The 72,089-nt window shown below is 39.1% G+C and overlaps 2 protein-coding genes across 4 annotated transcripts; one reads left to right on the top strand and one right to left on the bottom strand.

Annotated features, from left to right (window-relative positions):
• Window positions 1-14,479: 14,479 nt before the first annotated feature.
• On the top strand, window positions 14,480-16,748 carry LOC131228569 (F-box protein At1g47056-like). The gene has a single exon (XM_058224321.1). The coding sequence runs from the start codon at window positions 14,681-14,683 to the stop codon at window positions 16,325-16,327; it is 1,647 nt and encodes a 548-aa protein (XP_058080304.1). The 5' UTR covers window positions 14,480-14,680; the 3' UTR covers window positions 16,328-16,748.
• Window positions 16,749-31,709: 14,961 nt separating this feature from the next.
• LOC131228643 (mannose-P-dolichol utilization defect 1 protein homolog 2) lies at window positions 31,710-70,939 on the bottom strand. 3 transcript variants are annotated; one of them, XR_009163041.1, is made up of 9 exons: window positions 70,641-70,937; window positions 53,759-53,912; window positions 53,475-53,547; window positions 53,252-53,318; window positions 52,977-53,036; window positions 39,736-39,796; window positions 39,590-39,631; window positions 33,137-33,312; window positions 31,710-32,056 (listed from the first exon to the last, which is right to left on the bottom strand). XR_009163041.1 is itself a non-coding variant. In XM_058224448.1 (8 exons), the coding sequence occupies exons 1-8, from the start codon at window positions 70,791-70,793 to the stop codon at window positions 33,209-33,211; spliced, it is 714 nt and encodes a 237-aa protein (XP_058080431.1). In that variant the 5' UTR covers window positions 70,794-70,937; the 3' UTR covers window positions 32,949-33,208. The 3 variants fall into 3 exon arrangements, 2 of the variants coding, with proteins under 2 accessions (XP_058080431.1, XP_058080432.1); XM_058224448.1 differs by lacking the exon at window positions 31,710-32,056 and having other exon boundaries at window positions 32,949-33,312; XM_058224449.1 differs by lacking the exons at window positions 31,710-32,056; window positions 52,977-53,036 and having other exon boundaries at window positions 32,949-33,312; window positions 70,641-70,939.
• Window positions 70,940-72,089: the final 1,150 nt, after the last annotated feature.

Below are 72,089 nucleotides of genomic sequence, written 5' to 3'. Positions count from 1 at the left end.
AAGAAAACCAAGTGGAGAAGGAACGAAGTCGAAAGAACAAGTGTAGAATACACATTGACTGTGTCATCTATCACCATTCGATGACATCGAAGCTACCATTCGATGACATCAAACACAGGTCAATGAAATTGAATTTATGAAGGAAAATCGAGTTGGTCGCTGGACAAATTGAAGACGTTTTTCAATGACTCAAGAACTTGTTCGATGACTTGAAGCTCTACTCAATGACATTGAAGGCCTCCTCGATGACATCGAATTTTCTGTAAAATTTCAACAAAACTCTCTGGACATATTGGGCACCATTTTCAATTACTTGAAGTACTCCTCGATGACATCGAAGACCTGCTCAATGACATCGAAGGTCTCTTCGATGACATTGAATTTATTGAAGAAATTAGATTAACTCTCTGGAGTGTTTTGGACACATTATCGATTCCTCGAACAATGCTCGATGACATCGAAGGCTTCTTTGATGATATCGAAGGTAGGTTCGATGACATGGAAAGTTACAAAGTCCGGATGAAGCTACAAAAGTATAGAAAAAACACGTATAAAAGACATATTCGATGACATCAAAGCCTGTTCGATGTCATCGAATGAATCACGTGAAGTTACATAGAGTTACGCATAGTGCATAAATTTAAGGCAGTTTTCAAAATTTTACAAATAAGTACGAAAGGAGGTGTTGAACAACTATAAATAAGAGTCCCCAGGGCATCCTTGGGCATTTATCTAATCAATCTAGAGTTTGGAGGAGCGAAGTACAAGGGAGGAGAGCCATCACCAAGCGTTTTTTTTCTTTCTTCCTTAGTTTTTCATGCGTTCTTCTAGGGTTTTAGATCCAATCATGTCTACGGTCGGATAAACCTCTTAGTTAGGGCTAAGAGGTGAAGCTTGTAGTATGATAGGACATTTTCTATTGCTTTGATTCATGTTTATGTTGAATTCTCTTTTATTCTAGTTTGATATTTAAGGAATACTTTCAGTTTTTAATGGTTTATTGTGACTCAAATTATAGTAGATCTGCAATAGCTTTGAGTATGTTCTTTTCATGTATTGAGATTGTGAAGTTAGTAAATCCTGTTGTTCACCATCGTCCCTTGGGCATGGATGAGTGATGGAATCCCTTCTAATCTTCACAAGTCTTCTATGTTGGTTATGAATTGGTATATCCTGTTGTGAGCCATTATCTCCTAGGCATGGTTGTGTGATGGAATCACTTCCAGTTCTTACAACTCTCATCTACTGAAAATTAGGTCAAAAGAAGTTCAGATTTGATTTTATTGAGATATATTCCAACTGGATGGGATAGGACTCCGATTCCAATTGTGTCCTTAAATAAAGCATAGATTTCCCTGATTGCTACAAGTGCTTCCTTGAAAACCCTAGTTTTCACCTTTAAATTTATAAATTTTATTTAAATAATTCACAATTACTCTCTCCACACTTTCAAATTTTGGTTTACATCTTCTTCTAGTTCTACTTCTAGTTGCTTTCAGAATACAAACAAGATTAGTCCTTGTAGATTCGACCTCGGTCTCACTGAGATTATTACTACATCGTGACCCTACACTTGGGTTGTGACAATAGACATTAATAACAGTGAAAGGCCGGTCCAAAGAGATCGAAGCATACATGGAAAAAGATGTAATCGTAAATTATACAAGAGGACTTTTTGACCAGTTGTGAATGATTTTTGAAAGATGTTTCGGTTATGGAACACCTTCATCCTGTCCTTATAAATTCTTGAGTTCTCATATGCATCGTTTCGAATTTCTTCGAGTTCATTTAATTGAAGTTTGCGCAGCGAACTAGCGTTGACCAAGTTAAAATTTAAATTTTTGATAGTTTTGATAGCCCAGTAGGCTCTATGTTCCAACTCCACAGGCAAATGACAAGCTTTCCTATAAACGAATCTAAAGGAAGACATTCCAATGGGAGTCTTAAAAGTTGTACGGTAAGCCCATAAAGCATCAGTCAAGTAGATTGACCAATCCTTACGGTCAAGGTTAACCATTTTTTCCAGAGTTTATTTGATTTTCCTATTGGAAATCTTAGTTTGCCCGCTTGTCTACAGGTGGTATGGAGTGCTCACTTTATGAGAGATTCTATATTTCTTCATTAAGTTCTCAAATGGCCTATTACAAAAGTGTAAACCTTCATCACTAATGTTGGCTCGAGGCGTTCCGAACCAGTAAAGGATATTTTCTTTTAAGAATTGAATGACCATTTGATGATCATTATTCCAACACGGAATCGCTTCGACTCACTTAATGACATAGTCTACTACCAACAATATGTAAATATTTCTAAAGGATTAGGGGAATGGTCTCATGAAATTGATGCGCCAGCAATCGAATGCTTCAATGATAAGAATTGGGTTTAGTGGCATCATATTTCGACGGGACAATGCTCCTAATTTCTGACAACACTCACAAGCTTTGCAAAACTCATGAGTATCTCTGAACATAGTAGGCTAATAAAAGCCACACTGCAGAATTTTGACCGTGGTCTTTTTAGTAGAAAAGTAACCACCATAGGCCTGAGAGTGACAAAAAGATATGACACTTGGATGTTCATTGTCTGGCACACATCTCTATAAAATTTGGACTGGGTAATATTTAAATAAATAAGGATCATCCCAAAAGAACTTACGTACCTCGGCGAATTTTTTTTTTCTTATCTTGCGCAGTCCAATATGTCAATGTGAAACCTGTGGCAAGATAATTCACAATATTAGCAAACCAAGGTAATTGGGAGAGTTTAAACAATTGTTCGTCGGGGAACATATCATTTATAACTTTAAGGGAATCAATGAGGTCAAGTCGAGAAAGGTGGTTAACCACTACATTTTCTACTTCCTTTTTGTCTAGTATTTCTATGTCGAATTCCTAAAATAGAAGGATCTATCTTATCAAGCGGGGCTTAGCTTCCTTCAAATAAAGAAAGTACTTTTGCACCACATGATTAATGTAGATAACAATCTTAGATCCGATCAAGTATGACCTAAATTTGTCCAAAACAAACACTACGGCTAAGAGTTCCTTATCCGTAGTGGAATAATTTACTCGGGTAGAATTTAGAGTTCTACTCGCGTAGTGAATAACGTAGGGTCTCTTTTCTTTTCTCTGGCCTAACACTACCCCAATAGCATAGTTAAACACATCACACGTAATCCCAAAAGGTATGTTCCAGTCGGGTGGCTACATGATAGGTACGGTTGTTAACATTGTTTTAAGCTTAGTGAGCTTCTTGGCATTGTTCAGTCCATTTGTATGGTGCATCTTTTTGAAGTAGATTACATAAAGCACAAGAGAGATAACTAAAGTCCTTTATGAATTGTCTGTAGAATGCGACATGTTCTAAGAAGGATCACACGTCACGTATGCTTTTGGGATGTGGTAGGTTAGAGATAAGATCAATTTTGGCCTTATCCACCTCAATTCCCTTAGATGAAATTATATGTTCAAGAACAATTCCCTTGGGAACCATAAAATGACACTTCTCCCAATTCAAAAGCAAATTCTTCTCGTCGCATCGCTTCAACACATTCTTTAGATTTTATAAACACTTGTTGAATGATGGACCAAAAACAGAGAAGTTGTTCATGAAGACCTCTAAATATTGCCCCATTATGTTAAAAAAAATACTCAACATGCATCGCTAAAAAGTGGCAAGGGTATTACACAGTCCGAATGACATCCTTCGATAAGCAAAGGTGTCATAAGGACATGTAAATGTTGTCTTTTCCTGATCTTCAAGGGTCATCTCTATCTGATTGTAGCCCAAGTATCCGTTAAGGAAGTAGTAGTAGGAATGACCAGCTAGCCTTTTCAAAATTTGATCAATGAAGAGCAAAGAAAAATGGTCCTTCCTTGAGACAGTATTCAATTTTCTGTAGTTAATGCAAATTCTCCAACCAGTAGTGACTCTAGTTGGCATGAGTTCATTGTCAGCATTGGCTACGATGGTGATATCAAACTTCTTAGGAACCACCTGAGTTGGACTCATTCATTGACTATCGGATATATGATATATAATACCCACATCCAACAAATTAAGTACATTTCCTTTAACCACTTCCTTTATGTTTGGATTTAATCGACGTTGTGGTTGTCGGAAGGTTTTTGCATTATCCTCTAAATGAATGCGGTGAGTACAAATCAAAGGATCAATTCCCTTGAGGTCCGTAATCGACCATCCAAAGGCTCCTTTATGCTCAATGAGAGTAGAAATAAGCATATTCTCTTGTTCTTACTCAAGGTGGGAAGAAATCACCACTGGGTACTTCTCATCTTGACCTAAGTAGAAATATTTAAGATCAGCAGGCAAAGGTTTTAGGTCAAGCTTCGGTGTTTTGAAGTTAGATGGTAGAGGCACTTTATCGGTTTAGGGCAATTTCTCAAATTGTAACCTCCGTTGATTAACTTCAAGTACCGGCGCAGCATCAAGCATGACATCCATCTCCCTAATCATGTTATCATTCAAATTGGGGGAGTGTGCCAAGCACATCTTAAGAGGGTCAGAGGATAGAGTCATCAGTGCTCTATTCTCCACGAAAGAGTCTATCACATTAATATCATAGATATCATCAACATCCTCTGACCATTTTCTTATGTTGAAAAAGATATTGAGCTCTAACGTCATATTCCCGAAAGACAAATTCATAATTCCATTCCTACAGTTAATGATGACATTGGATGTAGCAAGGAATGAGTGACCAAGGATGATAGGAATCTGAGTGCTCATATCTGTGATGGGCAGAGTATCCAGGACATAAAATCTACTGGATAGTAGAATTTATCAACTTGGTCCAACACATCCTCAATCATCCCTCTTGGTACATGGATCGAACAATCAGTAGGTTATAATGTGGTCTAGGTGGGTTTTAATTCACCTAGACTCGATTGTTCGTATATCGAGAAAGGAATCAAATTAATGCTCGCTCCCAAGTCAAGAAGTGCATGCTTAATCTGGTGATTCCTAATTATACAGGTGATAGTTGGGCTACCAGGATCTTTATATTTTTGTGGCACATCTTGCTTGAGGATGGCACTCACTTTTTCTGTTAGAAAAATTTTCTTTTGAATCCGTTGTCATCTCTTGGTTGTACATAAATCTTTTAGAAATTTGGCATATGAAGGGATTTATTTCACAACGTCTAGCAAAGGGATGTTGACTTTTACTTGTTTCAACACCTCTAAAATATCATGTGATTTAGCTAGAGGTTTTGGTGCAATCAACCGTTGCAGGAATGGAGCAATCGACTTACTCACTTTTTTCGGTTCTTTCTCATGTGTGGCATTGCTAAGTCTATCATTATCAGTTTCTTTGGGGTCCTTAGGCTCTTCAACCCTCAGCAAAATGGTTTTGTTAATAATCTTCCCACTCCTTGGAGTGGTGATAGACTTATACTACCCTATCTGGTTTGAAGAGCTTAGATCACTTATTTCATATTGCAGTTTTGGATTAGGGAGAGGTTGAGCAGGAAGGATCCCTTTCTTCTTGATCGAGTTTTTTGTCTTAAGCCTTTGTATGGCCTTTGTAATGCCTTAAAAGGCTTGTAGCGTACTTTAATTAAAAAGCTCTTGATCTTGAATATGTTTTAAGACCGGATCCTCTTGAGGTTTCCTTCGATCTTAAAAATTGGTTAAGGATCCCTTGAGGAGTAGCAGTTTGTTCATTCCTCCAGCTAAAATTTGGATGTCTTTTCTAGCTAGAATTGTATGTATTCGAGGTGGGTCCACTAAAAGGTCTTTAGTAGTTGTTTATGACATTTGATTGCTCATTCAATATCTCTTAAAAGGTAGGAATTGTTGAAAAATTTTCAATTGTATGTATGTTGCAAGCACAAATACCATAAACAACTTTTGTAACCTTATCGGATTTGATAAGTACTGCCTTCTTAAGTTCCATGGCCTCGATTTTTCTTGTGAGATTGGCCACTTTAGCATTTATATCATCTTCCTTTTTCAAAATATATATTGCGCCCCTCTCCTTTGATTGAGTAGGCTCAGAAGTGGTGCTAGGTCTTGGGGAGATGTCCCATGATTGTGCGTTTTCAGCAAGTTTGTCAAAATAATCGCACACATCATTGACATTCTTGTTCATGAATTCCCCATTACACATCATCTCGACCAATTGGCGTATATGAGATGTCAGTCCATCGTAGAAAAAGTTTGTTATGCACCATGTTTTAAATCTATATTGTAAGCATAAACTAACAAGATCCTTGAACCGTTCCCAACATTAGAAGAATGTCTCATCTTCCTTCTGGGTGAAGTTCATGATCGACTTCCTTATGGTGTTCGTCTTATGGTATGGGAAAATTTTCTTTATAAACTCCCTTATCATGTCGTTCTATCTACCAATGGATCATAGTTGTAGTGAGTGTAACTAAGTCCTAGCTTTTTCTTTAAAGGAGAAGGGAAAGAGTTTCAGCCTGATTGTGTCCTCAGACACGTTAAGAAAGTGTAAAGTGGCTGTTATCTCATCAAACGCTTTCATGTGTAAATATAAACTTTCATATTCAAGTCCATGGAACTTTGGAATGAGTTGGATCATTCTCGGTTTATTTTTCATATTTCTTACATTGTCTGGAAAAATCATGTAGGAAGGTGTGCTCACCCCCGCCGGTTGTAAATGATCTCATAGAGCACGAGGCGGGGGTACATGGTGCACCTCATTCTCATCCTGGGCTTTCTCAACTGTGTGTTGAGGTTGATGTGCAGCCATAACCTCTGTTAACTTTAAGGATCTTAAGTGATGTGTAATCCGGTGATGGATAGGCAACCCTTCGACTAATCCTCCTTCACCTAAAAGATGTAGCGTGTTATCACAGACCCACTTGAGCATGAAACACTCTCAATCTAAGAAAGAGAAAACTAAATAAATCAAATAAGAAATTTAAAAGAAAAAGAGAATTGGAACGAGGTTACCAGATAAAAGTCGCTATGTTAGGATCCTACAAAACAGAAAAACAATGTTAGTCTTTAAAAATAATTTTAGAGAAAATCCTAACCTAAAAGCATAACAGAAAAAAAAAACCCTAATCTTAACCTAATTCGGATACCAATTAATCTCAAAAAAATGCAACCATAGTCCCCGTCAACAGCGCCAAAAACTTGCTCACAACCCCAAGTGTAGGGTCTGGATGTAGTAATAACTCGGTGAGACCGAGGTCGAATCCACAGAGACTAAACTTGTACATATTTTGAAAATAACTAGAACTAGAACTAGAATAAGATCTAAACCTAAGTCTAGAATAAAATAGAGTAATTGTGAAAGATTTTTCAAATATCAAAAGGGAACTAGAGCGCCAAGGATCTACTTGTAACTATCAAGATGCTACCCTGCTTGATTTAATAAACACAACTGGAATCGAAGTCATATCTTATCAAACTGGAAGATAAAATAATTAAAGCACAATCTGAATGTCGCATTGAATTAGTTCTCACATGAATAAGCATTTTAATGATTGGAAGGGATTCCATCATCCTACCATGCCCAGGAGATAATGGTGAATAACAGGATTTACCGATCTTATAATCTTACAATGAAAAAGAAGATATTCAAAGCTATCACAGCATCTATTGTAATTTGATTCATAATAAACCATAGAAAGCTGAAACTATTACTTAAATTCAAACTAGAAATCAATGAAATTCAATATAAATAAGAATCAAAGAAAAATAAACATCCCAACACGCTACAAGCTTCACATCTTAGCTTTAGCTAAGAGGTTTAGTTAACCATCGACATGATTAAAACCAAATCTCTTAAACAAATCATGAAAATAAACTAAGGAAAAGGAAGAAAAACTCGTGGGAGGCTCCTCCACCCTTTAGCTCTACTCCTTGAACCCTAGAAGATACTTTGGGATGTCCTAGGGACTCCTATTTATAGTTGTGAAACACCATTTTTTGCACCACCTTGGAATTTCTACAAACCGACCTTAAAACCGCCTCAAATTTATGCAGTCGCAATACACATCGGTCGAACTAAAGTCACCTTCGGTCGGACCGAAGTCGAGTTCAAATCATGAAAGGATTTTGTTTCAACAGTTGCTCGATTTCAGTCACACCGAGCTTGGGTTCGGTCGGACCGAATTAATCCTCGGTTGAATTGAATTAACTCCGAAATTCATCGTTCTTCGCTAGAGCTTTTTGTGCACTTTCGGTCGCACCAAATCCTTCCTTCGGTTAGACCGAACTTGGATTCGATCGGACCGAATTATACTTTGGTCGAACCAAATTAACTCTAAATTTCATTATTGGTTACTGGACTATTTTACGCGATTTCGGTTGGACCGAAGTTAGCTTCGGTCAGACCGAACCTGTTTATTTTTTTGCTGCAGATTAAATAATCTTCTCCAGCCTTTTCTTCATCTTTTGTACTTAGTTTTCTTAAATCTTTAATATGTGAAGAATTCATTCTTGGTCTCCTAAGATTCATCTTTTGCCTTGGTGATTTTTGAGCATCAAATTCTTGCTTTTAATATTCTTTTCAATCCAAGTTCCTAGGTTCACCTTGCAATAGAAACATTTATAAAATATACCCATTAAGCATTATCATGTTTATAAAATCAAGATATAAATAGGAAAAAATATGCAATATTTGATACTCAACACTCTTCCTCTTTGGAGTAGCATCCCTCAAGCATATGGAACTCACATTTTTTTAACTTTAAGTTTGCGGTTAAGGTGCATTTACTTACCCAAAATTACCCTTTTACCACCCCATCCAACCCATGAGATGATGGCATGTGGCAATCTATAATCATAGCCCTTCAACTACTTTTTTTCCCTAGGATCAACCATGAATTATAAGAAAACCAGGGTTGAAAAGTATAAATAGCCCCCTCCCCTTCCCACTTCACACATATCAAGAATCAGGGAGCATCCCTTTTCATTTTAGAGAACACACCCAGGAAGCCATCCTTTTACCAAGGAAAGAGAGAGAGAGAGAGAGAGAGAGAGAGAGAGAGAGAGAGAGAGAGAGCCCAACCCTGCTCTAGCCTAGCCTAACTAGATTCTAAGCCTCCTGAGCCACTTAAGTTCGAATATGAGCCACTTAATCTAGCCTTGTAACACTACCGTTCATCCGACCATTCAATCATCTATCAATTTTATCAAATCATCATATTAGCATCGTGCAACATTCTTTCCCTTCTCAATCCTCTTGCTCCTCATATACATCCGCATTACAGTGCATTTTCATTGTTTTCACACATCTGACTGGTGGGCGTATGCTATGTGGCTCACCAATATAATTGGATCTTGCCCATCATAAACTTTAACCAGTTAGCCGTTGTTTTAGCATACGCATTACATTTCATCGTTTTCCATTATATCTGATTGGCGGGTGTATGCTCTGAGACCTGCCGATATAATCACAACAGGTCCACCAGAAACCTTAATTAGTTAGCTGTCGTTTTATCATAAACACAACATCGAGCATACCATACACCCTACATGTGATCGTTTCGAACGTATGCTCTGCGACTTATCGATATAATCAGAACCTACCAATTAGAAATTCAGATCGATCAAACACTCCTACTATTACATCGCATTACATTTTCTGCACACAAGAACTACCTTTATTCTTTATAAATTAGTCAGATCTTTTGAAGTAAAGACCATACATCCATACGAATAAAGTGGGTGCTTAATACTTTCCCTCTCTGTAACCATGGTCCCTTACTTAGAATATCTGGAAAATAAACTCACAAGTTATCTTTTGGTAAAAAATATTCGGGTTCTCAATCTTAAGCGTTTCTATGAGCGCTAACCAACTCTAGAATCTAATAATTGGTTAGTGGCGACTCTGGTCAAATATCACATCTTTTACCCCATTTAATGAAAGCCATTGAGAGAGATAACCAGTGGAAAGAAGATAGTAAATCTCTCGTACCCTCGGGAAATCCACCCTTCAACGTCCATAAGAAGGTGTTATGCTACCTACAAAGGACAAATGACTTCAGACTCACATACAGAAGGTCTAATTATTTAGAGTTAGTTGGATACTAAGACAGATTATGTTGTCTAAGTTGATACAAACAAGTCCACCTCAAGCTACATCATCATGATGGTTGGCAAAGTCATGTCTTGAAAAAGTGTAAAATAGTCGACCACAACCCCATCTATGATGGAAGTTGAGTTCATTTCTTGTCATAAAGCATCAAATCAGGCATTATGGTTATAACATTTCTTCTCAGGTTTGCAGGTATTGGAGTATATCCTGAAACCATTGAGAATTTTTTGTGATAACTCAGTTGTAGTTTTCTTCTCTAGCAACAATAAGTATTCAACAAGGTCGAAGCATATCGACATTAAATATTTTTTTTACGAAGAAAAGAGTTCAGAATTGTTTAGTGTCTGTGGAGTTCATTGGCACTAAGTAGATGATGGCAGATCCGTTCATTAAAGGGCTCCCTATCACGCCCTTTTCGAGTGCATGTAATAACCATGTGGTCATTAACCCCATAGATGTATTTAGTTAGTAGGAGTTGAGTATGATTTATTTTCATAGACATCAAAGAGATCTCATTTGTAATGTTTCGATCATTTTGATATTAAAAAATTTCTGCTTCTCTCCATGCAAGCACAATTGATTTTTGAGTAAACGGAATTAAAGTCATATTTCATTGGAAATATATGAAAACTCCAGGACCTCTTAAGGATGGGCACATATGAACGCACTAAGTGTGCAATCCTTATACCACACTTTCTAGTTCCTAGTCTATATTGTTAAAACTTGTAGTATTTGTGATTGTGTTCAGTGTCACTTCATATAATTAAATGTTGTGAAGGCTACCACGATTCGATGCTAGCAGTCTTGATAGCCTAGATTGGAGAAGCGTTGCTCGTATTATCCAATAATCGCATTGGTTAACCATTCGGATGTTTTCTTCGAAATTAAAATGTGTTTTCAAAATGTTTTTAAATTGATCGTTGACATTGATCAATGTGGCATATGTGGAAGAATATAGTAATTCCATAAGGCGGGCCTTATTGATCAACGACCTAGATTTTCCTAAAGGTTGAATAATGTGATTGGGCATACTAGTGGACCCCACAAAGTTGTGATTCATCTAAAATCATGCAATGAGTGGTGCGTTACAATTGTGTCACATATACAATGTTCTTAATTGGAGTAGGAATGCTAAATTCATGTGGAGCCTAAAAAGGAGTTTTGATGGATTTTAAACTCCTCAACCCCCTAAACTATATAAATATATTTTAGTTCCCAAGTCTACAATGACTGAAGCTAATCCTCATCCCGGTGCTTCTCTTGAGTTGTATGGTGTGGAAGACTTCGGCAATCAAATTACAACAATGTCATCCCACGCATGTACAAATTTTATTTTAGTTATTTAGATCCCATCTCCAATGCACACTGAATGGTCTTTTCAATTCCATATAAATGATAGTTTATACATGAGTTTTAAAAGGGGTAGGGAAGTCTTATAATACCAAGAGACACCTTCATTAGTGACACACTGACAACAACGTTTGTAAGGCCATCAGTGAGGAGGTTATCAATATCCCTATTGCCATCCAAATGAGATAAGACTTTAAATTAGTTGTAGCTAACAATTGAATTGTTTGGGTTACATGGCTCTTTAGGAGGTGGGGATCTTACTCATTTTCTGTGATACCTTTCGAGCTTGGTTCTATAGCCCCAGAGGTAGGCAGGTTAATCCGAGCCTTTTCAACCCATACCTTGTTGGCTCGAGTTCGGGAGAGATTGGGAGAATGTAACATCAGTGTCTAAAGTCCACAGAAGTAGGTAAGTTAGCCTTATTAGCCTTTCCAACCCATACGTTGTTGGCTCAGGTTAGGGAGAGACTGGGCCCTCCCTTTGTACCTAAATTAGGTTTGAAACTATCTACCTCACAAGTCTACGGCGGTAGGCCCATTTCAACCAATCACAAAGATGCTTGTTTCTTTGCCGATTTGTCCAGATGGTGGGTCCTACAGTGAATGGCCCACCGTAGAGAAAACGTGCCGCAGGCTGTCTTAGTTGTCCAAATCTGTAGCCTTCAATCTGACGGTGAAAACATCAGAAGTCAACGGTCCATATTCAAAATGAGAAAAGTCCGTTAGACAAATAGCTGGAATCCCCGGTCGGTGTGGTATTGATATCTTGGTGGCATCCACCGAATGGGTGATCCAGATTCATTCGCTGCGTCGACGTGCCTGAACGGTTCCCTTTAAAAGTCCCGCTAAACAGAACTATATGCGTCCCCGCCTCACCCAGCATGGTGCGGACATGACTGTGGGGCCCATTTTGATGAATGTAATATATATCCACGCCGTCCATCCGTTTTACAGATAATTTTAAGTCATGATCCTAAAATAAATCAGATCCAAATCTCAGGTGGACCACATCATAGGAAACATTTTTTTAATTGAACGCCTACCATTAAAAAGTTTTAAAGGCCAACGTAATATTTATATGCCATCCAACCGTTGATAAGATCACACAGATAGGTATAAATGGGAAACCAACAAATATCAGCTTGATCCAAAACTTTTGTGACCTATAAAATGTTTTTAATTTTTAATGGTAAATATCCACTGTTACTTATGGTGTGGTCCACATGAGATTTGGATCTGATTTATTTTTGGGCTTTTTCCCTAAAATGATATGAAAAAACGGATGGACGGTGTGGATATATAATAAATTCATCAATGTAGGCTCCACAGTCAGGGCTGCATCATAATGGGTGAGGCCGGGCCGCACCTGATCCGCTCCCAAAGGACGAGCTGGGCGTGATGTGCGTGACAAGAACCAAGACTACCTAAATCCTCTACGACACCTGTCACCCAAGTTCCGTGGGGCCCACTACCTGTATATGAACATTCTGTCCATCGGGTTGTATAATCTAGGCCCGGGGAAAAAAACGAGTCAAATCTACGGATCAGATTGGCCACACCAACGGGAACAACAGGATAAAATGTAGGATTTTGTGTGGGGTCGTCAGGGTGTGAATCTTTTCTCCAGCCCATCGACAAGGGCTAACTTACTAATTTGAAACTCAGGTGGGCCACACCATCTGAACATAGAGATTCTAGAATCAATTTCACAGTGTTCTTTTTGGTGTGGTCCACTGGATCTTTTTACCAGGTTGAGTTTTTGTATGTACGGTTAAAATAAAATTTCTCTCCTGGTGGATGGAGTCGATTTACATATCCAACGTGGTGGGCCACACGGAGCATGAGTGTGCAGTAGATGATAACGGTTCCATGGAAGAGGCTCTGCGCTGCACACGTAACAACGTACCACACCTGTGTAATATCTCCATTCATCGCTGAGAGATAACGGCAGCATGGCATGGTCGACAAAGACGAAAGACGGCCAAAAGTCTATATTCGACCCACCAATCCGAATGGGGCTGGGTAACGCAGGCCGGCAAGGACTCGGCTCGGCTGCCACCCGTAGATTGGGTCTACGACCCTGATACGTGTTGCAGTTCAAGCGTGTTGCTGAAAATCTCTTCGCAAGTCCAAAGAGGCAAAGACCACAAACGCGCCTAGACTCGCACTTTACGACTGTTGGACAGTTTCTGGCCTTCGGACATTTTTATATTTGTCGGATTTTACAAGCCAATTTAATACTCTGTCAGAGCAGGATGGTTGAAACGCGTGCAATCAGGAGTGGTCCATATTGCATATATCAACTCAAATCAAACCGTCCAATTTGTGGAAAATATTATTTGTAAGTCTTAATTCAAAAATAAGGCCAGTTAATTGGTCCTATCGTCCGATTATTCGACAGATGATTGTTGTATTAAGAGGGTGAGCTACTTTTCATCTCAAGCATCGGATGAATGTCCATCAATCGGTTAGTTTCACTGAGGAAACGAAGATAACTTCGTGTCCGTTGACGGTTTAACTTGATCGTTTTCAGGCCACCTGTACCGTTTCCTAGTGCATGAGTATCAGTCATCATACGCTGCCAGAGTATCAACCTTTTTTTCGTTCATTTTACATCCACCCTCGCACACACGCGCCGCGTGGAAGTCATTCTGAACGGTCTGAGTGGTGGATACGCGCACACGCCGTTGACAGACTCCCTTTTTTCGTAACTTCAAAATGGCAAAGCGATTCGCGCAAGTAGCGTCTGAACAAGCGAATCACCTACACATTCACCAGTCCGAGTACACGTGCCAGATCGGACTTGATGTGAACATGTCTTGCCGTATGTCAGTCCATTCATTAGGTGGGCCGCACTGATGCTTCGATGCCAAGCTGTTAGTGACTTTAATCAAAGATTGTCCCAACCTGATGAAGAGAATGGATTGATTCACGTGGCAAGCAATGTCCATATCGGGCCCACCTAATTACTGGAATTGATATGTAACACGTGTGTAAATTTGGCACATGTCATGCGATTCATCATTCAGATTATAGTTGCGCGAATCGACACACATTTTAAATCGTCGTATATATGCGGAAGCCCAATCCAACCAGATAGCCGAAAGCAATATTATCATCCATCAAAGTGAAAAAAATAAAGAAAGCTAAATTGAATTTCCATTTCAAGTCCGCCTCTCTCGAATTCTCAGACCGAAAAACCGGCCGCAGATGCAGCAGCAGCAGCAGCAGCAGCAGATCCACGAGTGCGCAGGATAAGGCCCGCCCAGTGCGCACGGTAACCGCCTTCCTGCTGCATGGGCCAGACCGCTTCAATCGCCGGGATCCCATCGGCCCAGATCCGCCGCAACAACTCCAATCCTATACATCGTATGAAGAATACGAAACCGACGGCCCAGATCCCCTCATCCGGTGCAGAAGATGACCGTTATTCCATCTCCAGCGATGAAGAAGCTGCGGCCGCCGTCGATTACTGGGATTTCACATCCGATCTCCCCGACGAGTGCCTGGCACACGTGTTCCACTCGCTAGGATCTGCCGACCGCAAGCGCTGCTCGCTTGTGTGCCACCGATGGCTAGTGGTGGAGGGCCAGTCCAGGCACCGGCTCTCGCTCGACGCCCGGTCCGAGCTCGCCTTCTCCGTGGAGCCTCTCTTCGCCCGGTTCGACTCCGTTTCGAAGCTCGCCCTGAAATGCGACCGTCGCTCTGTCAGCATCGGTGACGATGACCTCGCCCTCATCTCCCTCCGCTGCCGTGGCCTGGCCCGCCTCAAGCTTCGATCTTGCCGTGAGATCACCCACGCCGGCATGGCCTCTCTCTCTATCAATTGCCCCGATCTGAAGAAGCTGTCCGTCGGATCATGTGCCTTTGGTGCCAAAGGCATCAACGCCGTCCTTGATCACGCATCCGCTCTCGAGGAGCTCTCGATCAAGCGCCTCCGTGGCCTCACTGATGGGGCCGCTGCTGAGATGGTGGTCCCTGGCGCGGCCGCGTCGTCTCTTAAGTCTATCTGCTTGAAGGAGCTCTACAACGGTCAGTGCTTCGGGCCGCTTATCATGGGCGCGAAGAATTTGAAGACCTTGAAGCTTTTCCGATGCTCAGGCGACTGGGATCGGCTCCTGGAAGCCGTTACGGAACAGGGAGCCTCTGTATTGATGGAGATCCATCTTGAACGGCTCCAGGTCAGTGACCGCGGCCTCTCTGCGATCTCAAACTGCTCAGATCTCGAGATCCTGCACCTTGTGAAGACCCCAGAGTGTACGGATGCCGGCCTTGTTTCTGTCGCTGACCGCTGCAAGCTCTTACGGAAGCTTCATATAGATGGATGGAAGACGAACAGGATTGGGGATGAAGGGCTGATTGCAATTGCAAAGAGATGCTTGAACCTCCAAGAACTGGTCCTGATTGGTGTGAACCCGACGTCCTTGAGCTTGGGACTGCTTGCTAGCAACTGCAGGAATTTGGAGCGGCTGGCACTCTGCGGTAGCGAGACGATTGGGGATGCGGAGATCTCGTGCATTGCCGCCAAATGCATTGCGTTGCGGAAGCTTTGTATCAAGGGGTGCCCCGTGTCAGACCATGGGATGGAAGCGCTCGCAGGTGGGTGCCCTAATCTGGTGAAGGTGAAGGTCAAGAAGTGCCGGGGAGTGACGTGTGAGGGTGCAGATTTGTTGAGGGCGAATAGGGGATCACTTGCTGTTAACTTGGATACTGGGGCGATCGAGCAACAGGATGGGAGTGCTAGTGATGGTGGCGTGCCAGAAATTGGTGGTGAGCAATTGCCCGTGCTGATCCCGCAGCCCATAGCCGTCGGTCTTCCTTCGAGCAGTAGCGGTCGATCTGCATTGTCCAAAGCAAAGATGGGTCTTTTGGCAGGAAGGAATTTCATGGCTTGCACTATCAGGAAGTGGTCTCACAGTAACAGCAACCCCCACACCTCTTAATATCATGGCTTAAAATCTAAGTTTCGGGGAACGCATCGGATGTCTCCTGATTTGTTTGCTGCATGTAGGATGTGATGAATTTCATCAGAAAATGGAAACAATGCATCGGCAGTGATGCCATGAAAATTTCCCTGAAAATTGGCAATGCATGTGCATATCCACTTCTTATCATTAGGGCAGGAAATCCGATGCGTATTGGATGTATTCCTTACACGGAAGAGATCTTAAGCCATGCACAATGTGAGCTGAAATGGGCTAAAGAAGACTTGCTTTGTTTAGATTATTTTGCTTCATATCGTCTGTGAGATGCTTGATTTTCTTCCTGGCTCTAAGCTTGCGTGTTGTTGTTTTATTGCCTGTAGAATTGAATCATTTGATGATCCCACTGTTGGAAATGTCAACGACAAGAAATTTTCTGTTACTTGCTGTCAAATTCCGTTAGGAATTGTCTTGTTGTTGCACTTATTTTTTCGTTTGTAGAGAATGGAGCTCTTGAATCATCTCAATTATTTGGATGTGAGGGAGTGAGGGAGGGAACTGGGGTTAGGGAAACCCAAAGTTCTGATACCATGTAGGAGGGAGTAGAGATTTGGGGAAATGATGAGAGAGAGAGAGGCCCAAGTTTTGATACCATGTAGGAAGGATGTTGTGTTAGGGAATAAAATGACTTCCCAGCCTATTTTATTAAAAGAGAGATATAAAAGGGTATCGTGTCCCAAGGGAGCATTGATGAACACACACACACACACACACACACACAACACACATCTAACAGTATTAGTTGCTCATTTTGAAACAGTATATGCAAAAGGGTATCGCCTCCCACTTCCTACCCACTATACTTGCATTTTAAAACAAAAGCTTCTACGCTCTCATGGAAGCAGATAATTAATTCAAGTGGACACCAATATTTGAAATTGTTTGACTAGTTATCATGTTCCATGGTGACATAGATGTAGATAATTAATCCATGTGGTACCTCATAAAAATATTTTCTAATCGATCACCTTTTGAGGTTTGAATTGTTTTTTTCAAAAAAAAAAAAAAAAAGTTTGAATTGTGGATATAAGGTTTTCGTAATGTTGTCGTGGCTTTATAACAGCCATGAGTCACCACTATAGATCCTCCTATGTCAACTTGTGATTAGATTTTATTTCTTTTAAGGGATACTTTCATTTAAGAACTTTTTCCCGTTTTGGTTCTGAGTGTTACTAATCCCATAAAAATGTGAATCATGCACAAGATCTGGACCATTCATTCAATGGGCTACCATTGTGGATAGGAGGTAATCCGAAGTCACATTAATCAGGAGATGCTCCATTTAACTAAAGGCCTTTTTATTCATCATATATAGGCAGTTGGTAATTTCTTCTTTTGACCATCCATTTGCAGGGGTTTTGATAGAATATTAGAATGCAGGGCCTACATGACAGCTATCCTTCCGATGCCTTATTCCCACATGGGATGGCATGTGTCAGAGATCGGGCCATTCGTTAGGTGGTGCTCATTGTGAACTTGCCATATACCAAAAATGAGGGTAGATTAATCTAGTGAGCCACTGATGATTGATGTACATTGAATTTAGACAGTTGGAATTCTTTTCTACATGCTCATCTTTCTCAAACTAGTTTGACCTGTATGATTAGCAGAGCAACAATTATTTTTGGTCCAGGCATGTCCAGAGTGTAAGCTACCTAATGAATGGCCCATATCTCTAACACGTATGGCATCTGATGTTGGGAACTAGGCATTGGATGGGATCTGTCATGTGGAGCCCCGCATTCTAACCCCATTTGCAGTCTAGAAAAGTCCTTCAGTTAAATGGTTGGGGTCATTCAATTGGTGTATATTTCTTTTGCACTATGGCCTATCACAATGGGGCGCACTTGATCAATGATACCGATCACTTGCACATGTGCCATGTTTATGTGTTTAAGAGTTGTTGATAACTGAAAGAGGTCTTTTTCCCTTTATGTGGTTACAAGAGTCGTTGATGACCAAAATAGAGGTTCTCTCCACAATTAGATTGCCCCATCCTTTAATGAATTCATTATAACACGTCGTAATGGCATTTTAGCTATCATGGGTCATACATTTATGAAACTTTATATGGAAAAAAAAAAAAAGAAAAAAGAGTCGCAAGACTATTTCGTACAGGGGCATTTTCACATTAGGCTCGAGTGGGGTTGCTTGTGGGATACAGGGGCACACTCGGAGTGGGCGGCCCGTATGAGGCGGGCCCCACCCGTGTGAAGCAGAACCCATGTGAAGTGGGGCCCACAAGGGGGGTTCAGTTGAGGTCCTTGCCTATGGGATGTGGGGCCTGGACTATGAGATAAAGTGATTGATTCATCATGCTCTGTCAGTTCGAGCTTTTAGAGCAAGTAGTTAATTGTCCTGCATCAGAGTGGAACTCGACTTGGTCAACTCGAACTAAGTCACTCACCTTATGAGAGGCGAGATTTTATTAGAAAAAGTGTTGGGAGTGAGATTTGAACCCTCGATCTTAACCATGCAAAGCAACGCCATTAACTGAGTTAACTTGACTTGGTCGACTCGAAAAGTCACTTGCCTTGTGAGACGTGAGATTCTGTTAAAAGAAGTGTTGGGAGTGAGATTGGAACCCTAATCTTAACAAGGCAAAACAATGTCCTTAACCATCAAGGCATTTGCTACATTTTTGCTTTCATTCACATTTTATATTACCTGTAGAGATATACATATTTTAAATATTTATCAACATTTGTAGTATTTTCAATTTATAATGATTAAATATCGAGTTGTGGGTCGAGACTTCGAGTCAATTCAAACCAGCTGAACATCAAGTTGAGCTTTTGGGTTTTTGAGCTATGGTTCTAAGCTTTTGCTTTTGCACTTTTCTTTTATCTATTTTTGATTTGTTCTTATGATTGAAGAATTTTGATGGTTGCTTGATGGAGAATCTGGAGTCGGCAGGCGTTTGGGGTGTCTTTAGGGAGTGGAGATGGCCGCTCTCCATCCTCATGACACTTGTGAGTTAACTAGTCTTCTAGGTAGCAAGTGTGTTGTTGGATGCCAGTAAATGTAGACCATTAAATTTCAGCCTGACAGTATTTATGTCAAGATTGAAAGCTCGCTTGGTTGCCAAGTGATATACTCAAACTCTTGACATTGTCTATACAAAGACCTTTTCTCCAATTGCTAAGCTTAACTCCATTTGCATAATTATTATTGTTGTGGTTAATCATGGATGGCCTTTGTTTTAGCTTAATGTTAAAACTACGTTGGTATATGGAAATCTCAAGGAGGTTTATATGGAGCAGCCACCTGAGTTTGTTGCACGGGGGAGTTAGATAAGATGTATGAGTTGAGAAAGACAACTCATGGGTTTAAGCAGTCTTTATTTGTGTGGTTTGATAAATTCAATAAAGTTGTATTGGCCTACAGATTACAATGGAGTCAAGCAAATTATTCGGTCTTCATACGAAGAGGTGTTGCTAGGTTGATTCTATTAGTTCTATATGTGGATGATATTGTGTTAATAACTAGTGATAGTAGAAGGATCGAGGATCTTAAGCAGTATCTACAACATCACGTTTTGAAGAAAAACTTGGGTCATCTTCAATATTTCCATAGAATAGAACTTACAAGATAAAAGAAAGTTATTAATCTATCTCAAAGGTAATATGTCTACGATTTGCAAAGAAACAATGAAGGAAACTCTTCATAATTTTATCATAAAAATAATAATAATAAAAAATAAATAAATAAATAAAAAGAGAGAGAGAGAGAGAGAGAGAGAGAGAGAGAGAGAGAGAGAGAATGAAAGGGTGGAGAACGAGGGAAGAAGGAGAGAAAAGGCAATGGCCCTTCCAAGCTAAGGAGAAGAAACTTCATGACGGAAAGGTAGGGAAGTCTTTTGGGGATGCGGTCATTGGGAGGGTTTCTAGAAAGATTCTAAGGAGTGGAGAAGAAGACATTTGGGCAGAGTAGCCCATGAGGAAGCAGTGGCGGCTATGGAAAGGGTCGAATGAAGTGGGGCTTGTGATCTTCATGCATCCAATGGTGGTCGAGAGACGAGAGAGCAATGTTTTAAATAGCGCGTAGCGTATAGCGTGACATTTGGCCCTCTATAGTGTGTAGCATAAGCTATATAATCCTTAATATTTTTAATCAAAATAATAGAACATATGATAAAATTTACAAAATGCATAATTTCTATGAGTTATTGACTACGAATCCAAATCATCGACCACTTATTTCCATATAAAATCCTTCTCTCTTTGCCTTTAGACATCTCAAAGTATGACTTCTTTTTTATTTATTGAAACCTCACATATTCATGATATAGACCACAATTTGGATGGTCCGGATTAGTTTAATGTAGTGCCATGTGTTATAGGTATAAGTCATTACCATTTTAAAATAGGTATTTAACTAACATAGAAAAACACTTGAAAAAAATGAGATTTCAAGTAGCTTATGCTATCCATGCTACACACTACACTACGCTGCATGTAGCGTACGCTACATACCTTGTAGCTTACGCTACCAAGGAATTACGCTACATGCATATGTAAGCTACAAGGAATTACGCTACATGCATATGTTATGTAGGGTTTTCGCTACGCTACGTAGCATACGCTACACGCTTTGCTACGACGCTACTGAAAACACTGTGAGAGAGCTTAGGAGACCTTGAAAGGAAGTCTAGTAGTTGAGGTAAGGGATGAAGCTTCCATGACGGAGGTGTGGCGGTGGGTGTGCGATAGCGATGGTGTGGATGATTGCAATTTCTCTTGCAAACCTCTGTCAACTGTCGCCAACGATGGAGAAGAAGACATTTGGGCAAAGTAGTCCACGAGGGAGCAGAGGTGGCTATGGGTTTCTCGAAGGATTTCGGCAGTGGAGAAGAAGACATTTGGGCAAAGCAGTCCACGAGGGAGCATAAGTGGCTAAGGAAAGGGTCATATGAAGTGGGGCCTGTGATCTTCGTGCATCCAACGGTGGTCGAGAAAGCTTAGGAGACCTTGAAATGAAGTCTCGAAGTTGAGGTTAGGGACCTTGAAAGGAAGTGGGGCCTGTGATCTTTGTGCATCCAACGGTGGTTGAGAAAGCTTAGGAGACCTTGAAAGGAAATCTAGAAAAAGAGGACCCTGTGATGTTTGGGAGAAGACCGGAGTCGAAGGAGGGGGTGGAGATAGCCATAGCATTGGCAACAAGAAGTTCAAAAGCAACAATGGCAGTCGAGGATGCACGCTCTGATGGTCTTGTAGAGCACCAATCAGTGAGGGAGACACGTTTAGCCTGTCACGCATGCGAGGGTCGTGTGACTGATGGCCCCGACTCTTCGATATTAACGTGTGTTGTCCTCTCCTCTTTGAAGTTAAACACATTTGAGGACAAATTTCTAGAACAGATTGAGGGCGATGATTCGAGAAGCCAAATGACTATAGCTTTTGAAGACTCTCTTGTAAAAGTTCTCGAAGTGATGTTGCTCCTAATGGAACTAGTGGGGATCTTGAATTAACTTCTAATCATCTGGAAGCTTCAACAATTCTCGGGGGAACATGTCTCGGGTACCAAGTGGCTAGAACAAGCATCAAGTCGACATGAATGGTAGGGGTGTCTTTTAGAGACAAATATGAGGACTATTATGCTATATTCTTGTTTGTTAAAAAAGAGGGAGTCTATTATTGCATCCCAACCCCCTGAGGAAGGCCCAACGCTCTCCTAGAGGGAATTGGTTAGTCTCATCTTTGATGTCAGTTTTCTATTTGGGGATCTTCAATTGGGAAGCAGGAAGGGAAGAAGGGGAAATTAGTGCCAAAGTGAAGATCTTTTCTTGGAATGTTAGGGGTTTGGATGTTTGTAGAAGAGGGGAAAAATCAAAGACATCTGCCAGAGGTTGAAGCCTTGGGTAATATCTTTCAAGAGAACAAATTGCAAGGAGTTGACAGAAAGGTTATGGATTTTGTATGAGTGTGGGTACGTCTTCTAAGACCGAGTGTTCACTGAGTCCATAGGGGAATTCTGTTGGCCTGGGATTCCAATCATTAGTCTGGGATGGATGCGTGGGGAGGATCTTTTTCTCTGTTAGTGGCCTTATTAGACACGGCTATTGGTTTCAAGGTGGGGCTTTATGTCTGTTTTATGGCCTAAATCAAGCAGTGAGAAGAAATAATTTTTGGGAGGAGCTCAACCAATGTTGTCAAATCACCTAAGTGATTGTATGCAGTCGACCTTGTGTGATTGCTTGTACGATCGCGCAATCGTATAAGCAATCACACAACATTTTTCTGTTTTGAAAAATTAAAAAAACATCAGGAAAATCTGAAATTTTCCCCCATAAAGACTTAACTACGATTAATTTTCAAACTAATTTGTTTGATATTATTGTACTATCTAAGCTACAAATAAGAGAATATATTAAAGAAGAGAGAGAGAGAGAGAGAGAGAGAGAGAGAGAGAGAGAGAGAGATGGAGTGAATAGTATAGTGATTCTTCTGCATGTCATGCTTCTTGATCTTGGGTCCTTAATTTTGCCTTCAACTTCAAGTGAAAATAGTAAAGCTAAGAGAACTTATGAATGAGTTTAAGAGAGAATGAGGGCTTTAGAATGATATATGAGAGCAAGAGAGTGTGAACGAGAGGTTTAGTGAATATATATTGCAAATGGAGGGGAAGTGCCTTTTTATAGGCAAAACTTCCAGGGAAAAAAAAAAGTAAAAATTAATGCTCCAATGGTCAAATTGTTGACTGTTGGAGTGTATGCGATCGCATATGCCATTTTGCGATCGCATACCATCTAGATGGCATATGCGACCATTGCATATGCCATTTGGATGGCATTATGAGATTATGCGATCGCATATGACAACATTGTGCTCAACTTAGTGCGAAAAAGATTCATTTGTCCGTGGTGTATTGCTGGTGACTTCAACGTCATTAGATTCTTCTTTGAGAAGTCTGGTTGAGGCAAAGTTATGAGCAGCATGGAGGGGTTTTCCGCTTGGATTGGCAAATACGGCTTGGTAGATCTCCTTCTAATCAATGGGAAAGTTACATGGTCGATCATGCAATCTAATCCAGTCATGTTTAGGTTGGATAGATTTCTACTTTCTTCAAATTGGGTAGAGAAATACCCTTTTGCCTCTTCACGATGGCTTCTTAACCCCTCATCCGACCATTGTCTGATTTTTCTTGAAGTAGAGGTAGGGAAACCATGTCGTTTTGAGCTGTTTGGGTTAGAGATTGACAGGTTTGCTAATCGTCTCAAAGAATGGTGAAATTCCTTCATCATTATGGGCTACATTGGTTTTCGTCTAAGTTGGAAATTGAAGCTTATAGAGGGCAAAATTATCAGTTTAAGAGAGAGAGAGAGAGAGAGAGAGAGAGAGAGTTTATCGAAAAGCAAGAAGGAGATGGATGAAATGTTGAGGGGAATTTACACTCTTGATATAAAGGCAGAAGAGGGGTTACCAGAGGTGGAAAAGGAAAGAAGGCAGTGGCTGGCTAATCAATGCTCAAGTGGCCCAAAGGAGCAAGAAATTAAATGGAAGCAGTGTTCAAGGGCCACTTGAGCGAGACACAACGAGTTAAGCATTGTTGTTGTGGAAGGTAGAAGAATAGATGAAAAAATCAAGTTTGCACTTCAGTACTCGTATTCTATAAGTCTCTACATATGAACGAGTGATGGAGTAGGCCTTTGGTGGATGATTTGGAAATTCCTAGTCTTTCTGACGTTGATGCAATCTCTATCGAAAGACCCTTCTTGGAGGAAGAAGTCAAGGCTGCCGTTACTACTTTGGGAATGGATAAGGCCATTGGTCCAAATGGTTTCCCAATAGCTTTTTTTCAAGAGTTTTGGGAGGTAATTAAATGGTATATAATGAGTTTCGTGTCAAAGTTACATGCTAGAGTTTGTTTGTTGACGGAATTGGGCTTGTCCTTTATCGCCTAATCTAGAAGATTACAGGAGTGGACAACATGAAAGATTTCAGACTGACCAGTTTGATTGGAGGCCCGCACAAGATCCTAGTAAAGACTCTAACTACAAGGTTTCGGACGGTTTTGGCGTCGGACATTTAAAAAAACCAAGGAGCTTTTGTAGAGGGAAGACGGATTATCGACAGCGTTCTCATAGCATATGAGTGTCGACTCTTGGTACAAGGGGTGGTGTTGTTGTGTGCAAGTTGGACTTCGGAGAAGGCTTACTACCATGTCAATTGGAGATTCTTGAATTATATGTTACAATGTATGGGATGTGGAACTAGATGGAGGGGATGGATGAGGGAATAGGTTATTTCTGCTCGATTCTTTGTTTTGGTTAATGGGTCCATGAAAGGGTTCTTTAAGCCATCAAGAGGGATAAGGCTAGGAGATTTGTTATCCTCCTATTTGTTCGTAGTGGTGGCAAAGGCATTGGGCAGGACGTTAGCTAAAGGGTAAGAAGCTGGTCTTTTTCGAGGGTTTGCAGTAGATAGGGTGAATCCACCAGTCTCTCATCTCCAATTTGCTGATGATACTCTCCTATTATGCGAAGCTGACAAGATTATGGTGGAAAGATTGAGAATGGTCATCCTTTGTTTTGAAGCGATTTCAGGTCTTAGACTGAATGTCACCAAGAGTGAGATGTGGGTGTGTGTTTCTAAGGAGGAGTTGGATCGGTTGGCTGGGGTGTTCAGATGCAAATCAGGTGCTTTTCCTACAACCTATCATGGTCTTCCTTTCGGTATTGGAAAGCCGGCAAAGCACTTATAGTCTATAGAAGTGGAGAGGTTCAAAGGAAACTAGCCTAATAGAAATGCCGCTGCTTATCTCTGGGTGGTTGGATCATGCTTATCAAGTCTGCTCTCTTGAGTTTGCCCTTGTATTTTATGTGTCCTTTTTTAGTTGCCGAAAATCTGTCTTCAGCAAGCTCAAGAAGTTGAGAAAAGATTTCCCATGGCAGGGATCAGATTTCCCTTAGGTAATGGTGAGAAAATTCCTTTTCGGGGAGATGTGTGAGCCACCAATTATCCTCTCTAGGTTGCATACCAAGAATAGCGCAGCTCTCCTTGGCTAAGGAAATGAAAGTTTCTGAGTACTTTTCAGTCGTGGGAAATACCTTGTCATTGTGACATGAATGATGAAGTAGTTAAAGAGTTCATAAGTCTTCTTGATAAGCTTCTCCTATATGCTCCAGATGGTAATGAGCCGGACAAGATGCTTTGGCTCAAGGACAAGTCAGGCCGTCTCTCGGGTTGGTCTTTCTATGGATGGCTGCTATCCCAGTCTACAGTTGAGTGGCGTGGTCAGACATCCCACATGTGGCACTATGGGGCCTCTTTGAAAGTAGCGCCATTTAGTTGGTTGGTCAAAAGGAAGAGAGTTCTCATCGTCAACAACCTTCAAAGAAGATCTATGGTTCTTCAAAACGTGCACGTGATGTGGCATGGCGTTCGGATTGGGAAGCGAAAGACTGGCGATATGGAGGATGACAGTCTTGGCTATATGGTGGCTGATTTGGGGGAAAAGAAATAGCAGATGTTTTTGCTAATGCTTCTTGCAAGGAAGTAGATGTTTTCTCAAGGGAAAAATCTCTGATCTTGGTATGGGCTTCAATTGTAATTATTTTTAGGATTGTAATTTAGATTTTCTGCTCTGTTTGTAGTTTGTATTCCCAGCTCGGCATCTTTTCTTTGTGGTAAACTGGCTAATACACTAATGGATCTAAATCATAAACTCGTTAGTGATCAAGGAGATGTCGTTGAAGACCCAGGAATACACACACACACACACACACAGAGCTTATGTACATCATCATCACTATCACAAGGCTAGATTTTGTGATATCTTAAAGGAGCACATGGCAAAGGAATTTTATATAAACAACATATTCATCTCCGAGTTATAGGGTATTCTTTGGTAGGTTCTCTGACTGGCAAGCGGTCTACGATTGAATACTGTGCATTCATGGGAGGAAATCTGGTTACATGGTAAAGTAAAAAAAGCAGTGATTGAATACTGTACATTCATGGGAGGAAATCTGGTTACATGGTAAAGTAAAAAAAGCAGTGTTGTAGCTCAATCCAGTCTGCAGTGAAGTACATGCGGCGTGTAGGGTTGAAGAAGTTCTAGTAAATGGGTTTTTGCAGTGAATCAGCCGATGCAGTTGTTTTGTGACAATCAAGCAGCCTCTCACATTGCAAATTAACTTGCTCTTTCATGAGATGACCGAACATACTAAGATTGATGCCACTTCATACTTGAAGTCTTAGGATTAGCTCGCTAATGTGTTTTAAAAAGTCCTTGGTCGCAGTTAGTCTGCATGCATTTATTTCAAGATGCGCATCAACTAAATCTGTGTTCTAGCTTGAGGGGGAATGTTAGTGATGATGGTTGTGGTCTGTACGATCTTTGGCCTACCTAGATAATTGTAACAAGTGTCAACTGTCATATGGAACATATAATCTTTGTATATATGTATTTTATTATTATCATGTAGTCCTTAGTCACATTGGATGCAGAGGTCATTGTAACAAGTGAAGCCCATTTTTATCTGTTTTTATTTTTTTACTTAAATACAAGAAGGGGGTGGGACGTCCAGCCCTATCACCTCTCTCCTCTATTCTGATTCTCTGGGTCCCCTCTTATCTCTTTTTCCTTCTTCATTTATCTTCTACACAAAACTACTGGGGTAAATTGTGGATTCTTTATTTTCTTTTCGCTAAGTTTTGATTGTATGGTAAGAGAAAAAGAAAAGAGGGAAAAATACAGTGTCTTGGTTATGGATGTCAGTTGACTACAGCTTGGTGGGTTGATGATTGAATCATTTAGAATGGAAGCAAAGCAGCTTGGTGGGTATTGAATCATTTAGAATGGAAGCAAATAAGTTTGGATGTTCTACATCCTTTGGTAGTCAATGTAGCATATTTCTTTCATTATCATGTACAGTTTTGGATTCTTTGGATGTGTATCTTATAGTTTTGATGAATGATTTTTGCAATTTGAAGTGGCAAACTCATGTTATGCATCGTTGTCTTTTCCTGAAATTAAATCTAAAAGTTTAATTCAAAGTATATGCAAAATAGTTCTGTATACAAATTGATTGTGTTACTCGTATATGAAAAGGATGAATATTATTACCATTACAGGTCCTTCATGCATGCTATTAGTTGTATGCTTTGCATTGCATAAGTCAAAATATAAATCTGACTAGAAAATCCTAATTTAGTGTTATTAAGAATAGTGATTCTCACAAATGACCCATAATCCGGATTGTGTGATTTGGAATGGAAATCATTGAGGGTTGGGGGTCTAGGTAATATTCTATCAAATATCTCTCTATATTCCATTTTGTTAGAAGTACTTTGTCAAGAACCTGAGGTCATCTGTGAAGATTGCTTAAATATTTATGCATTTCGTGTATTTATACAAGTCATTAGATGTCAAAGACAGATCTCACAACCACCTTGATGAAAGTGTTGTTCTCTTGCAGTGGGTCATTGGTTCACTAGTTGCCAGACAAAATGGCCATTGACTATGATCAAATCTTTAGTTACACCAACCATCTTAACCAGGTGTTTCTCTGTTTCAGCATCACCTGAAAATTGTTTTTGGCGTCTACCATATCATTCACCACTGATGTGGGGTCATATTGCCATATATCAACTGTTTCAGACCGATACAGCTGTTTCGGACATGGACTACATCAGTATGTATGGGGGGGCAATATGTGCATGTTTCAGACGATATTCTAAACATTATTTGTCGGATTCATGCTCCTGCTTTCAATTCGTTTATACTCTAATATTGGAAACAGATGTTTTCGCCCCGACACTTGAATTTGTTGCTGCTTCTCTTGATGCTCCTTGGAATAAAGCCAAAATGTTTATCTGATAGGAATCTCAAGAATTGTGGGGTGCAAACAGGTCAAGTGAAGTGTGGATTATTGTGGAATTTGGGGTTTAGTGGAAAACATGGGTGTGTTAGTAGGTTATGGTCTGTAGTGAGGCCTTTTACTTCAAGCGGACACATTGTCAAGCTCAATCATTTCTTGTTTGCTTCTAATTCGTTAATTGTCTTTAGAGTTGCATATGGGCCTGAGTAGTTTTCATCCATCATCTATATGTTGATCCTATCTTGTTCAAAAAATTAAAAAAATTAAAAAAAATCAGATTGACTGATGAGCGTTTCAATCATAGTTCAAAAACTTGAAAATTCGACTTGTTCTTCTGACTCGACCCGATAATTAATAATTATATAATTAGAAATATTGGTTCGTGATGAGATTAAGGATGTTTCCCATAGAAAGCAGGGTAGAAAAAATGGTGCTACCGCTGGAATTTCATGTGGTTGTTTCAACCATTTGAAATTTGACTTTCTTCCGTCACCGTAACCTGTCACCGTAACCTTTCGTGTAAGCAAAGGTTGAAAATATTGAATTTGATAAATATTTGGGCATCATCCAGGAGGGGTCCTTATCATACATGCTATTTTGGGTCATTAAAAAATAATAATAATAATAATAAACAATTCCAATGGACGAAGGCCTGATGTATCGCATTGCAATAGTCTTATTTGTTCTACCAAATTTCAGAAATAAAATTCTATTCTGCTAAGCCAATTTTCATATGCTAATGAGTACAAAGACATTCGTGAGCCAACTTCCCATATATGTGTGAGATCCAAGCCATTCAGAAGATGGGCCTCACCATGTAGTGTCACTTCTGAAAAGCTGGGCCACTTCATTGGTCACATGATCTACAATTTAAGATATAAATGTGGCACATTGAATGAAAGGACTAGCTTGATTTTTTTTGAGAAACAATTCCTTCTTGTTGAGACCAACATGATGAACGGCTTGGATGTCACACACATGACCCACTCTTGCACATGTTCGACTGTAAATGCGATTTTCTTGTATAGTGTGCTTAGCAAACCTCTTCTAATTGATTTAGATTTTTATGATACTTTACCATAGTTTGAATAATGGGGCTAGGGGTGTACATCTAGTCGAGTCGAGCTGGCTCAGCCTGACTCAGCTCGAACAGTGGCTGACCTCAGCTCGAACTCAGCTCAGCTCAGTCCTCAAGCTTGACTAGCCAACTCGGCTCGCCTCAGCTCGGTCAGTAGCTTGGGCCGAGTTTGCCATTGAGGCATTTCCACAAACACCTTAAATGCAACTTTAAAATCCCACTGTTTTATAAACAAAGGCAATGGCTTTACAGGTATTTTCTCAAACACATTCTAAATAACATAAAAATTAAAATTAAAATTAAAAAAACAAACAAAGAGAAAAAAGGTATTTGTTTCATGTACATACCCTCCTTGCTACCCGCCAAACCTTCCTTGCCACCAAGCACATTTTGTTGAGTTATTTTATCAAACAGTAGGTGAGCAGCATCAATGGTAAAGTAACCGAGTCACTGAACTAGTTCGATCCGAGTTCGATTCGATCTGGATTCGATCCTAGATGAGTCAAGCTAGGCCCTACTCAAACTCTGCTCGAACTCATTTTCCAGCTCAAAAAATCAGCTCGACTGGGCTCAAACTTAGCTATGAACCAAGTTGAGTCGAGCTTTTTCAAGTCGAGCTGAGCCGAGCCGAGCGAGCTAACCGAGCAAGCTCAGTTCGTGTATACCCCTAAATGGGGCTGACTTTTCAATCATGCCCAACAATTCAAAACTGTCCAATGTTTTATTTTCCTTGGATCTATCGCTACTTTTATTTTTAACCATTCATTTGATAGCCATTAATGTTATTTTGGGATTCGCCATGGTGTGACCCATCATATAAACGGTTTGGATCATAGTAACATTGATACCGGATCAAGTGATTACACCACGGACCCATACCGTACTGCAGAAGTAATGGCACGTCCGAAGTTCAGACATATTGTAACAAACCTCAGCTTCCGATGGGTCCTTACTTTTCCTCGGGTGGTAGACTCTCAGGAAATTCAACTCCCGGTCACGGGTTCGAGTACCCATAGGTGGTGAAATTCCACTAGCGTAAGTGTGTGGGGGTGTGTGCGCGTTTAAAAAAAGATAAAAAAAAAAAAAAAAAAAAAACCCTCAGCTTCCTATGCTCGAATTTGACACTTGTGATAGTTTTCCACCATTTAGAAAATGGAAATTCTTCAATCAAATACGTTCCACCGTTCGCCATGTGCATACCTAATTTTTGGGCAGTGGTGTTTGGATGACGTGATCAACTCAATGAATGGCTTCGATCGTACAAACTGTGTCATGTTCCTACTTGGGTTTCCATGTATAACTCTAAACAATTGCTTTGATTGGGTTCGTCCAATGGATGTCTAAGAAAATGGACGCTCTGTATTTACCAATGAATGTCCCAAGTGTGTGAAAACACCCCCACATAAAAATAACAACAATAAATAAATAAATTCCTAACCATTGAGTTTTTGGCCTTTTTGGTTGAATTAGAATCAATTGCTATCGTTTCTTTCTTTGACTATCTATCCGCTGGAATGCTATTGAAGCATTAGGACTTCTCCCTCAAGAATATTTTTGGCAAATGGGCCATCCATATCATGGCCTAACTATCAACGGTTTGGATTACTTGGCAATGGAAAGAACTAGCTGAAAACAACTTTCCGTCCAAGCAATGTCATGTAACTTCATAAAATAAAAACTATTAAACAATGATCCACTAAACATATGCAGGTGCAATTTCCCCAGTGGAACCAATGTGGGCCCATTTTCAAGCAGTGGACCATTGTTTAAGAGGGGTCCACCATGGCATGATCACAATAATTTTGTAAGGACTAAATCAGATGGCTGTCATCATCCAATCCGAATTATTCTTGTGGGGGGATGTGGAATCCCATGGTCCACCTTGATTGCATATGTGGGACAGGGATACGCAGGAATTTGACTGGGGGATTCCTTTCGAGTACACTTTTCAACTACTGGTATTGTGGAACGCATGTAGCTATCATGCATGGGTGGCAGGGTAATGGACCCCACGGTAATCCTTATACAGGAGAAAAGTTCTATTAAAGCCCACACTCACCTCCTCAAACATAGCATCTGAAACACATGAGCCATGCAAAAGGTGGGTTCCACTACGTAAATGACGTGACTGAAAAATCAGGCTGGTCATCCATAAGGTGGGCCAGAACATGCATGTTGATTATGGACCATTCATAATATTTAACAACCCCGTCCCCCCATTTCCCTATCATTTTCCCACGTGGTCCATCTGATAAGCAGACTTGCCTGATTTTTGTGTCAAGTCATTCACACTGGCCCGCCTGATGCACGGGCAGGATACCCCGTGCATGCTAAGGCAGTTGACATACATACATGCCAATACAATCTGGGTCTTTGAGGTGCGCACACCTCAATCCGAACCATTAAAAACTGGGAAATTCAACATGTTGGATGTTTAAAAAATTTTTATTTATTTTTTTTTTTTTTAAAGGCCACCCCTTAATTCAGGCAATCATATTGGATGTTTGTATCCAATTACAAAGCCATTTAAAGCAAAATCCAAATGTCTAGTTCTCCAAGTTAGGTGCACCGACGGTAAGACAAGGAATCACATACAAGTCCTCTCTCACTATTCATAGAATGCAATCCACCAAGAAAACAACGCAAAGGATGATAAGAAAATAAACCTAGGTTCCACCCAATTAAGCAGCAGTATACATACGACGCTTATGCCAGCAAAACTGCATTTTTCTACGCAACCATACAAGTGAGGTCCACCTCTTTTTGGCTACAATTTCAACCTGTTCGCCTGGAAATACAATGCTTACTAAAAAAAAAACTAAAAATCCACCAAACACTTTACTAATATTTCCAGAATGGGGAGATTTTGGGGGCATGGTCCCTTTTCCGGATAGAATGGATTAGACGCTCTGGATAACAGATTGGGAAAGTCAAAGAGTACTTGATCCACTCCCCCGCCCGCCCCCCCCCCCCCCCCCCACTTTTTTGGATAACTTGGAAAAACAAAGCAAAGAAATCCTTGTACCTTGGGCAAGCCACTTAGTGGTTGGGAGTAAGTGAAGCTTAACCTCCCAGCACCTAATCTCAGGATGGGGGCAGTTTCAGATGACATAGTCCCTGTTTCTGGCAAACCTGAGATTAGCCACCAGAGGTAACAAAGGTAACTTTGTACCTTGGGCAAGCCACTTAGTGGTTGGGAGTAAGTGAAGCCTAACAATCTCAGGATGGGGGCGGTTTCAGATGACAGTCCCTGTTTCTGGCAAACTTGATCCACCCCCCCCCCCCCCCCCCCCCCCCACTTTGATTCAGCTTAGTTAATAGAACTGGGTAGAAAATCAATTTGGTCAAGATCCAGTTGACTTCGTTAACTAGATTAGACCCGACAAAATCTGGAAGAAGCCAATGGAACTCAAAAATGCTCGCCAAAATTCGACTCGCTGAGAGTGCAATCGTTATAATTCTGCAATATTAATATTACCGAGGACTTGGTATTCGAGATTCGAGAAAACCTAACAGTTATTTGACTCAACTCGACAGGCTTTCGAGATGTCTAGTTCTAAAACTATGGTTTAAACAGCCACAACAGGAAGAAAATCCTGCTTAAATGGAACTTTGGCTTGTACCAATCTATGAAGAACAAGCAATAAGAATAATTCATCTGTTCTATCCAGATCCAGAGATGAAAAAATAAAATGTGAATTACCTCAGATAGTCAAAAGCTGCAAGATTTGGTTGCAGTGAACAATCTCAAATTTGTTAGCTTTCTATTGATGTATTAAATTACACTGCTAACTGTTTTACAGAATATATTTGATCACCTACAAAACATAGAATTTAAAAACTATAAAGAAAAAGTTTGCAAAGTTACCTGTGCCATACCATGGCCATCAAGACTAACTTGCATGGATGCGAGACTATTTGGGGAAACCAGGTCCGTGCTTTATTGTACTTTCTTCTCTTTCTTCATCTGTGGCTTTTGGTATACGAGAATCTGGGTCAGGATTGTGCCGTTCATCACAATCCCAAGCAGGGAGCCCAAAATCACTTGAAAAGAATTAAGGTAGACAACATTCCATGTCCAATCTGGTTTTAGAATTCATGTTTACATCTGCTTGTCGAGTAAGATGAATCCTTTCTTTCTACTTTTGGTAAAACAATGGTGCAAAGTTGTACTATGAGTTGCCAAAAGTTGAAAAGAAAGGGTTTGTGTGTAACAAAGGAGACACGACAAATCTCAACCTGCAATTATTCCCATATACTCTGACACCAGTATAAATATTTTATGAAGATGAGTAATAAAAGGCCAACAATGATAGAAGAAGATTGTCATATGAGATCATGGCATGATTTGATTAATATACTGATACTACATTTTAAGTGTTTTGGAATGTGTTCAGATGGGTATCCGACCCAATATTTGAGCCCATTAGCAGTTGAAAGGAATGCTGTTTCAAAGTGCACCACAAGTAGGAATCTTTTACTTCAAACTGGCTCAAAATCATGAGTTTGTTTCTTCTAATAGAAAAAGAGCACAACAGCCTTTAGGGTGAATGGTGATGCTGGCCAATGGGGGTTTAGTAAACATCCAGATGCACTCTAAATACATCAACCATATCAGGAAGGACAATTAATGATGGTGAGTAGTTCAGTTCTGCCAGACATGTTTGAGTGACAAGAGCATCTCAACACACCAGATATAACGAGTTGTAGCATCTATCAATGGGATACCAATTCTGGAACACTATGAGACAACAAATAATTTAGGTTTCTAGGTAATCATGTATAATATTTACCACGAGCTATTTAGTAGCAAAATAGCATATGCATATGCTATTGATACTGAATTACACCGCATTCTCAGCTATTGACTTCTAAGGTTTAACATGCATATATATATATATATATATATAGGGAAAAGGTACTATGTGCTCGACCTCACGAGTCCGTCCCATGAGGTCGAGCTGTGTGGGCCCCACCGTGATGCATTTCGAACATCTAACCCATCAGTCAGATGCACCATTCCATCGTGGGCCTAGGTCTCAAAAATCAAGTCAATCCGTGACTTGTGTGGGCCACACCACATACAGAAGTGGGGAGGGGCCGTGCACCATTAAAACATTCATAATCAGTTTTTTGGGCCCACAGAGATGTGGTTTGCAAATCCAGCCCATCCATTATGTGTGTCCCACTTGCATGAGGGTTCAGACCAAGTTTCAGCAGAATTCAAAACTCAGGTGGGCCCCACCAAGTGCTTTTATATGTTTTAATGGTGTTTCACATGATTTTAGATGGTATGGCCCACCTGAGTTCAGTATACGGCTGATTTTTGGGGTATCCCATAATTTAGAGGGTACCCATCAAATGCACGGTGTTGATGGTCGACACGCATCACGGTGGAGCCCACACAGCTTGACCTCACGGGAGCTAATCATGAGGTCGAGCGCATAGTACCTTTTCCCATATATATATATATATATATATATATATATATATATATATATATATATATATATAATGTGTGTGCGCGCTGTTGATTCCGAATTATACTATATTCTCAGCTTTGATTTCTAAGGTTTAACATGCATCATTTTTGGAAAATATGCTATGCATGGGAAAATGCACATGTTACTATAGTTAAAGGACTCCGTGATTTGCAGCGAATTGTTCAGTCTCAAGTTGAGTCAGGACTCGCCAGAGGCATCCAAGTCAGGGATGAATCATCAAGGTGACTCGTGGTGTCGAACCAGATCGCGTTTGAACAAGTCAACTCAGACAAGTCACATGGGACTCGTCTGAGTGTTAAAACCATGTGAGTTATCCTTTATTTACATAAATATCTGAAGAACTATTCATAATTTGATCTATTTATGGGAGTTTTTTTAAATCAATTATAGGCGATGATGCTATTGCAGTAGAAAGAAGAAAACAAACCAGTTATATAACTCAGACTGACACATCACTCTTCTGAAAAATGCGCCCATAGTTTGCTTGGATAAAATCAATTGTTTGGGCAAGTATGCAAAGTTTCGGGTCTAGATGCATAGATTCATGATCTGAACTTATACTCATATTTCCTTCCTTTTTGAGTAAAATTTGAGTTGTTTAACAAGGAAAAGAAAAGAGGATCGAGATGGGGTCTAAGAAGTCAAATTGAACAATTAAGGAAGAGAAAACAGCAAGCTTCGTGAACCAATTCCTTGAACACTCATCTAGAAGGCCATGAAGCTTTTACACAGACCAGCCAAGCAAAGCAGAGCAACGGTGAGACAAAAGGAACTTCCCATAAATGTCAAAAATGAAAGGATTGTCGTTTTATCTTGCTTGTTAGATTTTGAAATTTAGTATGCCAACCCCAAATAGTTGGTACAGGGTCTCCTATTTGGGGTTGGCATACTAAATTTTACGGTCTCGTCAAAACTTTGTACCAACTATTTGGAGTTGGCATACTACATTTCAATTGACCATGAAGTTTTGGCATAACAAATTCCTCCTACTCTAGAGAAAACTAGGAAGGCAATTGATGTATCTTGGTGGGACTAGGCTTTGCACCAGGCCTAGTTTGCCTATATCAATTCAGCAAATTGTACCACAAGAAATATCCCCATTTGAGATTAGAAATGGAAGAAGCCCACCCCTACCAGTACAAGACCTGAGTGACAATGCTGATTTTTTTTTTGTTTTCGCCAAACACATCAGAGACTTCCATGCTCAAATAAGGAAGATTGAAGAGAGCAATATTGGATATGGAGAAGTTGTCAATAAGCACCTCCAAGACAAGATAAATAACAAGGGTGACTTGGTTATGGTTTATCTCTCCAAAGAATGGTTTCTGAGGATAACTTATAACAAGCTGAAGTCCAAGAAGATTGACCATGTAGAGTCAAGAGAAAGTCAGGTGACAACATGTATAAGATCGAGTGCAAACTTTTTTCAACATGGATAATTTGTTTGAGCAGCATGGTGAGATGCCTAACATGCTGATATGGGCAAACAACTGAAGAAAAAAGGAAGGAAAAAGTTGATGGAGTGTTGTGCATCAGGACTACTACCTGATGAGGATGATACAAGCAATACTTAATGATACAGAAGAACAATCCCCGTTCTAAATGCATGTGGGTCATGGGTGACGAGTTGAAAATATTGGATCCGAACATCAACAAGTATGAAGTGTCGAACTTGTTAAGTCGACTTCTTCCCAAGCAGGGGAAAAGATGATGTAGCCAAGCCCACAATGGGTCAGAACGTGTGTTGAATTTGTGGGTTGTTTGTTGTTGATTTGTGGAGCTGAAAGAATCTTAGGTTTATAGTATCTACTTTTTTGTTTTTTGAGGATTCTAGTTGATGATTTTGCTAATTCTCTGGAAGATCTTAGGGTGATGTTTCTATGGATCTACATAAGCTACTTTTAGGCTATTACATTTTAGCAAAACCTTCATAGATTTAGTTCTTGCTACTTAGTATTGTAACCTTTGTAGACTTAGTTGTTACTCCTTAGTATCAAAACCTTTGTAGATTTAGTTGTTACTACTTATATCATATTTTGGATATATTTTATTAATATGTAAACAATCTAATGGTTGGAAAATACATGTTAAAGATTTAATAAGGATTCCAGGACATCTTTAGGGCCTATAAATAGGGGTTGTTCTTGGAGGTAGAGGCATTATGGTTTGGGGTGAACTCCAATGGCATGGGTGCCACCATAAGCTTACAATGTTACCATGCAGATGTGAGTCCCACGTGATGCATTCAAACCATCTAACTCATCTATCAGATGCATCACCTTAGAAAACCCTTATGACCAAAGCTCAGCCCGATCCAAAATTAATGTGGGGCACAATAAACGGAACAAGCTGGGATGGAGGACCACCTTTGGATTTCATAGGGGCCCACTTGAGTCTCAAAACAGCGTGAATTTTGGTCTGACCATTCATTTAGACTGGATGAAGGGCATTATTGGTCTCAATTATTATATATAAACAACACAATGGACCCCCCTTGCTAAGTAATGGTGGGCGTTCCTTCTCAATATGCCCCTGTTGTGACCCATCTAAGTTTGGATCGGACTGTTTTTCAGGATGAGGATTTTTGAGGTGACAGATGGGTTGGATTCCATGAACACATCACTAGGCCTCACATCTGCCTGGTACCACCATACGTCTATAGTGGTGCAAATACCACTGGAGCATGCCCCTTACAGTTTTTTTATGATTTTTATGAAATTGTTATTCAAATACTTGTAAACTAGTGCAAGAAGTTGATATTGGTAAGTTGTTTATCCCTCCCCATAGTTGCACAAAGTGTGAAGCAAAGCAGCAAGAGATCTGGGTGAAGGTGTGGGGAAGCGCATGTTTCAAAATGTTATCAAGGATTTTAATGGACATGAAGCGAGAGATGGAACAGGAATTTGGTACGCAATTTAAAGAAGATCCTACAACTAAGTTCCTTGCTATTCAAGTACTCGTGTGTGGTTACTTCACCTATTCAAGTGATTCAAATATCAAAGTGACACAGGACAATTAACCACTTGCTCTAAAAGCTCAAACTGATAGAGCATGACGAATTAATCCATTTTATCTCATAGTCCAGGCCCCACATCTCATGGGTTAGGACCTTGGCCGAACCCCCCTCGTGGGCCCCAAATCACATGGATACCACCTCACACAAGCCACCCGCCTCACACGGGCCGCCCACCCCGAGTGTGCCCCTGCATCCCACAGGCAACCCCACTCGAGCCCGGTGTGAAAATGCCCCTGCATTACAAAGTCATATCAATTTGATAACAAACTCGTTGCCGAAGAGTGAAGTCAGGTGGCAATAGATTCAGGTGTGGGATGAGGGAAGCGTATAAAACAATTATTAAGCAGTAGGCATGTGACCGCAAAGTGTGATAAGAAGCCAGAGGTCTTGCTAGAAGACCCGTGCAACTAAGATTAGGAAACAACTAGAGACAATTTTTTATTTTTTTTCAAAAAGCAAATTAAATAAGTCTTTAAAAAATACCACAAAATATTGATGTAAATAGGAGGAAAATAGAAAACTCCTAAACATGACTCAAACCCCGTTAACCCTTTTACAAAATATTTAAATGCAAAACCTAATAGACCATAGGATTAAAACCCAAAACCCACAACTTCTTTAAAAAATGACAAAAATGCCCCTGAATCACCTCATAACCTTAAAAGCCTTCATAAAATCAATCATAATTGGATTAATGCCTGATCATGGGTGTGTTTGGAAGCTAATTAAATAAGTTTTCAAACGAGACCAATTTTGTGTCATTCAGTAAGACAAGAAAATAGGGAACCTATAAATTGTTATTAACTAGTCCTATACGACTCCGAATACTAGCAGTGCCCACTGGATAGACCAGAAAGTCCATCAGTGATCAAGGCCAATTATGGCCAACGTTACCGTTACGGAATACCTTGATTACAACAAAGCAATGTAAAAGGCTCCTTGCCAAAGGATAAATGTAACAACAGTTTTTCTTGCCAATAGAAAAGACTTTTTTTTTTTTTTCCAGCTTCATGTTTATACACTCATCAGGGAACGGGTACAGGCAACCATGCAGATGACAGTCTTTGAACCAGGCTGCTCCACCATCAGTCAGGCCATGTGTATGTTGAAGGTGGGATGTTGGCCCAACTTCCTGGTAGTTGTCCTTTTTCTCATACAGTGTGATCCAACTGGTGAGTGGAGCAGACTGATTTTTGAACCGGTAAGGATAATTACCACAGATCCCAGAATGTATGGCTGCATTTAAATGGATGGGTGCATACTGCATGTGGAATTAGGAAACCTCATAAAAACGATAAAAGCATAATATACACATGAAATGACATTATTATAGATAAGGTGTGTTTGGATGCCCTCAGAAAGGTGAAGCAGCAGGATGCTTTCAGTAAATGTTAATAATCGTTACCTTTCAGGTAAGATCCAAAATGTTCCTGATGTCTATGAGCAGTGGTGGAGAAACAGTATACCATGTAATGTGGTTTGCATTTGCATAACACCCCAATGGCAAAGAAAATTGTATAATTATCTGTTCTTCTTGCTATACGGAGGTGGAGAAATGGTATCACATGAAATGTGGTTTGCGTTTCCACGCCACCCCAAAAGTAGAGAAATGAATAACCATCTGCTCCACCAACACACCTATTCCGCTTGCAATGTGAGATACATCCAAACACACACCGCAAGAATCAAATACCGTAACACCTCTCTCAAACTAATATAGACCACATGCAATTCAAAGTAATGTTTATAGGAAACATATTGATGCACAAAAATGATCTCTTATGTGTGAATCTGAGGATACCACTTTTTGGAGCTTCTTCCTGAATGCTAGTGAATACTCTTACTGCAAGCAAAGAATAAGGAGATCATCAGTAATATGGGTACCAAAAGCTTATCTAATTATTATAGAAGAATCCAATTGATATGATAACAACAACATAAACTCACCAAGAGAACCACTAAAGTTCATGAAACATGTCAAAAAGCTGAGCTCCCCGGTGCTTTTGTTCTGCAATGTAATGATTTTCACTCGTAAACGTTGAAATTTTGCTAGAAGATGTTTAAACAATTATTGCTGAAGATAACACTTTAAAGTATTCTTTTTAAATGATCAAGTTATTCAGTCGTTACCAATAAAAAATGGATGGTCACTGTGTAGTGTAGCCAAATAAACATCAGTTATTTAAATAGCTTATGCTAGCCTACACACTACATAGCTTAGCTCATGAAAATAGCTTAAGTGATGTGAAGCCTATGCTACACGCCAACTAGTATATGCTAAACACTATGTAGCTGACATTAAACGCAACGTAGCTTACACTGCAAGTTATTTTTCACTAAAACATTAACATTAATTAAAGTTTTCAATGATTTGTTACATTTTTCTATTTTCAACAATCAGAGTGTGGATAGAAAGGCAGAGTAAATATTAGTTGGTATGCATGGATAAATTGGAGTAACACAAAGGAAGACATAAAAGGTCACTACACAACTAGAAGAGATACATTATTCTCTTTCTTTTATTTGGTGATTGATTAGTCATAATCTCACAACATATTCAGATACTTCATTCTGCACTCTTTCTGCCTCTTCTCCATTTTTCTTCATATTTGCTCTTGTTCTTTCTTTGTTGATCTTCTTCCTTCACCAGTCTGTATCTTCTTCTTTTTTTTTCCTTCCTTTCTCTTATCTAACCTAGCACATTGCAGTCTCCTTCCTCCAGAAGCTCATCTTACTTGTTACTCTCTTTTTTTTTACTAAAAAAAAAAAAAAAAAAAAAACTCTTCTTCCACATGCATTGTCTTTCAAATCCTTTAAGTGTGTGTGTGTGCACACTCGCACGTGCGTGTGCACGTGTGCATGTGTGTGCACGCCCCACTTGTTGACCTAAACTTCTTTCTCCCTTCTCTCTCTTTCTCTCCCTTCTCCCTCCATCTCACCACTTTCTAATTAAAGCACGTTGAGATCCAACTGACCCCATGCAACCGCCAACCACCTGTCAACCATCTCCCTCATTGAGCTCGGGATCGTCCTTCTTCACAGCATGTTGAACTTGGAGAATGCTGCCGCCCAAATCCCATGCGTAGCCACAGTGGAGGAAATGATTAAAAGACTTGGGGCTAACCAAAGAAATGGACAGCAATCTAACAGAGAAGTGGCTGTCTGGCTCAAGGTCCCAAATGCAGCAATCAAAGTCACTTTGAGGGGGGCTATAAACATCCTACAAAATGGACAAAAGTTGCACGAAGTTGGCAATCTTGTCCCCCTTAAGGTTGCGCCTAAAACTGGGGCCCCAAACTATTTCACCCAATATTTGAAAGAAATCAGTCACCAAGACCTCTTTGCGATCAACAATGGAATATAAGTCTTCAAAAAGCTTGGCTAGTGGAACATCAGTGTGCCAAACTCCTTCCCAAAAGCAAGCACACATGAACACTATCTTTTGGCCTATAATTTTAGTAAGTTATTGTGCGTATCACCTGGCTATTACCACCGAGGGATTCCTTGTTATCTTTTAGACTTTGATTGCTTCTGCTACACCCAATCAGATAAGTGGAATTTTTTAGCCAAACTAACAATGACCGTATTTCCCTTGTGTCAATTGGTTTGAGTGATGCCAATTTGAATCACTAAGGATGATTGCGCATGAATAAATTTAAAATAAAGTCTCATATGTGTTTGCCAATTGACTAATATAGGACCTTCTCACCTAATGTAGTGACAAGCAATGATATCCAAATCAATTGTTGTCAACCTCTTCAAATGAGAGAAATTTGATGGGAACAAAGGTTATGACTAACATAGGTCTATTAGGATTTTATTGGACAATGAGAATGTTTTATACACGCTAAAAACCATTAGAAGAATACAGGGGATAGAAAATAACGATGTTTTGATAAATGGTCTAAAGCTTGCACAACAAAAATACATGAAATGGAAGAAAAATAACGTAACTGCTAGAAATATCCTTCTTAGTGCCATTCTCAAAGAATTGATCCCTACGTACAAACTTTATGGGACTGACAAGGAAAATGTAGGATGCCGTAGTTGAGTCTTATGTTAAAAAATCAGTTGCCAAGATCAAAATAATGCAGATGGCATTTGATGCATAGAGAATGCCAATTTGGTGCTTTAGTAAGGACCATATGAAGAGATAGAATAGATGATAACATATTTGCAAAATGTAGGCTGTATTATAATAAAAATTAGAAAATTATATCGATGTTTCAATCTCTACCGGATTTTTAGGCTCAAATTAAAGGCATCCTAAGTCACAATGGGGTAATCAAAACCTTCAAGGACTCAGCTCATCACCTAAAATATGAAGAGAAATCAAAGGCTATTCAGTCTGGAAGTAGTGTGGTTTTTATTGTTGAAAGTTGGAAAAGATATATTCAATGAAAGAAAAGGTTTCGGGGAATGGGCAGATAGAAAGCTCCCAAAAATAAACCTAATCCACCCTATCATCCACCCATTTCTCTATGTTTCTGTCCATACCCACCTCGTTAACTACAATGACCACCCCGATACCAACCATATCCACCTCAGAGTCGATTGTATCGACCTAGATATGAATCATGAAACCTCCACAACAACTACAGCCCCATGACATGTTTATTGAACCTATGTAGCCAACGAAATATAATATGAAAAGAGCCAAAAGGTAGGGTGATGATTCCTTCCTAGTGTATGGAAAAAAGGGCCATTGGGCCAGAACTTGCCTTGAATGTAAATCGATAAATTTTCCCCCACTGATTAGTTGTGTTTACACATTAAGTATTGATAGTTGATTTAAACTTTAATGAATGGATTATAGATTCAGGGGCAATAAGGCATGTGACAAAGCCAAAGAAGTTTTTGCGGACTTTCGAACTATCCCACTCGGAAGTCACAAGCTGTATATGGAAAACAATGCATTGGAGGACATGACTGGAGTTGGTAGTTATCGTCTCAATTCAAAGAGAAGACACTCTCTGTTACTTAAAGACACTCTTTTTGCTCCCGGGATGACAAGAAATCTAATATTTGTCTCACGTCTAATTAAGGAAAATTTTTATGTAAAATTTTGCAAAGACAGGTCTTACTAAGGAAAAACAATATAATACTTGCGTGGGGTGAATTGTTAGGAGAGATGTTTATGCTAGATGTTGTAAATAGTTTTTTTTTTTTTTTATCAATATTAAGTGGCTTGTCTTTTGTTGGTATGTTCGATGGTAGTATTGTATCTAGATCTATTAAGTGGCATAACAAATTGGGATATAGGAAAGGATCGAATGATGAGATTAGAAGAGATGGATTACTAGAAACGTTAACTAGAATAGATTTACCTTTTTGCAAATATCGTGTCATGATAGGCAATTAGAAAACCATTCCCTATGGAAGCTAAAAAATCCAAAAAACTTCTATAGGTTATACATAGTTATATATGTGGATCATTGAACATGTCAGCTCGAAATGGCTGCCAATATTTTATAACTTTTATTGATAACTAATCGTGATATGTAACAGCATATCTAATTTCTCAAAAGTCAAAAGCACTTGACTGTTTTCAAAGGAATAGATCCGAATTCCGAAGTAGAAAAACAGTTAGATAAACGAATCAAATCGTACTATGAAAATGGCAACATTTCTTGACAATATACCATGCCTTACACTCTTCAGTAAAATGGTGTAGCCGAAATGAAAAATAGAACTTTGTTAGATATAGTTATATCTATGATGGCTCAAGCAAATCTACTATCTTTTGGCACTACTTATAGCTGCTTATGACTAAATACAATTCCTTTAAAATAGATTTCCAAAATGGCTTTTAAATTATGGACAAAATAGGAGAGCGTCATTGGATGATTTACTTCCATGGAGTGCATTGGGTCACATTTTAATTCCTAGTCCGAACAAAAGCAAGTTAGATAAATGAATAATTTAGTACACATTTATTAAATATCCTATCCATTCGAAAGTATGTGCAAGGATATAAAGACCATGGTAGATGGATTAAAATCGAATCCAGGAGTATGACATTTGTGGAAGATAGATATCTCAATATATATATATATATATATATATATATATATATATATATATATATATATATATATATATATATATATATATAGCATTTCTATGATTGTGAATAATGGGAGTGGGTCAACTAGTGTTCCTGAGCTACAAAGAAGTTTACAAGGTAAAATTCCTAAAAGGCATTTTAAAATAGAAGGTGAATCGTACTCATGTATCAAAATAGATGAAGATGAACTCAATTCATATCTACACGCTGGTATCCCCAAATTCTAAAGATTGAATTCTTGCAATGAACGAAGAAATTGATTCGATAAGAAAAATCATCCTTGGAAGCTAGTTGATCTTCTAGTTGACTGTAAAGCAATTACAAATAGGTTGGTGTTCAAAATAAAAAGGAAGACATAGTTTAATTAATAAGTATAAATTTCGTTTAGTAGCAAAAGGTTTTTATGCAAGTGGAATGTGTTGATTATAAAGAAACTTTCTCACATGTGGCCACATTTACATCAATTCACATGATTTTGGCTATTGTAGTTTACCTTGAGTCCTTGACTTAGAATTATATCAGAGAGATGGAAAGACTTCCGTATTCTTGAATAGAGATAGGAATACATTTACATGGAACAACCAGTAGCATAGTTGAGAAGAGTCGGGCAAGCAAGGTTCATAACATCTTGAAATCTATCTACGGGTTTAAACAATAATTAAGACATGGTACATGAGATTCCATGAAGCCATTAATTCTTTCAGATTTTCCACATATGAAAAAGATATTGTACATATGTAAAGCAATTTGGGAGATACTTCCTGATATTATCTTTATATGTTGATGATATTTTGTTAGCAGGTAATGATATGTTAAGGCTATTCTCGACCAAGGAATAGCTATCATCGAGTTTTGGAATGAAGGACCTTGGTGAGGCAAACTTTATACCGAGAGTGAAAATCACAAGAGATCGCTCAAAGAAGTTTTTAGGACTGTCGTAGGCATCTTATATTGAGAAGATCTTAAAATGATTCAGAATGCACAATTCCAAGCCAGTCGAAACTCAGATCAATAAATGCTCTAAATTAAATATCAGTATGCATCCCCAATCTGATATCGAGAGGTAATCTATGTCATTCGTGCCTTATGCCACTGTGATAGGCATCCATGTGTACATGTTATGTTGTAGGTCTTGCAAGTCGATATCAAAGTAGGATTTTCTGCTATCTTGGAGGACAAAGGACTACATGTTATGTTAGTAAAGCACCAAGCTAAGAGAGCATGCCTATTTTGATGCATGTAAGGGGGAGGATCAAGAAGAAAGAAAGTCTACTTTAGGTTGTGTGTTTAAGCTAAATGGAGGTGTCGTTTTATGGTGCAGTAAGAAACAATCTTCAACTACTTTTTTAACTATGGAAGCTGAATATATTGCATGCTATACAACAGCTTAAGAGGGTGTGTAGATTATAACATTTCTGAGAGCCTCAGGTGTTGTTCTTACCGTTAAAGGTCCTCTTTTAATAAGAATAGACAAAACAACATCTATAAACCTCATGAAAGATTCAAAATACTAGGAGAAATCCTAGCACATTGAGATGAAATATCACTAAGTTAAAGATTAGGTAAGAGATGGGTAGGTTGTGCTCAAATATATTCCCTAGAAGGATGTTAGTTGATCCCATGACGAAACCAATTACTAGAGATATATTTGAAATATATGTCAGGCAAATAGGACTCAAGAGAGCTTGATATTTTTCTTAAAAATAAAGTGTTACAATTTTGTGTGAGATTTTTAGTTATATTCCACACTAGTTATGATGGTAGAGATTCCACCATGCAGCATTTAAGACGCGAGTTGGGATGGAGTCCATGAACTCCTGAGAGAGTAAGCAATGTAAATTATTGATGTTTTGTATTCAGGACCTATTTTATGAAATGATTTTTAAAAAAAAATACCCAAACATTAACTAAAAATTCATGCACGGTCAATTTTTCTAAGCCTTGAGATCATCAGTGGTGGACAGTGTACTCGGTGTTGATTTTTTGTTTTTTTTCATCAGCAATCTGGTTCACCCCATTCACACGGGAATTAACCACTCTTGATATGTGTAGAAGGCATGTTCAAGATGTGAAAGCACGTTGAGGTGCAAACGGCTTCTATAGTGATACAAAAGATGAGGAAGCACAAGTTTAGCCGTTTAGGTGCAACCGCCTCCAGTCACAATTGCATGACATGTGTTAGTGCTTATTGGCATGTGCCACCACATGGTAAATAGCTTTGAGTGATTGGAGATGAAACTCTGGGAGTCGAATGATATTTACATTGGTAGCGGGATTAGGAGTCACTATGTTGAATCCGCACTAGTGCACGACCTCTGTTTGATGAGGCTAGAAGTAGCTAAGCTAGTGCTCACGCATTTTGCGCGGGACTTCCATCCCCTGATGATGTCATGGCCAATATGGAGCCATGTTAGGGGTTTTTGAGCTCAGTTAGTACTTAAGCACTTTAGGAGGACCTGCACATTGTAGACCCAACATATACCTACTAATGTCTACTTTGCAGTGTTGGTGTGGGACTACGTGCTTGAAGTGTTGAATTAGACCTATGCTCCAAGACCGATTTACCTATTGGTGCCTAATTTGATCCGATCAATGCATTGTACGAGTAAGTTGGTCTCATAGGTGAGTCGTTGACCCTTATGCCCTCACCTAGCCACCTTTGCTTATAAGAGGATGACATTGAGTGTCACTACTCAAGCATATAATACGATGATCATGATTGTTTTGGTTGGGGGTGTACTATTAGGAAAGCTTCTAGTATTTTACAATTTCATGGCAATTTTTTAAAGAGTTCCTCTTCTTTAAGTAATTCCTATTTTGGACTGTTTTCAAATCTATCCATTCACATCTCTTGTTTTGCAATAAGAGTTTCCATTTTAAGTTAAACATCTTTTTATCCTAATCTTCATAGAGAAACTCAATGATACTTGCATATCTAGGTATGCCACAAATCAGTTACAATTTTTATCCAAAGAGCATTGAATGTGTATTTCTTCCTAGCCATAGCAATGTTCATAAAGGTTTTGTTGTTTCATCATGCAGAAGGACATGGTTGTGGATAAGGGTGGCAATCGGTAGGGTTTGGGCCGTCCGGGGGCCCACTGAGCTTCCTGCAACGTTCCAAGCCTGCTGGGCCTTGGGACAGTGGATCCCATGATATATTTATTGTATAGCATCGCCGTCCATCAATATTGCCAGCCCATTTTAGAGCATGGGCTCCAAAAAATCAAGTAGATCCATTGTTGGTGGGCCGCACCACTAGGGTGTCCATTGGGTGCCACCCTGCTGGATTGTCCAGCGAGCGGGCTCCCTTGTGGACCCCACAATGATGTCTATTTGTCATCTAACTTGCTCAGTAGCTCAATCCAAAACTATGGGGCCCACCTCTAATATATGCATTTTAATCCCACTGTCCATGGGACAGTCAAACCCACCTTGATGTATGTCTTGTATATGTACACCATAGCAATGTTCACAAAGTTAGCCCCAACCCAGCCCAAGCCCATCATACGCCTAACATAGCAAGCCTGAGCCCAAAAAATGGTTGGACCTGGGCCTGACCTGTCCTGGCCAAGCCCGAAAATTGATTTTAAAAAATTGTTATTTCCCACTAGAATGTTCCTAATCTATCCATTGATCAAGTGGGCCACACATAAACAAAAAAACATACATTTTTGAGGAACAAAACCAACAGTCTACACTCAACATGGATGGGTAGCCGACTGAGGATTGGAATGGCATATGTGTAGGATATAAGTCCATTGTTCAGAGTATCAGTATTATTACATGTATTGATGACCAGGGATATGGAAACATGTATCAGTAATGCTAATACTCAGAAAAATATCACTATCTAGGGAAAACATTGGGGAAACGTTGGGAAAAAAGAGGAATTTTTTAGTAAAACAAATGCTTAACCATGTATGAACCAAAATATTGCAAAAAACAATTACACATAGTAAGTTTCCATTTCATAGGGGCCTAACCATGTGTTCTCGAAAAAAAAAAAACAGTATAAAATAAATATATAAAATTTGTAGCCAATCAATAGATCAACCAACACTGATTAATATATTAAATTTCCAAATTAACTAACAGTGAAAGATTTCCAATATAAAAATGGAAAAAAATAGGCTTTCACTAATTTTCCCCATTTCTTACATATATATATATATATATATATTTCCACAAATCCACGTCAATCCATGAGAATCATGCATAGACATGGATCTCCATTGCAACCCACACTAACATTTGAAACAAAATGAAGTTTCTATGGATTTTTCGCCACCTTTGAATTCCGGCCTGTCTTTGTTTCAAGTCGAGATTTCTCCCCAAATCTAAAATTTTATTTTATAATAATAATTTAATTAAAAAAAAAAAATTTTTAAAAAAGTGATTGAAATCACTTACAAAACAAAATTCAAAAGAAAAAAAACAAAAAAGGAGATTTTTGGGTTTTTAGAAATTTTCCCAAATTTATGCCAATTTTTGCCTATTTAAGGATGATTCCCTCCTATCGGGGATGTTATCAATGGTATCACCAAAACTTGGGAACTTTTATAAGGGATTCTTCTCAAAATATCATTAATATCAATAATATCGCCGGTATTATCGAAAAACTGATATTTGCAAATAAACTGCTAGTAGTTTTGGTATAGTTGATGTGAGACCCGACCAGAGTTCGCTTGTGTGCATGTGTGTGTGTGAGTATGCATTTTGTTCTTTTTGGTCCCGCGGTCCTACCGGTCAAATTTCGGCAACCCGCGACCTTTGGGTAGCGTTTGCGGTCATCCTTGAGTCTGGTCACATTGACCCGACTCGGATCGGCCCGAGACCTATGCTATCTCGTTCGTATCGTCGTTGCGATTCCAACGACGCGTCTTGTGCATTCATCCGACTTATAGATCAAAAGTTGTGAGCATTTCATCATATGGCCCACTTTTTGTACAAAAGCATATGGACCACTCTCAGGCACAAGTTCCCATGCACACCACCCACACACACTACAATTCCCATGGAATAAGCACTACCCATCCTAAACACTACCCACACCTAACCTACCCTAGCAAGCATTGTTTGTTTCACCATAGGTCATGATTTCTTTCTCTAACCAAGGAGGGAGAGCAATGATGACTCTCCTACAACCTTCCCTTCCTCTCTCTCCTCCTTCATTCTCTCATTTTCCTCTTCCATGATAGAATTTCCAGCCCTCCCTCTCCCAATTTCCAGCAACTTCCCCTTCCTTTCTTCCTCCATCTAGCCACCACAAACTCATCTTGACCATTGAACCTTTAAGCTTGGAGCTTGGAGTACTTAGTGTTGGTGGTAACTTGAAGATTCAAGGTGGGTGATTATAATTGTTGATCTTCTTTTCTACCCTTTGATCTTATTTTTCTTTCTAGATGGATCATATGGGACCCACCAATCCATGGTGGGGATCCCATTTGATCCCATGGATGTGGCCCTTTGGCCCATCCTACATGCATGTCATGATCCATGATGGGGCCATTCTCCATGGACCCCATCATGATGTATTTAATGATCCACTCCATCTTAAGGTCATCTAGACCCTAAGGATCATGTTGGGATGGCATCCCAACCATCCATAGCAATTATATATCATGCATGTAGTGATTTTATGTTGCATGTACAATCAATGTAGTTGTATGGGTATGATTCACTCTTGGGAGGGCACACTAGTGGCAGGGCCCTACCCCCATGGCCGGATTACTCTCTTTCCTTCTTCTCTTTTCTCTGATGTATGGATGATAGTGTGTGTGTGGCCCATTTATAGTGGGCCTTGGATGTCCCAAAATAAATAAAAATAAAAATCCAGCAAGGTGGGATGCTCTTATCACCTAACTCCATGATCATCGGACACCTTAATCAATGCATGCAAGTGTCCTAGTTCTAGTATGTGATCTGGACTTATGTGGGGCCCACTGAGGAAGGCCACACACCCTTTTTATGGCTGAGATTATTGAGATATAGGCTGATGTGTCCAGCCATGTATTGCTGTCCAAAAACCTGGACTGTTGCATGGACTGTCATGTTCAATCTTTGACATGGATTTTTAGATCATGATTGCCATTATTTTCTTTATAATTATGGGGTGTAATGAGAATGTGTGGACCCCACCGTGAGGTGTGATGGGTCATACCTCAGTTGGCCCATGAAATGGTACCCAAAAAGGAGGCCCATAGGGGTGGGCGGTCCACCTTGTTGGGCTGTCCAGCCCACATGCATGGAGGGAAAATATACACTTCAGCTTGGTTTCTTTGAGGGATGGGACACTTTTATGGACCCCACCTTACTTTATTTTATGAAGAAAATACTAAACCTCCATTTTCCCCCTCTTGGATGAAGGTTGGGCCCACCTTATTGGGTAAACAATGCATGGACAGCAACATCTCTTCCTGGACAGATTGAAATTCCTAATTTAATTAAAATATTTATGAGTATCCAAAAATCATAAAATTTTGCAGAGAGGTGGTTCACTTATGGTAGGACCCACCTACAAAATTTTGGGGCCAATGGACACCTGTACACACCATGGTGGTGGCTGGACTGGCCCATTATAATACGGTGTCCAGATCAGTCCGATTTTTAGGACAGATTGATTTCTTTAAATAAATTAAAATATTTATATATGTCTAAAAATTCTGAAATTTTGTGGAGATATGTTCCACCCATTCTAGGACCCACTGACCAAATTTCAGGGCCAATGGACCTCTGTGTACACCGTGGCAAGGGCCGGACTGGCCCACCACGTTGGGACGTCCAGGTCAGTCCGATTTTCTAGACAGTCTATTTTATTTAAATAAATTAAAATATTTCTAAGTGTCCAAAAATCTTGAAATTTTGTGGGGGTATAGGTCACCTATGGAAGTATCACTCTGTAAAATTTAAATTTTTAGTGGATTTTGTGATGTGTGCCTTTGTTATTCTCAGATATACTTGCTGTGATCTTGGGTATGCTCGCATTGGAAATGATTATACTGTTATGAAAATTCTCCTTGTAGGATCCCAGGATCGGAACCTACCTCAGGAGTCGAGAATGGGGTACTACGGAGGCTGTTGCGGCCAGAACCGGCCATCAGGTTCCTTGTGAGTCCGGTTACCGAGTCTGGGGCGTGACAGTTGACCCAGCGATCCTGATAATAATATCACCAATATATGATACACTGGGAATAACACATGTACATATAAAGCCAAGTCAGGTTAGGTTGGGCTAAAATGTTTGGAGTCCAAAACCGACAAGAGAATTTGATCGGATTATCCATGTGAAGGACAAGCCCAGGCAAGGGCCAAGATAGTATGTCCAAGCTAGGCCCAAAGCCCGGTCGGGCAAGCTACATGGCCCATTGCCACCCTTATGTAGGATATACGGCATTTATATATAGAGTCGAGTTGGGTCAGGCTAGGTTGGGCTGGGTTGGGATAGGTTGGGTTAAAATGGCTTGAGCCCAAGCCCGACCTGAAAATTGATTGGGCCATAGATTTGAAGTTCAAGCCTGGCCAATGGGCCAAGCTAGTAAGTCCAAGCCCAACTTTGTGTTAGGTCAGACTCGTCGGGTCGAGCAGGCTACCTAGCCATTGCCACCCTTAGTGGTGGATGTGCTTTTATTTCTCAAAATGTTACGTCCAATGAATACTCTTACTATTTTCGAGACCATCCTCGCAATTCTTCACACACGCATGCACAAGCTTAGCCCCAATCTACTTCAACAACCTTGACAACCAATTCAATAACTCTTGCCATATCATTTGAAACCAAGACGAATCAGCACGTCGACTTGGTTGCTTGGGTAACACAAATGAGTCAACAAGTGAGTCACAGTCTAAAACCAGACTGAGTTGGGACGAGTCATGCTAGTATCAGTTTCCATGAGAGTCTCACTCTCAATGCTATTTAAAACCATGATGTCACTTTCCCCCCGGATCATATGTAACAGAAAATCTTCTTTGGCTCCAACATTTGTTAATATTCTAGAACTGACTCATTGGCAGTAAGAACATTCCACATATTGCCCTATTATCAATTATGCAGATGGATCTGCCTCTCATTCTCTTCTTATTCCATCTTTTATATCAAGAACCCATTGGAGGCCAATATCAATTGGATGGCCTTGATGAATCACTTCATAGATGAAAATGAAACCCGCTTTGGTTGTGGGCGGGGTGTAAAACAACCCACACTTAGTATTTTGATTATCTAGAATCTTTTTAGTAGTTGTTAGTTTTCTTTTTGGATTTGAAATTTAGATGTCAATCCTTGTAATACACTTTGGATCCAAAATAAGTATAGTCTAGATTTAAAAGATCTCTTTAGATCTTTATCTTTTGGACTTAAGCCTATATAAAGACATCTAAGGCCATATATATATATATGAGATAGAGTTGAAGAATGAGATTGAAATTAAAAAATAAAAAATAAATAAATAAATAAAAACAAGTGTGAGTTTGGAAAAATTATTCTCTTGCTTAGGGAGAACCCTAAAAAATCAACCAAGTTGAATTGTGTGGATTGCGCAAAGATGCATTCTCCTCTTCTTTTCTTCTCTCTCATCCTCACTATATCAAAAGGTACGACACTTGGCACATGGTTTTTACATGAATGTGGTCTAGAATTATATGGAGACATTTAGTCATGTTGTAAAGAGGAAGGAGAACTTGCCAGGGTTTAGTGACTTGTCCAAGGCACCAAGTCATGGGAAAACTTAGGAAAATCCCACTGATTCATGTTGTTTTTTCACTCCCACCAAGTCTGCAAAATTTTGACTCCGTGAAACATAAAACTTGAGTCAATTGAGGCAGGTCCTTAGTCAACTTGCCAAGTCGACCAACATCGTAGAGAACATTGAGCTTAATGGGTTATAGTCCAAAGTTGAAATGTTGCATCCTGGCAACTGATAAGGATTCTAGGATAATGTAGATTTGTGCCAAACTAGCCAATCTATTCCCAGTAATAAAAACAAAAACAAATAAATAAAGGGACAAAGACACCTAAGATTATATGTAATTGAGATAAATCATGAGGCTGGATTGTCTAAACTATTCTGTTAAATATAATTTCATGCTGCTCTTGTAGCAACATAATATGGAGCTCTCAACTTACAGTATAGTTCTTCCATATCTGTGGGACCCTTGCAAAGAAAAAAATTGCATGCTGAGAAGCCTGAAATAAATGATTATTGCATCAGAAAGCATGGAAACTAATGAAATAACATTTACACAGTATGACATGGTAACAAATTACAGTGACATTAAAGTGCATGCTTGAACAGTGGCATCGATATTTTATGAAACCTGTTGCCAACAGATTACCATGCAATGAAAAGATCGAGATGACATTAAAGTGCCTGATAATAAATGGAAGGAACTGAAACTCACATAGAGGGCCTCGAAAAGAACAGGATCAATCTGACCAGCTAAAACAGTAGGTGCTATAGCACAATATCTGACAAAGCTTTAGTTAGGAAATTTGGCAGGAATCCTGCAGAGTTTGGAGGACTTGCAAAAAAAAAATATCAAATCAGATATTTTTGGAGTACATAATTGTGTTTCTCCAGTCAAACTTCAAAACTAAACAATTACAGAAAATTAGGTAGGATACAGTGCTGCCTTGATCAACGCTTTGGCACCCATGGGTTGGGAATAATAGTAAATAATACCAACTAAAATTATAGCTGTATCAGGCAAAAAAAAAAAAAACAGATTTTGTTTAGATAGATAAGTTGTTCTAAAATACCAACTAAAATTATAGCTGTATCAGGCAAAAAAAAAAAAACAGATTTTGTTTAGATAGATAAGTCGTTCTAAAATACCACAAAGACAATACTCAGCAAACAGGCACAAAAGGTATATGGCTTAAATAGCTTGTTCTATATGTGAACATACCTTGGATCAAAAGAAAAAATAACTCCCCATAGGCTGAGAAAGGAAGCCCTTTGTGAAGACAGTATGACAAAGCAATAGTGTAGCCCACAACTTCAAGCTCAAAGGCTGTAACACTAAGGCCCCTGACACTACTATGTTTCAAAATTTTCAATATCTGCAACACAAAATAAAATAATATAACAAATGGTGATCTCAAAGTGCTTGACAACATTAATAGCTATGCTAAAAGTTTTTAAGTGGCCAATCATATAAAAGCAACACTAAAAGAAACAAGGTATTCCATAACGGTAATGGTGGCCATAACGGCCGCTGCTGTTACCATTAAGATATGGGCTGTAACGGCCGCTACATCCTTTAAAACAAAAATGTTTTGGCCTCATAACAGGCCCTCACGGGTCATTCTTTCTGTAATGGCCAGCCTTGTAACGCATAATGATTACCACCATTACCGTTATATGGCCATTACATAACCATTTTGGAATACCTTGACAAGAAATCACATTACTGTATTTCATGGAGGAACGACAATTGGAAGGGACCCAATAATTTACAAATTAGTACACATGAGATGAATTCCACACACCATATCCATGACCAAATGGGGGTCCCCATTTGCTAAGCACTATACAATAAAATCTTATGGTTATCATCCAGGGTATCAGTGGCCAGCAATGTTGTCAAAATTGTTATCATATCGCAAATCATAATAGGGGTTGAATCGTATCAAATCGCAAATCATATTGTAAATTGTAAATTTTTTTATGATTTTCTTAAAAATATGAAAAATATAAATAAATCAGAAAAAAATAAAATTTTAAAACTATCATGACAAGGTATTACATAAAAATTAAATGATTCTTATCTTTCCTTCTTTTTTCCTTTTTTTTTTTCTTTTTTTAGTCTTTCAAGAAATCTTCCTTAAAAAACATAGAGGGATCCTTTAATAATTTATGTTCTAGTTACGTTTCTTGAATGTAGAATCGCATTGGACAAGATGCATTTGATTCCATAGACCAACGAAAATGACATTTTGATTTCTAACCATCATTCCACAATACATATAAGTCAACATGATTGTAACCAATGTTCAAAATATCGATATCGCGTTACGTATCGCATCCTTGGGATACAAATATGTATCGGTTATCGCACGGGATATATCATTTGTATCGGGTAATTTATCGCACTTTTTGGGAAACATTGGGGAAATGGTTGAATTTTTCAATGAAACTTCAAGAATTATTAAAAAAGACCTTAACACACTTTTAAATTATAACATCTCAAAAAAGAAGTGTGCATAATAGGTTTCCTTTGTATAGGGTCCGAAGCTATACACTGTCTGACTGAACTAATGTAACTACATTCAAATTGAATGCATAAAATTTAGAGTGTACATGATGACCATTTCATCAAACACTCCTAAATACTTCGAAATTAGTCTTAATTGACATGGTTGAAGGGAAATTTCAAATAATAATAATAATAATTTTTTAATTAATTTTTAATTAAAAAATGATTTTACTTTTCGAAAATTGACAAGGACTAAACAAAGATCAGCCCTCATACATGCTTGATTTCATGTTTGGAGTGCAACATTGCAAGCAATTTGAGAGAAATTGGGAAAATTTTGAACTTTTTCCAAAATTCTCCAAATCGGACTACCTATACTAAAATTTCGAAGTTGAAGTGTATGTGATGATCATTTCATCAAATGCTCCTAAATACTTCAAAATTAGTCTCAATTGACAACTGGTTGAAGAAAATTTTCGAAAAAAAAAACATGGAGAACATGAAGAACCAATGGATATCGAAATCAAAGCTCCAACTCCATAATTTTTTATGCAAAACATGAAGAACCAATGGATTTATAACTATTTGACACTGATTTAACATAATTTCAAAAAAAAAAAAAAAGGATCGGAAATTGAAAATGCTCACCGGATTGAACATGTGGGATATATCGGCACTACCTATGAGTTTCTTATCTTACAGGTGGGATACAAAATATATCGTGGGATATATTGACCAATATCATCGATATTTAAAACATTGATTGTAACCATCCATAAAAACATTTTAGACAAGTCATACATCAATTTCGTGTTTCGACCAATTAAGAAGTAAGAAATCATTATATATATATATATATATATATATATATATATATATATATATATATATATAAGCTCTTCGATTTAGCAATGAAGAGAATATATATCATTTAATCTCATATAAAGAACAGAATAAAATAATTTACATTTTCTAAACGATTCTTGTTTTTTTGAAGGTTTTTTCCCTAAACGATTTTTGAAGCCCCCACCAATTTAAAAACATAAAATGAAACCCAAGTGAAGCTTAAAAAAAAGAAAACAAGTACAATTTGAATTGTACATCGGGATTTGAATCGTAAATCGTAGGATGCAAATCATAACGGGATTTTTACCCAAAAGTTCCTCACCAATGACAGTTATCCAAAAACATACTTTCAGCTTTCATACTTACCAAAACATCCCTCCGAACCTCCTAATGAGGGTAAAATGACATATGCACCCTTATTTTGAAAGGAGATGGAACCGGAGACTGATGATAAAGAAATAAAGAATCTTGCTAGGTGCACATGCATGTATCATAAGGCTCATGTACACGCTACACATGCTAGCATGGTGCATATGTGCGAGATCTAATCCATCCATTGGGTCAGTCTAACCTTGTACATGTTTTCCCAAAAAGAAAATATAGTTCAATTAGCATGTAAGCTCCAATATTGAAAACATGTGAATGGGTTGGAGAAAATTTTCATCCAGGTCTTTGTGACCATTGAAAACTTCTTGGGGGCTACAGATAGTTTGGATCAAGCTTATATTTGTGTTTTCCTTTCATCCAGGTCCGTGTGATCTTATGAATAGGTGTTGGACAGCAAATGAAACATCACAGTGGGCCCTAGGAATTTTTCTACGATGGGTCTACAGTCCCGATTGTTTCCAGTGGTGTGGTCCACTTGAGCTTTGGATCTGCATCATTTTTTTGGCTCATACCCTAAAATGAGCTCGAAAAATGGATCGATGGCGTAGATAAAACACATACATCACGTGGAGCCCACAACGCTTGGGCCATGTCCTACCACAAGGATATCCCTATGGCGGGTGCCATAGGCAATCTGCATAGCTTAGCAAGACGGAAGCAAATTGCGTGGTGTGCAACACACCACCGACCTCAGTGGTATGTTGACGTGGCAAAGTTTAGCCGGCCTGCCATGATGTATGTGTTATATCCACACTGTCCATCCATTTTGAGAGATCATTTTAGGGCATGAAGCCCAAAAAAGAGGCAAATCCAAACCTCAAGTGGACCACACCACATAAAGCAGTGGGGATTGAAAACTTCTTGGGGCTACTGAAGTTTTGGATCAAACTGATATTTGTGTTTTTGCTTCATCTAGGTCCATGTGACCTTATGAACAGGTTGGATAGTATATAAACATCATGGTGGGCCCCACAAAGGTTTCAACAATGGGCGTCACTGTCCCCATTGCCTTATGTGGTGTCCACTTGAGTTTTGGATCTACCTCATTTTTGGGTCCATGCCCTAAAATGATCTTGAAAAATGGATGGACGGTGTGGATATAACACATACATCATGGTGGAGCCCACAAAACTTTGCCACGTCAACATACCACCGAGGTCAGTGGTGTGTGGCACACAACACAATCCGTTTCTTGCAAGACTCCCTTTTCAAAATGAGAAAAACCTTAATACTTTGGAAAAGTGTGATGTTGGATGACATGCAAGCACTTAGAAATTGCAAACATGGCACACAAGCAGTCAAATTAAATCGTCCAAATTATCGTACCCAATGTAGATGGATCATGAATCCAAAATTACGATTATTCCATCATCTAAGTAGCAGATTTGTGAACATTTATTGGACAGTTAAATGAAAAATATCCAAAGGTTTTGTTTCCATAAACAAGCATCCATAGATAAGAGGCTACAATTGTTCGACCAATCGGTCATATTGAGATTGAGACTTGGCTACGAGGGCTCAATCTGGTCAAATTTATTTGAATTAATATGTGCCATGTGTACAATTTACGAGTGCCCACATATCGATTGTCATACACAACCTGAGTATCATAAAACCCCTCTTTAATTTTGTTTAATTTTGAGCATTGCTAAGCTCACGAGCATGTGTGATAAAGTTCATGTACATGCCACATGTGCCAACATGGCACCATAGGTCCGAGGTCCATTCCATCAATCAAAACAGTACCATATCGATGCCTAGCTCAAGATTCAGGTTGATCCACCTGCCAGGTGGGCTACAATTTGCAAAACAAATGTACGGCCTGAAATACTTGGATGAGATTTTTTCCAAGCCATCCACGTGTTCCAATATTGTGGCCTGGAACCAGATTTTCTTTTTGGGGAAACATGTACAAGATCGGACTAACCTGATGAATAGATTAGATCTCTTACATATGTGCCATGCAGGCACATGTGTGGTGTGTACCCGAGCTTTAGTGCACACGTGTGTGTGCTTAGCTAAGCTCTTAGTTTCTTTTTAAGATGGTTCTCCCGGTTTCCATCTCATTTCTCAAAATAAGGGAAGATAGGTCATTTGACCCTCATTAGTATGTTTGGAAGCCTGTTTCGTCAATATGAAAGCTGAAAGCATTTTTTTTGGAAAAACCGACAACTATGAGGAATTTTCAGGTAAAAATCCCAATCATAAAATCGTAGGATTCATATAAAAAGGGATTCAAAGGTGGGATTCAAATCATTTTGCTTAAGATTCAACGTAATCATAGTATTTTGACAACACAGGTGGCCAGTCTCATTTAAAAATCAACTGCTGCCTAATTGAATCAATGCATTTAAAAAAGAAAAAAAAAAAAAAAAAGACATTTGTTTATTGGAAATAAAGAATTTGAATGAGACCTCCAAAGCATTATGTATCTATCATCCCACATAAGATGGGAGATGACTTTGACCTAGTGGCGATCTTCTGTCAACATCATTAATGATTTTCCTAAGACTAGCGAGAGGCTATGACTACTCTACCAAGGATACTGATAAAGATATGCCATGATGGCATCAAAAGATTCAGAAACTTCATAAACTGACTAAGCACATTTTGGATTGATCAAGAATTCATACCGAGAGTTGGTAAGATACATTTTTGGTTCAAGAATCAATCCAGACCAATCAAACCATAATTGGATTTCAAAGTTAAGGAGGCTCATGATTTCACGCATGACTAGGATATCTCCTAAGTAACTTGGATTGATCAAATTATTCTACTGAGTTCAGCTAAACTTTAGTCAAAACAATTCATCTAGTTGCCACTGCAGCCACATACACTTGTGAGTTGTGACCATTGTTCGGAGTATTCCCGATATTATCCATATCTCCAGCTCGGTGATACTGATAACACCGGTAGCGACTAGCAATGGCAAAAACATTGGTAGTATCAGAAATTCCAGGAATTGTCGATATAGCACTAAGTATCACCAATGTATCAATATCGCCAATGTATCACCAATATTTTCAACTGTGTAAATTTCACATCTCTTGTATCGCCAATATATTAATATTGCCACTGTATCTCCAATATTCTTTACTGCGTAAATTCCAAGTGTCGCTTATATCGGCAATGTATCGGCGATATTTCGATAATATCACCAATGTATTGATATCGCCTAAAATCTATTTATATATAATAAAAAATCATTTCAATTTTTTTTTATGGCGCGCATGGTTGTATGATGAAATGCATGTTTGTATGTGTGTATATGTATGCATGGATGGATGGTTGGATAGTTGATTGGATGGATGGATGGATATGTGTGTGTGTGTGTGCACACATGAATGGATGGATGGATCATGCATGGGCGTTTGTATATATGTATGTGCATGCATGGATGGATGATTAGTTGGATGGATGGATGGATCGATCCACCATTTTTCCCATGTTTCCTTGAGTCAACGATACATGCTTTTAGGCCCCATTAAAAGAAAACATATTATTTGATTCCTAAATATGCATCTTTTTTGCTACTATTTGATTCTTAAATATGCAAATATGTGTATTTTAGCAGCTCTTGCAGTTTCACTGAAAAATTCCATGGTTTTCCCATGTTTCACTAATGTTTCCCCGCATTTCCGAGAATCAGTGATATTATTAACAAGGACGATATTGTTTCCGTACCCTTGGCCAGTGAAACTTGCAGCGATACCGATACTTCGAACACTACTTGTGACCATGTTAGTGCCCTACCATGTACATAGTAGACATGGAACCAACTTCAACACCAGAGTAAAGTTGCAGAAAGCTTCTACACTTGGTGCCACTCCTGCTTCATGTTCTCATCTTGATTATACAACCATGTACTACTAACCATTATTCAACCAAGAGCAACTTTAACTCGATCAGTTTTGCATTATTTATAGTTTTTTTTTTAGTTTTTTTTTTTTTGTTTTCCTTCACATTTCCAGGCTAGAATTTTTGGGTAGCTAGAATTCATCTAATGAGTTAATTCCTATCATTGTTTAGAGTATCCTCGACATTATCCATATCTCCAGCTCAGCGATACCAACACCACTAATAATCTCAAAAATTTCAGGTATCAAGAAGGTATCACCAATACTTTTAACTGTGTAAATTCCAGATGTCGTTTGTATCGCCAATATGTCGATATTGCCAATATTTTCAACTGTATAAATTCCAAGTGTCACATGTATCGCCAATGTATTGGCAAGATTTCGATAATATCGTTAATGTATCAATTTCGCAAAAAAAATAAAATAAAATAAAATTGTTTATTAAAAAAAAAAAAAAATCATTTCAAATTCTTTTATAGGCGCATGGTTGTATGCAGTGTTCAAATTGTCGACAATGATATCGAGCATATCGTGATATTATCGTTATCGCAACACAGTCGATATCAAGACCACTGTCTTTTCGTTTAGTTTCCAATTGTCGACGATTTCTTGGCGAAATATCGTGTGTTGTCAATATTTTGAAATATCGATACATGTTTGGGTGGAAGGTTGGATGGTTTGATGAATAGATTGGATGGATGGGATGGTTGAACTGGTTTCTTACAATAGCACATGCTTTTAGGCTCCCATTAAATGGAAAATTATTATGTATGTCTTCTTTTTTGCAATTTTTTTATTAGCATCTCCTGAAGTTTCACTGAAAAATTCCACCATTTCCCCCATGTTTCCCCACATTTCTGGTTATCGGTGATATTATCGGCAATATCAATATTGTTTCTGTATCCTTGACCAGTGAAACTTGCAGCGATATCGATGCTTCAAACACTGATTACTATATATAATTATATTTAAATAAATCTTTTACAATCGAAACCATTCAAACAAAAACATCTTTTAAATCCACTAATATTATTCTATGTAGGCAAGTGTTCAACAGTCCCATTTAATTCTTTCAGAGGTGCGCACCAGTGGTATTGGTACCACCATCAATTTATGGTGGTACCGGGCAGATGTGGGGTCCATGTGATGTATGCAGCACATCCAAGTCGTCCATTAGATGAGTGACCTCATGTTGTCCCAGGGTCCCAAAAAATCAGCTTGATACAAAACTCAGTAGGGTAACAGCACAGGGAAAAGGTTGGGAGGGAATGCTTACCCTTTATTTGCCTTGGGGCCCATCATAGTTTCAAGACAGCCTACATTTTGGCCATTCACCTAATCCAAGCCAGATTAAGGGCCTGATGGCATGGATTCCATATACACAACACTGTGAGCCCCACACGCAAATCAAGGATGGACATCCCTCTCAACTTGTTCCCTTTGATGTGGCCCACCTGATTCAAGGATCCTGATTTTTGGATCCTGGGGGTAACATTTGTGATGGACAAGTTGGATTTCATGCATGCATCACGCGGCCCCACATCTACCTCGTACCACTAGCTTACCATGGTACCGGAACCACTGGAGTGTGCCTCTTCTTTGAAACCAGTGCGTCCCCGCTCCAACAACTGACATCCCACGCGATGCACCAAGCCGATGGAGTTTTAAGCAACATGCAGTTTGAAGTCCATATATACTTTTTTATTTTAAAAGTCAACACCTTAAAACAACATTTGTCCCCTAGGTCATTTTAGACTGGAAGCTTTATACTTCTCATAGTTGCGTGGAAAATATAATTGCTGAGGGCATTGTCTGTAGCTCCACATAAAATTTCAAGTTTTAACATTTTGCGTGCATGGTAGTCTAGCAGTCCAGGTGGCAATGTTTACAAGCATCTTGCTTATTGCTAACTGGATTACCAAATCAACTTTACACAAATACTTTCCTATTTTGATGACATGAACAAATCTCTATTTTCTTTGCAGCGTAAATTTCTGTTTATACTTTCAATAGTTTTTACTGCACTTGTAGGCATAAGGAAGTGATAATTCAAAATAATAATAATAATAATATGAGAAATGAAAACAGGGAAGCGATAAGAATCACATGAAGAAGGCATTTGGGAACACTTGAGAGATAAAAGAAAAAGTCGTATTTGAGAAGTGTTTGAAAGCATTTAGAGAACACAATAGGAACCAGGGAAGAAAACAGAACTCTCTTCTAAAGCACACGAAAAAGATTTTAGGGGTCGTTTGGCACCATGGATTTGGGGGATTTGAGGGGATTTCAAATCCCCTGTATGTTTGGCACCATAAAGTAACTGGGGATTTCAAATCCCCTCAAAGAGGGGGTTTGAAATCCAAGGTTGAAGCTTGGATTACATCTAAAATACTTCCGAGAGTTGCATGTGTAACATGTGTCCCAAGGTTACTAATCTATTGGGCACATGGCCCACTGATGATATCGCAAAACTAGCAGATTATCAACTGCATCACTATAATTACTTTAATAGGATAATCTGCACCGTCCAAATATTGTCCATGTAAATCAATGGTTAAAAATCATTGGTTAGTCACTCAAATGTGATCCTGTGCTTGTGGCCCATCCGAGACTTGGAATTTCATCATTTTCGTGTAAAGTATATATTTCAACAGGCTTATTACAACCATTGTGTCAAACATTACATATGTACACTAATTAGAGATATTAAAGCTGATTTAGTAATTAAATTCAAACCCTTGTAAATATACCATGCATGGGTACTTTTGGATCACAAGGGATTCTGAATCCAGGGTGCCAAACACAACGGGAAGATTCCAAATCCAAGGGGGTTCCAAATCTAGGGGGTTCTAAATCCAAGGGGTTCCAAATCCACGCTCCCAAACAGGCCTTTAGTGACTATTGAAATGTTGTTAAGCAATGTCCACCACAACTCCTGCAGTCTCTAGCTCCTTTTCCACCACAAGAAGGAAAACTTGATATGCTAATTCGCATATTAGGCCATGCAACAAGATTGTTATTCCACTTTACTGGAGATCAAATGCATTGGTTTGTTATGGTCTGTAGCAAAGAAATCATCATGTAAATTGTGGATCTCCTCTAAATTATTGTTTAAAAAAAAAAAAATAACTTGGAAGAACTCCTATTCCACCCTTTAGGGCAGGAAGCTGAGCATTCGAAGTCAAAGCACTTGAATGAGGACATATACCAAGGCACAAAGCCAGAAATTAGTCTTTATCATTTCAAATGCACAATTTCCTGAACTATATTGAAGTCCTCAGAAAAAAGAAAAGAAAAAAAAAAAAACACTTCTTTGAGAAGAGTGCATTCTCTCCAAGCATATTGCTCAAACTACTTAAGACTTCCCAACCAATAGCCTTCCTTTGAGAAGTTTATCATTGGACAAATCCATTTCAACAATTATGAAAGCAAAGGCGCTGAACCCTAATATACTAGAAAATTACAACATATCTTTCTCCATGCTTCTAATATTGCTAATGTAGCGAGGCTGCCCCAACATCAAGAAGACACATACCATGTGGAGTGGTTTGTATGCTAGCAACTTTCACTAACTTCTTTTTTTTTAATGGCTAATCTTCAACAACTACTACAGTAAATCTTAAATATCGCCAACGCTTGTGAGCAGATAAAACCTTAGTTGTTTTCTTGAGCTATAGGACAGTTTTTGTCCTGAGCTGTATGTTTCTTTAAGACAAAAGTACCACACGCGCGCGCACGCACACACACAGACAAAAGTATTGCATGCGTGCACATGCAAAGAGAGTTCATGAAGGCACGCCCTTAATTTTTTTTCTTCAGCTGTATGTTTCTCGAAGACAGATAATGGCGTGTACAGTATGCCTTATGTATATTTCTTTAAGACAAAAAGATAATAGCATTTGTATACCATAGTATCTAATCTCTTAGTTGCAGGTATTGTCTGTAGAGATTGTCACTTCACATGCATCTCCCACCCCCACACCTGCCCGCCCACAGCTCTTAGTTGCAGGTATTGTCGGCAGAGATCATCGCTTCATGTGCATCTCTGAGCCACCCCCACCCCCACGCATGCATCCATCCACACATGCACAGACACACAGTTGCTGGTGTTGTCTATAGAGATCATGTATATCTCCCATAAACCCTCTGTAGAGTCTATCTGTATGTATGTATGCATCCACACACAAGCACAGTTGAACATGGTCATTTTATTGGTTGTTAAGTGAAATGAATAAAAACACATGACATATTTCGTTTACGTAGTATCAGAGCCATCAACCTCTGTCCATCTTCGTCACTATGGCGGAGTGCTCTCTATCATCACCATCTCTTGACATTTGTTCACAACTCACCTAGAACTGCTGAAGTACAGCCCAATCCACCCACCTGGTTCAGCGTTCACAAGAAGCAGCCACAACCAGTAGCCATGCCTGTCACCTCTATTCATCACCAGCAATTAGCAGGAACCATCTTATTTGTACAAGATTTGCTCGTTGATTCTACACACCATTCCCACTCCGAGCCTCTATTTTGCGCATAACCAACCAAAAGAATCACATGGCCATTTCCACACTTTCATTATGAGCCTCTATTTTCCCCATAACCAATTTCACAAACTCCATCTCCATTAAATTAGATGGCAACAACTATTTACTATTGAAAAATGAATCCACATGCCCATTCTTATCAGCAACGATCTTATCGACTATGTTGATGGATCAAAGCCATAACCACAAAAAACATTACCAGAGTCTAATAGCAGCACCACCCAAATACCGCTGACATTGCATGGCAAAGACAAGTCAAATTCGTCTTCAGTTGCATAAATGCTACACTTAATGAAAGTGATGGCTCCTTTGGATTTACACGAGGGGGCTTCAAACAACTACTTGGCTGAGTGTGGGATTGTCTCTCATATCTTATACTTTGATACCCCAAAACAGAATGGTCTTATTGAATGTAAGCACCGACATATCAAAGAAATGGGAACCATTCTAATGTTTTAGACTTCTCTACCAAAAACATACTGGCTTATGGAATTTTGTGATGTTGTTTACTCATAAACATATTACCCACACCTGTTCTGGATAGCTGTCCATGCTCTCCAAAGGGGACCATCATTCTCCTTCTCTATATAGATGACATTGTACTCAATGGCAACAATAATATTGTATTATCACTATTTACTCGACATTTTGCCACACCTTGGCCATGAATGGTCTAGGAGACCCTCACTTCTTTCTCAGGATTGATGCTTGTTGCTCAATTTCACTTTGACGCTAAGTAAGATAAGGTATACAATGGATCTTCTGTCTAGAATTGCAATGTTGGGGTCCAATTGTTGCTCTACATAAGTCACCCGTGGTTCAAAGATTGCCATTAATGATGGTACCTTACTCTCTGATACGAAGTATCATAGCATTGTTAGGGCTCTTCAATACCTCACCTTTTGCTGACCAGACATCACATATGGTGTGAACTAAGTCTGCTAGTTCATGCATGCCCCTACTAGGCTACTACACATCTTCAAGCAGTTAAGCAAATAATTCAATACCTCAAAGGCACTCTAGCTCTTGGCATCACAAGTGTTGGTTCGCCTTCGCCATTGACAGCCTAATCTGAGGCTAACTGGACTGATGCCCAGATGACTGTCACTTGACCACAAGCTATTGCATTGTTCTTGGACCGAACTAATTTGGCTCTCATATCTTCCATGCAATCTAGGGTAGCTCTCCCTCACTTTCATGCTGAATTGTGACAACATCAATGCCACACACATGGCAACAATCTGTGCATTTCAAGCTCACACCAAAAACATCGAAGTTGACTATCACTTCAAGCACATGGTATTCTGATGTTCACCTTCTCCATTCCATCGACTGCATCTGATGTTTTTCACAAAAATGCACTGCCAGGTCCCTACTTAGTGCACCTTAGTTGCAAAGTGATGGTGCCTTCACCACCATTTGTTTGAGGGGGACTGACAGTGTATTGGTGTGTACAATATTCCCTTGTATCTAATCTCTTAGCTGAGGGATAGCCCGTGTATGCATTAGTTGTAGAGATCATCACTTCCCACATATTCATGTGCATCCCCCATAAGCCTTCTATATAAATGTAGTTGTTGTATTGGTAGTTAAGTGAAATAAAATAAAAATAAAACAAGTAATTTCTTTTATAAAAGATAATCATCGTTGCCATTGCCATCGTCTGAGGCATATCCCAATTAACTGGGGTCAGCTACATGAATCCTCTTTTGCCATTCCACTCTCTCAAGGGTCATAACTTCAAGACCATAGGTCATCAAGTCTTTTCTTTCTACCTCCACCCACGTCCTTTTGGGCCATCCCCTTGCCCTTTTAGAGCCTTCAACTTATACCGACTCACTCCTCCACTCCTAATTGGCGCAATTCTTGATCTCCATTGCACATAACCAAACCATCTAAGTCTACTTACCCTCATCTTATTACCTATACGTGTTACTCCTAAATTCCCATGATTTCATTCATTTCTAATTCTATTATTCCTCGTCTTGCCACTCATCCATGTCAACATCCTCATTTCAGTTACAATCATCCTATGAACATTGTGTTCCTTAATTGTTCAACATTCTTTCCCATAATCCTATAAAATTCCCTTTTAGTATGAGTGGTACACGATGATCATATAAAACTCCAAAGGCGCATCTCCATTTCTTCCACCCAACTTGGATTCTATGGGCAACAGCCTTCTCAATCTCTCGACTCTCCTAATTATCGACCCAAGATATCGAAAGTGGTCATTTTGGAAGACTTATTGGTCAGCAATCTTAACTAACTCTTCGTTTCCACTCCTATTGTTACTAAAATTGCAGTCTATCTACTCTATTTTAGTCCAACTAATTTTAAATCCTTTGAATTCTAAAGCACCCCTCCATAAATCTAGCTTTGTATTTACACCCTCCCTCATCTTGTCAACCAAAACTATGTCATCGCAAACAACATACACCATGGGATTTTTTTCCCACAAATACCCCATTAACTCATCCACAAACAATGTGAAAGGGTATGAGCTCACCCTGGTGCAAGCCTACAATAATTGGGAACTCACTTGTCTCTCCACTAGTGGTCCTCAAATTTGTTACTGCTCGCTCATACATATCATGTTAATATATCCTTCTTTTATAAAAGATATGTGAACATGATCTTTTAAGAACAATTCAAGGTGCATGAAATATGTGAAAACTAGGATATATGTTGGTCTACCCTTTTACCATCAAAGGCCTATATGATTAGAATTTATTTCATCACCTATTATATAGTTACAATTCAAACGTCCATTTTCAATTGTCATTAACAAGACCAAAATATTCATAAGCTTTTCCACCACTAAGAAATATGTGCATAAAAAACACCAATCAAAAACAAAGATGCCACAATACTTAAATGACACACATCATACTCTTCAAATATCTAGCAATGGAAGCAATAGAAATCCTATGAGTTGGTTATTCTAATGTTGTCAACTGTAAGATCTGTCCTAGCTCTTGTGTATTTATTTATTTATTTATTTTCCTTTTGACAACATAGATCTCTTGTATGATGACCCTTACATGTAATTTCAAAAATAATTTCCTCCCAATAGGACCACCTTAAGAAATTAAACCAGATTATCATTTGCACATTAAAAGAAGCATGCCACCTAAAATCGTCCTCTTCTTGATGGCTCATGTTGAACATCCAAGTCAAAAACAAAAAAAAACAAAAAAAAAAAAAAAAAAAAGGGACTAGTCTTCACAATCAGGCAAGGAAGCACTATCAAGATGGTACCACTTCAGTGGTAACACATCAAACACACTATCAACACTTGCCTCTTTATCTCACTTTGTAATTCTCATGATTTTCCAAACATGAAAATATAAAACACCCACGCTCTATGAACCCATGAGATGGACATACTCATTGGTCTAGGAAACATAATAGATATCCTGCCACTGCTTGCACCAGATAAAAAATAAAAAATAAACTACAGACCACCGTCACTTCTACCAACTTTTCTACAACAGAAAACATTCATCTAAGGTTGTTTTGCATGCACCAAGGTGCTCTGTATCCGTTACGATACGCCCATAAAGGCCGATACATATAGGTAACAGCCATGACTGTTACACGATACAGGGGTGAAACGGGGTAGTTGGTTTTTTGGGATCGTATCGGCCGTTACAGTGGCCGTAAAGGCCATTACGGGGCATAACGACCGGTACCCCTATAATGGTCGAAAAACAACCACTTTTTTATTTCTATTTAAATCCAATTTTCTCATTTTTTTTTTCACTTTTCTCATTCCAAAAACTTTCTTAGTTCATTTTATAATAGATTTTAACCACTCTTACTATAGCTTTTAAGATTAAATCTGTAAATTGAAATGATTTGAGCGAATAGAAGCTCTGAGGGCCTTCTTCTTTTTTTTTTAAATGAAAAATGAAAAAGTAATATTTATGCCTTTTTTTTTATGATTTCTAGTTCTAATGCTTGATTGTGATGTGTAAACATTAGAGACATATAATCATGTTCACAAATTAACTAGATCGCTCGATACAACACTCTCATCAAAGTGTGGACCGTTACACACACACACACACACACACACATATATATATATATGAATACATATTTGGAATATTGACATTATTCTGAATTTTCTAGATATTATTTTCAAATTTTTTAGGCAAAAGAAAATTTTCAAACATTATAGAGGTCGTAACGGCCGTTACGGCCAATATCCGTATCGGTAATGGTGGTGACCATTACTTATGGCCACCATTACCGATACGGAATACCTTGGCATGCACAAGTAAGCTGACTTGCAGATAGTTAGCTTAATCAAGAGAAAATAAGAAGAATAAATGATACTCCATAGCATTCATAATGATGAAATCGTCCTCAACTTGCAATTACATTTATTTAAAGCTCAACTTGAAGCTAACCTAATTTTAATTTGGAGCCCAGACCTTAACATAAATGTCAGGGACATTACACTTTTCATATTTCCACTATACCAGACTGATAATACAAATCTGGTACAACCACGTACGTACATACATGGTACGCATGTACACATGCATCAGTACATATATACATACATAATCATTAGCATCATCATCATCATCTAAGCCTTATCCAAACTAATTGGGATCTACTAATCTCATATTGTCTCATATTGTCCGAATCCATGACGAAAGTAACAGCAAATGTTTGACACCGGCTGCTGACACGACATAACCTTCCCCTCTTATCCAGGCTTGGGACCGGCAATTAGAGCATGAAACTCCCACATGCGCTATGTAATAGACTAATATATGGGTTTTTTACAATCAAGTGCTATCTAATAGTCTATTACTTAGGGTTTTTTTTTTTTTACACAAACACACACCCATGCACACCGTAGTGGGATTTCACCACCTATGGGTCTCGAACCCAAGACCTCGTGTTGAAACTCCTCACAGTCTACCACTGAGGTAAGGACTCAAACCCAGTCTATTACTTAGGTTGATTACAAACAATGAGTTTTGTACTCATTAAATGTATATGTATATTTGCGCACACAAACGACCAAATTGTAGGTAGAACCATTTTAGTTCATAATGACAACCATGCCTCTAATTACAATTCCGTGAATTTCAAGTTGGACTAGAAATAAAGTGATTGTGATTTGTGGGTTAGCCCCTCATTACGAATGAATTGGATTATTGCAATTAAGTTCAATGAAGCATGCAGGCCTAGCCTTTAAGATTACATTATATATAATTTCAGCATGATGTGAAATTAAAACCAGTTCAACATAATTCACGAGACAATAGAGAGATCCTCGGCAATGATGAACATGAACAATGACGACCATGGACTTTTGAAGGTGATGACGAATGCTTGAGACAATGAAAATGAAATAGCTCAAATCAGTATTTTAAAACCCGGACTAGCTTGGACCAAACCCGACTACTGAGATATCTCAGCTCAGAGAAAAGCCGCATTGGGATTTGGGAAGAATCTATCCAAACCATCCAGGTCGGGTGGTCAGTCTAGTCCAACATTCCAGGTCCACTGGTAAACCTTCACCTTATTCATATACAATGCCATGTCAAGATCACATGCCAGTTTGGACCAGACCACCCCAAAAAACCCGATTACGATGCAGTCCCAGTTTAGAAATTTTGGCTTGAATTAGTATTATGGTTCTCCTAGCCCCATGAGACCCTCAACATGCAGTTGTCCAACACACAAACCCCATTTCCAAGAGAAAAGAAAAAAAAAAAAAAAAATTCAGGCTGGCTGGCCAACTGTAAGTGGGCCAAAGACATACAAGGATCACATGTCCATTTCTCGCGATGGACGCTGAGAACCTGAATCGGGCAGGATCTACAACAGGAATTCGTTTCTCATAGACTACAGATACAAGATAGATCAAGATGAATTGAGAGAGCGATGGACAGTGAGAGTTGAAGGTAGGAGGGAGGGATCAGTCACCTGTGGGACTTTGACGGTGGTGGAAGCAGCGACGATACAGTAGCCGAGGAGCTTAGAGATGAGGGGAAGCAAGCAATCGTTGTCAGGGATTTTCCATTCGCTTAGAGATCTCAATACACAGCTGAAATTCATCCCCAATATCTCCATCTCCATCTCTCTCTCAACCTGATTTCCTGTTTTTCGGTAAAATTGGAATTTGGAATTGAAAGATTCGCTCGCACCTAAGATCAAGGTTTAAATTGGAATGTCTATCCTTCGAAGCAAGGGTGTCCACGGGCCCGGACGACGCCAGCAGGCCAGAGCGGACTGGCTTAAAACCAATAAGCCCAAGCCCGCTCAGGACGCGGATTCCCTCCGAAAGAACTTCCTGCGGCGGGAAACTAGGTGGGCCCACCGTGATATTTGTGTGAAATCCACTTCGTTCATTCGTTTTTCCAGACAATGTTAGGAGATTGGCTCAAAAATTATGCAAATCCAAAATTCAAGTGGGCCACACGACAAGAAAACGTGGGGAGGTAAATGACCACCGTTGAAACCTCCGTGGGTCCATCATGATATTTATATGCCATCCATACCCTTCATAAGGTCATTCCAACTAGTATGAACTGAAAACACAAAAATAAGCTTGATCCAAAACTTCTGTGGCCCCAAAAATGTTTCAACAGTGGACGTTCAATCTTATGTCATGTGGCCCACTTTAGTTTTTTATTTATCTTATTTTTGTGCTCATGCCCAACCATAATCAGTAAAATTAGATGGAAAGGATGGATTTCTCAAAAACATCACGGGCCCACCTAACTTGTTGCAGGAAGTTCATGCGTAAAGCTTTCATAGGCAATCCGCGTCCGCCCGCCGTATATACGGTCAGATAAGTCACGCAAGTGACATGTACGGTGGGCCCCACCACAGCAACAGCTCGAACCATGGATCTAACCACCCGCTTCCTGGTCATTTAAAGGGTAATACTCCCATGTAAATTTTAATTTTTCACACCATATATATGGTGGTGACACACCTGTTATATCATGTACAACTATCCAGGCCATCCGAGATGGGGTTCCACTATTCATAGAGCATGTCTTTAAAATCATATGAAATTGATGTTTGAAGTTAAAATAGCTAATGATCCAAATTAGAAGGGAAAATAAGGTGGTTATCTTTTCAATGAAAAAAAAAAAAAACTTATGTTACTCGGTTCAAAGTGGGTTCAGCAATTTGGACGACTTGGATATGCTTGCAGCAATAACACATGCATGCATGAAGAGCTACCACCATTTCTTAAATGCTGCAAAACTAACACTACCTAAGCAAATAGCGTGAGGTATCGTAATTCTTCGTGGCAATTGTAGCACGAGCGTGCAATACTTAGTTCTATGAGGCCTACTTTGATCAGTCTGTGACGCGGACATGTTGAGTCGACCACTGCCTTCCTCACGGGATATCTACTAC

The sequence above is a fragment of the Magnolia sinica genome, chromosome 16, assembly GCF_029962835.1.
Source record: "Magnolia sinica isolate HGM2019 chromosome 16, MsV1, whole genome shotgun sequence".
Taxonomy (NCBI): Eukaryota; Viridiplantae; Streptophyta; class Magnoliopsida; order Magnoliales; family Magnoliaceae; genus Magnolia; species Magnolia sinica.
This window is presented reverse-complemented; position numbering and strand designations above follow the sequence as displayed.

Excerpts from the sequence above, each read along its gene's own strand:
- LOC131228569 (XM_058224321.1), top strand. The coding sequence starts at position 14,681 with ATGGGCCAGACCGCTTCAATCGCCGGGATCCCATCGGCCCAGATCCGC.
- LOC131228643 (XM_058224448.1), bottom strand. The coding sequence starts at position 70,793 with ATGGAGATGGAGATATTGGGGATGAATTTCAGCTGTGTATTGAGATCT. Across the intron at positions 53,319-53,474 it reads GCGTTGATCAAGGCAGCACT|ATATTGTGCTATAGCACCTA; the intron begins GTATCCTACCTA and ends AAGCTTTGTCAG. Across the intron at positions 53,037-53,251 it reads TTCTTTTCGAGGCCCTCTAT|GCTTCTCAGCATGCAATTTT; the intron begins GTGAGTTTCAGT and ends CATTTATTTCAG.